This window comes from Panthera onca, chromosome F2, assembly GCF_046562875.1.
Source record: "Panthera onca isolate mPanOnc1 chromosome F2, mPanOnc1 haplotype 2, whole genome shotgun sequence".
NCBI lineage: Eukaryota > Metazoa > Chordata > Mammalia > Carnivora > Felidae > Panthera > Panthera onca.
In genome coordinates, this window is record NC_138356.1 from 55,486,678 (window position 1) to 55,558,766 (window position 72,089).

General features: G+C 35.4%; 1 non-coding gene and 2 pseudogenes across 1 annotated transcript; all 3 read right to left on the reverse strand.

The window, feature by feature from the left end:
• Positions 1 to 14,387: 14,387 nt before the first annotated feature.
• Positions 14,388 to 14,494, reverse strand: LOC132664920 (U6 spliceosomal RNA). Its single transcript, XR_009603912.2, has one exon. It is a non-coding gene; the product is annotated as a U6 spliceosomal RNA (small nuclear RNA).
• A 37,824-nt stretch (positions 14,495 to 52,318) lies between these two features.
• Positions 52,319 to 53,551, reverse strand: LOC132664668 (pre-rRNA-processing protein TSR1 homolog pseudogene; annotated as a pseudogene).
• A 258-nt stretch (positions 53,552 to 53,809) lies between these two features.
• On the reverse strand, positions 53,810 to 54,384 carry LOC144615069 (pre-rRNA-processing protein TSR1 homolog pseudogene; annotated as a pseudogene).
• Between the last annotated feature and the right edge of the window lie 17,705 nt (positions 54,385 to 72,089).

Sequence of the window (72,089 nt, forward strand, 5' to 3'; positions counted from 1 at the left end):
CCTCAGTTCTATGAATTTTGACACACACACACACACACACACACACATATATAAATCAAATACGATACAAAAATACATGCAGTCATGTAACCACCACCAAAAAAAAAGCAGTTCCATCTACTCCCAAAATAACTTGTGGTCCTTTGAGGCCAACAACCAAGTCTTTTCCACTGATTTGTTTTCTGTCCTTATAGTTTTGCCTTTGGATGCATGTTTTAGCCATTTTTAATAATATTTGTTTATTAGAAATGTTTATTGAATACCTACATGTTACAGTAATCATTATCTACAAAATTACACCAAGTCTATTAATATTCAGCATCCACTTCTAGTCAGATTTGAATGTTGTTCAGAACAAGATAAACATCAATTTATGAAATAGCCACATGCCATGTGCAAATTTCTCCCATAATTAGTACATTTTTTTTTCAGCTTTAAAAGTCTAAAAATGGAGACAGTGATTGGTGGGAGGTGAAGTCAAGCTTGGTCCACATTAAGATTTGTTAATCAGTGAGTGATCATAATCAGTTTCTGGAACTCACTTTGACTTTCAAACACAATGTTTTTAGAACTGTTTTGGCCATAGCTTTCACTGCAGTCTGTTGGACGACTTGAAGATTCTAGCAAATCCCTGCTGGTTGTGCCACTAGGTATCCAGACCTTAGCTGATTGATTTAGGTGAAATTGGCTGGAACCAATTTGTACTATCCACAGAAGAAAAAAAAAAATAACTCTAGAGTGTTGATGCATATGATACTCCAAGTTAAAACTTTTCAAAATCAGAAGTGAAAATAGGACAAATTGTTAAGTGTTTCTCCTGAGGATAACTTTAGAAAGATTCCAGTTTTGCAAAATGGCTTTTCATTTTTTGGCACAGAGTCTCTCATCTGAATTTGATGAGCCTTTATTTTTGTCAATAAATTACTCACCATAAGCTAGTAGTAGTTTTTGCCTTGCACTTAGGAAGTATGAAAATAGGCAATTCCTTCCAGCTTTCCCCTTGAATGACAGTTATTTTTTTGTATTAAACTAGGGTAATTCAGAATAAATCAAATCAGAAGACTTGAAATATGATTAAATTATTCTTATAGTCAAGGAAGTACTCAATCAAATTATTCAAATTCCTATTGTGTCATTTTACTACCAAATATATTTTCTCATCCATGTGAATGTGAATTAATATTCAAGCCACTTTGACTTCAATCTATCCCAAATAAAGGAATACAATGTTTTAAAGCTCTTATCAAGTATCTACATTCTATTGCCAAGCCAAACTGTCTATTGTCAAATAGAAACCAATGCATCTAAATAACTATCGAGCTTTTTAAAGTAGATGTATGCATAGTTTTCTCATCTCTCCACTTCCATAAAATAACAATATTCTTGAAGTTAGAGTTAATGTTTATGTTTGTCTGACACTGCCCTCAAAGTTATTCCAAGCACGAGTATCCACTATTGGATAGTATTTAATTAAATTTTGCACAGATATGAGTAAAAATCAGATATTCTAGTTGTAAGCTGGGGGAAAAAACTGCATGGGACTGTTGAACTAAGCAACTCATTGACAAATTTGTTTTACACAGAAAGGTAGCATCCCTTCTAGAAAGCCTTACCTTATTCCCCGGGCTAGGCTAGTCTCTTACACAAGGTAGTGCAATAATCTTTTAACTTGACTATTTCATTCATTGAATGAAACTGAAAATTCCTGGAGATTATGAATGTATGATTTAATCATTTTTGGAATCCTTCATGTAGAAACATCTACTAAATGTTTGTTAAATAATTAATATATGTTGAAAATATTTTTTTATGCTATAGTATGCTGTAAAGAGAGAAGATATTTAAATATGCAAGGTAAATAAAATATATTATTCCAGGTATACAAATTAGAAATACTGACTTAAACTGGGTTCTCATTGCTTCAGGAGTTACCAAAAACTTAGGGTATCAAAAGTGAAATGTACAACAAAGGCACTTGGTTTGTCTATAGAGATGAGATCCTAGGCATTGAACCATAGCGGACTTCCCCAAATGTCTGGCTTTGTGTCACACTGTGGAGGTGGCAATGGGTGGGTAAGTGTGGTTGCTGTGGCTTTGGTGTCATATCCAAGAAAATATTGCCAAATTTAACACTATGAAGTTTTTCTCCTATGTTGTCTTCTAAAAAATTATAGTTTTAGCTCTTACACTTAAGTTTTTGATCAGTTTTCAGTTAATTTTGTTGGGTGATATAAAGTATGGGCTTAACTTAATTTTTTGGCATGTGGATATCAAGTTTTCCCAATACCGTTTGTGACAAAACAAAACAAAACAAAACAAAATAAAACAAAACTCTGTCCTTTCCTTTCCCCATTGAATAGTCTTGGCATCCTTGTCAAAAACCATTTGACCATATATGTGAGGGTTTATTTCTGGGCTTTCTATTCTATCCCATTCATCTACATGTCTACCTTTATATCAGTACCACACTGTTTTGATTACCATCACTCCGCAGCAAAATTTGAAATCAGGAAGTTTGAAATCTCCAACTTTGTTCTTTTTCAAGATTGTTTTCCCTATTTTAAGTCCCTTGAGATTTCATATGAATTTTAGTTGTCTTTCTAAAAAACCATCACCAAACCCAAGGTCATCTAGTTTTTCCCCTATGTTATCTTCTAGGACTTTTACAATTTTTGATTTTACATTAGGTCTGTAGTCTTTTTGAGGTAATTTTTGTGAAGAATATAAGATTTGTGTCTAGATTCATTTTTCTAAATATGTTGATGTCCAGTTATTTTAGCACCATTTGTAGAAAGACTGTCTTTTCTTCATTGTAATGAATTGCCCGTAACTCAAAGATTGATTCACAAGCAATTTTAAGGGGATATTTTTAGATCATAATCCTTTCCCCAACAAATGTTTATCCAGTGATTTTAATGTACATTGCTGATTGTCAGTTCCATTAATTTGTTATATTGGTGGCTGCAAAATTAACCTGATTTTCATTGCTATTTTCACTTAATGGAGTAAATTAACCCTATAACATCTTTTAGGCTCATTATGTTAAAAATAAATGATATATTTGTGAAAAATAATAAAATGAAACCTCACTAAAATGGAGTCAGCAGGCCAGAAGGGGGAGCTCTCAGGCCGTACCACTCTACATCAATTATGGGAAAAATGTCAATGAAAGACCTCAACAGAATAATCTTCAACAGGAAAATAATAATCAATTTCAGGCTCCAACAGGAAAAGATGTACATTGCATCTTCTCTAAGAAATTATCTCAGCAACTCAGCCAGTGAGAAACTGTCATCACCCTGAGCTCTTGATTTTCTCCAGGGAACTTATCCTTCAAAACAACCCCTCCCAAACTTCCTCTTTCTTCTTCATAAAATAACATTCTTTTGTTTTGTTTGGTGGACTAGCCTATGGCTTTCACTGTTACTTGCTTGCCCTGAATTGCAATTCTCTGCTATTCCTGAACTAACCCAGTTTTGCTGGTAATATAACTGACTTTTATTCTCAAGATCAGCATATTCAAAGTTGGAGTATTAAAAGAATATGCAAGAAATGCTTAAACCAAGGAATAACTTTAGTTAACATATAAAGATGCACCATAAATGCATTTATCTTTCATTTTTAAAGAAGCATGTTAATTACTTCTCACATACTGGGAAAAAGGATCTTATAAATATTTTTCTTTTAATGTCTTACCATGATATGAAATGTCACTCTGTTTGCTTGTTAAAAACATTCATGTATTTAGTCATTAATTAATATAAACAAGCAACATTTATTATCTAGCCACTTATTTGTTCAGAACCAGGTAAAGTGTCAGTGGTAGAGAGATAAAGACACTATTTGCTCTCAGGAAGGTTGAAATTTGGTGTGAAAACAGATGATTTTAACGTAGCATGAAAGATGTCACCCAGTAATCAATAAATGTTAAAATAAGTTATTCACTGAGCATGGGTTTTCAATAATTTCCTCTAATGTAATCAACCTCAGATAACACAGAAATTATTTAATAACCTTCTTTGAAAAAATTTGGTAGGAAAAGCTTAAAGATAACCAAACTGGTATCCTAAATAGCTTCCTATTATCCTTTTATTTAAATAGGGTAAAAACTCTATAAGAGCATAGGTAGAAACCCAGTTCCCTACCTAGAGTTATTAGTTTTCTGTTTTATATTTATAGAAAACTTCTTTTAACCTTTTTAATTTTTAACAGTAAAATTGGGGGTCCTTGGGTGGCTCAGTTGGTTAAACATCTGACTCTTGATTTTGGCTCAGGGTGTGGAGCCTGCTTAAGATTCTCTCTCTTCTTCTCCGTTTGTCCCTCCCCCACTTGTGCTCTCTCTCCCTCTCTACTCTCTCTCTCTCTCAAAATAAACAAACAAATAAATAAATAAATAAATAAAGGTACATTTTTTTTCTCACGATTTTAAGAAGATATTGTGTTCAAAACTAGTTATCTAAACTAAAACTAGTAATCGAAGACAGTCCTCCTCAAAGTATAATTGTTGCGATTTTTAACTGTAAAGCATTTCCATCTACTTTTATGCATTTGGTTAACAACAAGAATTACAATGTCCATGTTATTTTAAAACATTCACTCAACTAAATCTTCTTTTAAAAGATAAAGTGGAGACATGGGGTTTTGTAGCACATTAACTTTGGTTAAAGAATTATAATGTGCATGCTCTAAATTTTTAGTCTGTGCTTTGGCCAACTGCTCTGGAAGTTTTCATTTCTGGGGCGGAGGGAATTGGTATCCTTGGTCACAGAAGTTGCAGCTCTTTCATGGAGTAGCAGATTAAGATGGATACTATAAAAGTATCATACTAGTCTAACGTGACTTGAAGACCCTAACTTTCCAGCCTCTTAAGTTCTTCTACGACACTTTCTGAATCAGAATGATGTGTTACATAAAAAAGATAGCCATCAGCATGGTCATTCCCCGAGTTTTGTAACCCCACAACATGCATCTCTATCTCCTGGTTTCCCTTTACAACTTTGATACTGAAAGTCCTTGTTAAAGTATACATGTATGTACGTATGTGTACATGTGTATATGGATATGTGTACATGCATATATGAATATAAATACACATTTAAACAGATAAATTTTATAATTATATACCAGTTTTATATATTTATATCTGAATTATAAATTTATATTTATATAAACACACATATGAAATAAATATACACGCATGTATTTACATTTTTTCTTCTTTAAGAGACTCCAGAGCAAGACATTGCCATACACTAGTAACATAGCAAAATTATTCAGTTAATTAGCCAGCAACAACTCATGTCTTAAAAGCACATAGAAAAGGAAGTTTGACAGTGGAGTCTAAAGAACCTTCAGTCATTCTCTATCTTCTACATTATAAGGGCAGTGATGCTCTGGTAGGAGACACAGAGTTTACAGCCACAAAGAACATTTGGCCTTAGACAAGCTCCTTAGGATCTCTGGCTTTAGGCTTCTGTGGAACAATAACACTACTCGCCAGCTTGTGATGACAATTAAATCAAGTAATGCATGCCCAATATTTACCATAATACTTAGCATTTATAAAGTGATCAGTAAATTCCAGTAATTTTTATAAAATCCAAAGTTTTTAGCAAAATATTCTAACTCCTAACAGCTGAAATCTGCCTTCTCCAACCTTCTCAATGTTTCGTACTCTTTTTCTCTATACTGAGAGCTCCAAATATAATGAAATTCTTGAAGATAAATATGCTCAGAACCTTGGGACTTTGTACATGTTAGTCTTTTTAGTAGACTGTCTATTCTTCTCAATCACCTGCAAAATTCCTATTCTCCCTTCAAGGCTTAAATCCAGCATCATTCCCTTAGGAAGCGTTTCTAGATTGATGCTAGATTAAGTTGACTATTATCACCTGTGTGTCTCCAAAATTCACTATACATCCTTGTCACAACACCTAAGTCACTGTGTATGGAAAGTACTTTTGTGAGCCTGATTCTCATTCTCAACAGCTAGCTCCTTGAGAGAGCAGGAACCATACCTATGACATTCTGCATAGCTGGTATTCAAAGAATGTTTGATGAAGTATTTTTAAGAGCTTCAAAATATTATATCATGCACATATACGGTTGGCCCCAACATGTGACATAATGAGGAAGAGTCCTTAGAATACAGTAATTACAGATGAGGAATAAGAAGCTTGGTGCAGAAGTATTATAAAGAGGAATTTCAGATCCTGCATGAACATTACCTATTTCAGAAATGACATTTAGGCTTGCCTTCTCCTGTTTAGGTAAGGGCTAATGCTGATTTGAATGGTGTGCCTCCCCAAAATTCATATATGAAAATCTTAGTGCCAAATATGGTGGTATTAGAACATAGCACTTTTGAGAGGACGTACTTAGGTCAGGAGGGTGGAGTCCTCATGAATGAGGTTAGTGTTCTTATAAAAGGAGCTCACAGATATCCCCTGTCCCTTCCTGTCCCTGTGTGAGGACACAGCAAAAAGTCGTCAGCTATGAACTAGGAAAAAGGACTTCACCCAGTCATGCTGACGCCCTGACCTTGGGCTTCCCAGTCTCCAGAACTGTGAGAAAATAAATTTCTATCATTTATAAGTTTCCCAATCTGTGGTGTTTTGTTATAGCCATCAAATTTACTAAGAAACCCCACTCTTAGTACCAAAACCTGTATTGAGGTTATCCAGAGAAACAGAACCAATAGAATATATGAGGAAATTTATTATAGGAATTGGCTTTCATGGTCATGTAGGCTGAGAAGTTCTTATCAGCTGTAAACTAGTGAACCAGGAAAGCTGGTGGTATAATTCAGTCTGAATCTGAGGTCTGAGAACCAGAAGCTCCAATATCTGAGGGCAGAAAAAGGTGAACATCCAGTTCAAGAAGAGAGAGAGAATTCACCCTTCTTTAGTCTTTTTGATCTTTTCAGGCCCTCACTGGATTAGATAATGCTGGCCCACATTGATGAGGGTAGATCTCCACTCAGTCTACTGAAATCAGATATTACTCTCTTCCAGAAACTCTTTCAAAAACACATCCAGAAATAATGTTTTACCAGTTATCTGGGTGTTTCTTAGCCCAGTTAAATTAGCACATAAAATTAACCATCATAGCTAGGTTATAAAAATTCACTTTAGACTCAGTCGATTTCTGGTGTCCCAATGGAAACATTAAAATGAGACGTGTCTTGTTATCTATGCGTCTCTTAGATCTCAAGGATTTGAAGAGATTTTTAAAAGTGAATTTATTTTTGGTTGAAAAATGTGCAGTTTTTTGTATGCCAAGAATTCACTTTATTTTATCAAAAATAATGTGCAAACACAGACATTTTTTGACTTCCTTTAAAATATAATAAAATAGTAACATATTACTTGTAAGACCTGAGTATAAAATGAATTATTTTGATAACTTAGAGACAGTGCAAATCATTAGTAAACAACCCATTGCTTGAATAATCTAGATATTTGATGACGTAGAAAACAGTTCCTTTGATTCTCAGATGTGTGATTATAGTGCAGTTTGTGTCCCAAATCGGCTTGCAGCCCATGATACTCTCCTGCTGAGTGAACTGTCTGATTGCCTCCTTGAAGACATTTTATTGTTGATCACAATTTAAGTCAATGTATTATTAATTTTGTTGGCAACTTGATTTTGATATGCCTTTGTGCCATCCTTTAAAAAATTCTCTGCAGCATTTACATAAGGGAGCTAAATGGGGGATGACAAATACACTGTGAGCATTAATGCCACAGGTGGTCTTGTTGAATGACTTTCTTCAGTGTTCTCTGGGGAATTATGTCATTTTTTTTTCAGTGATTGAAAGTCAATTTTTAAAATTGAGTTATCATTTCCACTACTATCACTGTTATCTCCCACAAACAAGGGCACGTCTGTAAGTGATTTAACTCAGGGTTCCATTCAAGCACTATCAAATGGTACTATTTCTCATAGTCTGTTTGAATACCATCTAAAAAATCCCCACATATTTGGTTTTGGACCCTTGAGGTGGTGAGAATATTGAGTGATTCTTTATTACTACTGATAAAGGTATATTTTCTTACATACAGAAGTCAAGGATAACTGCTAACTTTAATTTAATAATCAGTAAAGACTCTCATGCTTCATCTTTCATGAAACCCAGCAGTGAAAATGTAACTAAAACATTATTACATTTATCAATATTAATTTTAGGAGTAACTACTTATAAATAGTTGAATACTATTAAGAAGCAAGTTGAGGTTGTAGTTAAGGCCATTTTCTATTTCTCAATTCCTATTTATTTGTTCTTTCCCACCATCCTACTTATATGGAGAATAAAAATAATCTGGAGAATAAAAAATATCTCCTAAAATACACATTTTCTCCCTGTATCGGTTGATTTATTCTTGTAACATTGAGAATTGAGGAATTATAGCATACAGACACATTTTTTGCCAATAAATAAAAAAATGAACACATGTGTGAAACTTACTTATACATGACATTTACAAGCAAGTAATATAAAAAGAAGAAAAAAATCTCACTAAAGAGTCCAAAGTAGGGGTATCTGGGTGGCACAGTAGGTTAAGCATCTGACTTCAGCTCAGGTCATGATCTCACAGTTTGTGGGTTGTAGCCCTGTGTCAGGCTCTGTGCTGACAGCTCAGAACCTGGAGCCTGCTTTGGATTCTGTGTCTCCCTCTCTCTGTTTCTCCCCCGCTTGTGCTCTCTGGGTCTCTCAAAAGCAAAAGATCAAAAACAAACAAACAAAAAGTGAGTCTATAGTATTAACAATGAGACCTAGAATGATCCTTAATGAATCCATGATTCTGGAAAATTAGCTAGTCTCTGAGCCACAGTTTTCTTATTTTTAAGTGCGGGTTGTAGTCAGTAGTTGTCACTACCTAGGGGCACCTGGGTGGCTCAGTGGGTTAAGTGTCCGACTTTGGCTCAGGTCATGATCTCACAGTTTGTGAGTTCGAGCCCTGTGTCAGGCTCTGTGCTGACAGCTCAGAGCCTGGAGCCTGCTTCACATTCTGTGTCTCCCTCTCTCTCTGCCACTCTGCTGCTTGTGCTATCTCTCTCTCTCTCTCTCTCTCTCTCTCTCTGTATCTCAGAAATAAGTAAACATTAGATACCCTGAAATGGCTTTGTAAGATAAAATCACTATATAAACGAGAACTCTTTATTTTTACATTGCCATTTGCCTTTATCAACAAATCTCTTTGTTGAAAGATAGGAGCAAGCCAGGAGTTACACAATTACTCCCCATTTATGTTATATCACCTAAACAACAATAGCTAAGCTATTTTCCAGAAAGCCCAGACATAAATCCATACAAAAACAGTCAACTGATCTTTGACAAGGGTGCTAGGAATACACAATAAGGAAAAGACATTGTCTTCAACAAATAGTATTGGAAAAACTGGATATTCACAAGAAAAAAAAAATGAACTGGACCCCCATCTTATACAATATGCCAAAATAGACTCAAAATGGATTAAAGATTTAATGTAATACTGGTGGGAGTGTAAAATAGTGAAAATGCAATAGAAAACTGTGTACGTATTCATCAAAAAATTAAAAATAGAACTACCCTTTGATCCAGTAATCCCACTGGTAGGTAAATATATCCAAAATAATTGAAATCAGGATCCTAAAGAGATATCAGTATTCCTTGTTCATTGCAGCCTTCTTTACTCACAAAAGCCAAGAGATGGAAACGACCTAAATGTCTGTCCATCAACAGATGAATGACTTAAGAAAATGTGGCATGTACATAAAATGTAATATATTCAGCATTAAAAAGAAGGAAGTCCTGCCATAGATGATGATGTGGATGAACCTGAAAGACATTAAGCTAATTGAAGTAAGCCAGTCACAGAAGTACAAATAGTGCATGATCTCACTTTTATAGAGTATCTAAAAAGTCAAACTTGGGACACCTGGGTGGCTCAGTCAGTTGAGTGACCGACTCTTGACTTCAGCTCAGGTCATGATCCCAGGGTCATGGGATCGAGCCCTCCAATGGGCTCTGTGCTGAGTGTGGAGCCTGCTTAAGATTCTCTCTCTTTCTCTCTCTCTCTCTCTCTCTCTCTTTCTTTCTCTCTCAAATAAAAAAAAAAATTAAACTGTCAAGTGAGAGTAGCATAGTGGTTGTCAGGAGCCTGGGGAACAGCAAAATGGAGAGGTGTTATTCAATGGATGTAAAGTTTCAGTTATGCAATGTGAATATTTTCTAGAGATCTGCTGTACAGATTTATAGTTGACAATATTGTTGTTAATACTATTGTTAACAATGCTATATTGTAACAATACTATATTGTCTTATTGTTAAAGATACTGTATTAGTTAGCAATACTATATTATACATTGAAAAATATGTTAATAGAGTTGATCTCAAGTTAAGTGTTCTTGCTGAAAAAAAGGGGAGAGCAGGAGGAAATGTCTAGATGTGACTGATATGCCTATTACCTTGATTGTGCTGATAGTTTCATAGGTAAGTGTGTATGCTAAGATCTATCGAATTGTATATGTTAAATATGTGCCATTTTCTTGTATTTCAATTTTACCTCAATAAAGCTATTTAAAAAACACACAAGGAACTACTATAATTTTCACATACTCTGGAGCCAGGCAAACTGAATGCATAAACATTTGATTAAAAAGAATACTCAAAGAATGAGGTATTCTGTTTTTAACTTAACATTAATTTGAAAGGGAATAAAAAACTACTTTTGGTTTAAATGATGGCTGCAGAAAACATTTCCCACATACCTAATTTTCTTAGTAATTAGAAATCTTTGAATCTAACAAAATATTGCATTGGTGAATAAGGATTATTATGCACCTTATATCTATCCATCAACATGAACTTTTAATTCTCATTGTAAATAAAGCCTGTAAGGAAAAATTGTAGCAGATGGTGATAAGCTATTGATGATATTAGGGTACAATCTAGAATTTATATCTTTAAGGCAAAAACATATGAATCATTTATTTGTTCATTTCAGGTAGCTAATGTTTTTTTGTTTGTTTGTTTGTTTATTTATTTATTTATTTATTTATTTTTGTTTGTTTGTTTGTTTTTGAGAGATAGAGTACGAGGAGGGGAGGGGCAGAGTGACAGAGGAAGACACAGAATCTGAAGTTGGTTCCAGGCTCTGAGCTGTCAGCACAGAGCCTGATGTGGGACTCCAATTCATGAACCATGGGATCGTGACCTGAGTCAAAGTCAGACACCCAACCAACCGAGACACCCAGGTGCCCCTAATATTTATTGAACATATTATATTGGCTACCAATTATGTTTTGTTTTGGTTACTGGTGGGGTTGCTTTTTCAGTTGGTATTTTCTATGAAATATTGCTACCCTTTCCACAAGGATAGTATATATTTTTTTTTTTTTAATTTTTTTTTTCAACATTTTTTATTTATTTTTGGGACAGAGAGAGACAGAGCATGAACGGGGGAGGGGCAGAGAGAGAGGGAGACACAGAATCGGAAACAGGCTCCAGGCTCCGAGCCATCAGCCCAGAGCCTGACGCGGGGCTCGAACTCACAAACCGCGAGATCGTGACCTGGCTGAAGTCGGACGCTTAACCGACTGCGCCACCCAGGCGCCCCAAGGATAGTATATTTTTAATAAAATGTGACATTGATACACACTCCTGCCTTCAGTTGATTGGTCCACAGGAGGATAGCTAAACCAGATGAGTTCAGTTTCTTATTTAGGATTATTAGTCTTGGCCTGGTCCAAGAGTATATGGTAAAGTTTTTTCCAGCAATTAAATTTATGAGATGAGCAATTCAAAAGCCATCAGAGGACTCATTTTGTATTATGAGAAGAAAGCCTGAGTGAGTGAAAACAATGAAGTAGCTTCAAAGAGAAATGCAGAGAGGAAGAAAAGGAGAGAAGCTCAGTCTTGTCCTTGTTCAAGTTCCTGGTTCCAGTTGTTCTGAAGATTAGCTCTCCCTCAAATTTCAGCTACAGTGTCACTCACCACTGTTTATTTTTAATACAATATCCTTCAATGCATTGAAGGCTACATACATTGGATTTCTATTAGTTGGAAGTAAAAACTCCATTTAACATTGTTCTTAACATTTCTCTCATATTTATAATGAAATTAAAAAACCACTTCTGTTGGAATGAATGTAAGTGCTTCTTATTTATTTAAAAATATGATTCTAAATTTGGTGGGCCCAATAAATTGACATTGGAAATCTTACCATGGTGATGTACATAGGATTAACTGTCTTGTAATTGGATTTATATAGAGCGAACTGTATGCAATTCATCCTATATCAATAGAACATCTCATTGGGACAAACATTTGGACACACATGTCATTTGGCAGAACATATATAAAGTCAAACAAAATGAAGGAAGCAAATTAAACCAGTGTGATAGCCAGAATAATGGTCCACCCAAACACGTCCATTTCCTAATCCCTGGAACCTTTGAGTATGTTAGATTGCAATGCTGAAGGAAAATGAAGGTTGCACACAGATCTAAGGTTGCTAATGATCTGACCTTCAGATGAGATTCTCCTGGCTTATCCAAATAGGCCCAAAGTAATCACAAAGGTCCTTAAAGGTAAAAGTAGTCAGGTGAGGATTATGGGGAGATGTGGCTATGGAAGAAAATCACAGACAGCTTCAACCTTGCAGGCATTCAAGTTGGAGGTAAGGAAGCTTCTAAAAGTTGGAAAGACAAGGAAACAGATTCTTCCCCAGAATCTCCTGAAAGGAACACAGTTTCCCAACACATTGACTTTAGACCGATGAGACCTGACCCACAGAGTTGTAATACATTTGCATTGTTTTCAGCCATTAATATAGTGGTAATTTATTAATGGCAGCTATAGAAAACTAATACAAGTAGTTCCAAACTAATATAGAAAAAATTAGTAATAACACACATAGGAAGTAAATCTTTAATGCTCAATAAAAAATCATTTTTACATACCTTTCATTTTTTTTAAATGTTCTTATTTATTTTTGAGACAGAGAGAGAGCATGAGCAGGGGAGGGGCAGAGAGAGAGGGAGACACAGAATCTGAAGCAGGCTCCAGGCTCCAAGCTGTCAGCACAGAGCCTGATGCAGGGATCAAACTCACAGACTGTGAGATCATGACCTGAGCCAAAGTCGGACGCTCAACCGAGTAAGCCACCCAGGCGCCCCTTTTCATACCTTTTAAATAATAAAAGTAATAAATATTTTATACAGTGTGGTAAGACTACAATGGTAATGGAGATAACTTTGAACACATCTCACAGAGACAGACAAAGCCACCAAAGGAAGGATATCTAAACCCAGATTGGCAGAGAGAAAATATTTCTGGGATAAGTGGTAGTGATATCCAAGCAGTGACTGGAGGATGATTAAGTCTTTGTCACATGGGTGGAGATAGGGTGTTGGAAGGACAAACTACATGTGAAAAGACTGGAAATTCAAATAAAACATGATAGTTAAGAAATAAGATATGTTCAAACTAACAGGATCCAAAGTGGCAAAATACGATGCCAATTACTGTAAGGGCTCATTTTAAGAAATACCTGTGTTCCTAAATCTTCTGTATCAATATTCCCGGTGGCTTCAAAATTAATTACATATGGGTAAGGTAAACATGAGGAAAAATTGTTAATTTCCCATCAGTACCAAATCATGAGGTTATCCAGTATTCCTGACTCTGAGCAACTCTGACTCCTACTATCTGTATTTCTAGACAAGTGTGCACTACAGTCCTGTGACATTTTGTCTATTTTAAGAAACTGATGCCACCAAATTCATTTCTTATAAACAGAATCAAAGCGCATAATTACAATTTCAGAGATTTCCATCACATTAGCTATTCTGAACACTCACACTATCATTCTAGAAACACCAGTTGCAACAGAAAAATAGTAACCCATTAAATTTGTAAGTCCCAAAATACCTGAAGCATCTGTCTTTTAAGATGAACTTGGAGGAGAAATTACCCAGAAGATAGACTTGGTGACAATCTGTCATCAACAGTCACCCAAACACATTAAGTGTTTTTATATATGCTTTTTAAGTGTCAGTAAAGATGACACATCCTGGGCATAGAATAGCAGCTGCCACCAAAGGAAACTGCCTTGTTTTATCTTTCCCTCTTTCATGGTTTACTTTTCACTGACCAGAAGATGTTATAGCCACAGGTGTAAGAAACCATTTAAAGAATGTCCCTGAATACTTTATAAACACTGATTTCATGGAGAATGCTTTGCAATTTCCTGTGTGTCAACCTCATCCGAGGTTGTATTTTTATTTTTTTAAACCGAGTAAACCTCATCCATGTATGTCCACCTACGATAGTCATCTGAGAGCCAAAATGTATTAGCTAATATCGAAACTGATACTTCAAATGGAAACTAAAAGGAAAGAACACTATAAAGTTTACTTTTACAAATTTGTCCATCATCCTTCAGCAGGGCCCATGCTAATCTTCTCTGTATGGTTCAGATTTTAGTATAGGTGCTGCTGAAGCGAGCAGTAGAGTGTTTACTTTTAAAATCACTAATCTTATGTTTCAGGCAAAAATGTAAGTTTGGAGCAAAAGGCACCCTGTCAGTTGTAAGAAATTGAAAAAATTTGATGTGGCAAATATTGGACAATTCGACACCTGGACATGGATTTTTCTTTAACAACATCTATTTTAGCTACAATAAATTCTTTCTTTCATGTTTCCAGGACCCTCCCACAGTCAGTGACATGGAAAATTGTGAAGAAGGTTCTGGGTACCCAATGCTTTCTTTTTTTCTTTTCCAAACCTCCCTTCTACCTGGCCCTGTCTCTAGAGAGTAGTAGTTGTGTACTTGTTTGCTTATTTGGTTTTCCTTTAGAAAAATAGAAAAAAGAACAATTCATTCAATGATATATTTCTTCTTTTGTTCTTCCGCAAAATCTAACTAAGTTTAGTTCTGGTGAATAAACTTTCTGTATTGGCCTATCTCTTTTTTTTTCAGAGCAGCAGTTTTCCCTGTGAAAACAGTTCTTTGGTGGATCTAAGAATCATTGCTTTTCAATTTGTTCAACTTTTTTCTTCTTGTGAGGAAGAGTGATGATTTCTAAACTATTTACCTGCCAGACTGGAAACCAGAAGTCTATGATGTATTTTTTTAATATTTATTTATTTTTGGGAGAGTGCAAGTGGGAGAGGGGCGGGGGGGGGGGGGGGGGGGACAGAGGACCAAAAAAGGGTTCTGTGCTGACAGGCTGACAGCAGAAAGCCCCACATGGGGCTCAAACTCATGAACCAGGACATCATGACTTGAGCCAAAGTCTGACACTCAACCGACTAAGCCATCCAGGTGCCCCAACCTATGATGCATTTTTGATGCTAAAAATCACTTCAGATCTCTGCTTGATGGTAGTTCATGCATTTATTCAAATTGCCTAAGAAATGAGAATCAAGTACTATATATTGAACTATACTGTATAATAAATTATTTATATCATTTTCACAAAGGCCTTTTCAAATTTTAAAGAGTATGTCATGTAAAAAGAACATGCACTCAATGCATATGGGTTTGATCAACACTTTTAATCTCTTGGTTGCCTAATTCCCCTCTGCTTGGTGTCATCCCCTTACTGAGCTGAAGTATGAATATACTAGGTCTCTTCCAGTTATCAGGGCTTCAGGGATATTAAACAAATCCACATTTTTTTTGGTGTACAACATAAAAATTTGGAAATATGGAGTTCTCTTGACTGATTTTGTTAGAACATGAACAGCTATCTGATAATATCATAGAATATAAACTATATGTTGAATATCTTTTAAAATTAAAAATAGACATATCCATTGATGTGCCAATTCTACCTTTAAGAATTGATATTACTAAAAATTAGCACATATATAAAAGATTAAGCATAAGGATATCTATAAGGGTTGGAAACGGCCTCAATATTAATGTAAAAGTATTGGGAACAATCTAATATGTATTCACAATAGCCCTGCCAATAACGACAAACATTATTGTTACAATGAAGAAATGGAAGTGACAGGAAATAGGTAAGTGATATCTAATTAGTAGAACCCTAGTTGACTATTCTTAATCCAGTATATCAGGTTATGTTCTGTAGAATTAAGTGTTCATTTAGTTCTATTATTTCAGTTTAAGGAAGATTTTCTTTTCTCCTTACTTGAATTTCTAAGTCTTTTATTATTCTTTCTCCTTTAGTGTCCTTAGGTTATGGTTAATGTATCTAAGAATAAAAAATATGGATTTTTCATCTTCATCAAACTTTCTCTGACATTTCACTAACATTGTAAGAATATATAATTTCTGACTAATAGTGTGTATTAAACTAGTTTCCTTTGTATCACTTGTGCTTGTAGTGTTTAAATTAGCATAACTTCACACTTTGGAAAAGTAGCATTTTCTTTGACATTTTTAAAGAGCAGACATAGTACTTTGCTTACTAACCTTTAAAAAAATGATGATGTCATTTTGACTAGTGTAATCATTTCATCAATGACCCTTTCCACTTTAATATACTCTTACCTTTAATCTGGACAAAGGTGACCTATTCCTTGCATTTTTATAATACCTTTTTTTGATATTTTTCTACAATTATTTTTTTCATTGTGTCCTTCACCTGGCACTATCTTCAATATTTTTTTAAGGAGAAACAATTTCTACCATAGAACATAACCCATTAACATCTTTGAACAATGTTATGTGGCATAGAATGTTTATTTATGATAACGCCTTATTTACATTACATAAAGTAAACAAATTATTTATGTTAAATTATCATAAGATAAAGTAAAATGGTAATTCTCATGGGGATTCCCTGGGGATAGTGGAGACAGTCTATTTTTGGCTTTCTTTTCTTTTTTAAAAATGTTCATTTATTTATTCTGGGAGAGACAGAGAGTACTAGTAGGGGAGGGGCAGGAGAGAGAGAGGGGGAGAGAGAGAGAGAATCCCGAATAGGCTCCATGCTGTTAGTGCAGAGCCTGATGTGGGGCTTGATCTCAGGAACCATGAGATTTCAAATGAATATTACAAACTATCCCAAACCAAAAAGTTTAATGTAGTCCCCTTCAGTAGACTTTTTACAACATCAACTTTTGCTAAGAAAAAGTTAAAGGCCAATGGAATTTGGAAGTTCACAAGTCAATAATGTTAGTAATAATGATAATAGCAATATTAATACTAGCAATATCTCCAAAGAGACACAAGTTCAGTGAAAGATTTTAAATGAATATTTTTTCATTAATACAACATTCAAGTTTTTATTTATTAGACTAAAAAGTTAAATAACACAATGTAGCAGAATGTATTTTCCAAAAATGACTCCAATAATATTTTAATTCATAAATTCTCTTTAGAACCTTGTAATTTCTCATCAAGCGGTAGTGTCTATTTTCCCTATTCCTGACTATGGCTGGACATTTTAACTCTTCCAATGAATAGAATGTGCTGAAAGGGATAATGCCGTGTGACCTTCAAGACTAAGTCCAAAAGGGCCATATAGAAGTTTTTTTTTCTCTCTTTTACTCTCTCTCACTTCTGGGGTTGAACCCATACCCCATGATCTGAGGAAGCCCAGGACATACTGAGAAGCCACACATAATTTTTCCAGCCAACAGTTCCAGAGAAGTCTCATTTGACAACCCGCTTCAAACATTAGACACGTTAGCCTTCAGATGATTTCAACTCATAACCTCTGTACCACCTCGGTCCTGAGCAGATGTCAGGTTGAGGCACAAAATAAAAGTTTGCTATTGTGTTAAGCCACTCAGTTTTGGCATAATTGTTTATTCAGCCACAGTAGCTAGAACATAGAGCACTAGGCATTCTTACTGTTTTTCTGCTCCTTCAGAATATAAATAAACCCCATAACAGCAAGAGTGAAATCTGTCACATGTACCCAGTGGCTGGCACATAGAATGTATTAAGTAAAAATCAAGTGAAAGAATGAACAGAATCTTGACTGAACTGTTTTTAATACTGAAAACTTTCAGGAATGTTGTGATGCATCTCAAAGTCTTTCCTGCCTCAAAATAACTTAAATGTTTATACCAGAAAATAAGTTTCTGTCTTTGTTTACTGTTACATATTGGATTTTTCTTAGAAGCCAGTTAAATTGTTAGGAAACATCGATTAATAGCATTAACAGTAGCCATAAAAGGCTCCAAATCAAGCCTCTCCTATGTCTTTCCCAGCCTTGGAACACATTGTTCTTGCTCAGAAAGCAAATTCTTCTCAGCCATTCACTTTCTATAAACATTTCTCTTCTTGAAAGCTGACACCACTTAAATCTTCTCACTTAACTGCTTTTTTATCCCTTTGGTACTTTGTAAGTATATTCATTTTTTACTGTGATTTGCAAAGGAGTGATTAATTTAGGCATTTTTCATGGGTTTTTGGTACTTTTCAAAATTGGAGGACATCAGGAATATGCAAACGAATGAAGCCATAAGTCTCTGTTTTGCTCTTTCAATCACGTATCAAATTCCTCTGGCAAGGACGCAAATCAGGCAGCATTAGTATTTTCTACAGATTTTATGTAGCATCTCAATATCTGCCCTCTACCCCAATGGTCACATCTTCTATTAAGTGAGGGACAAATGGATTCTACCATATTGATTGCTGAGTCAGCCAATACAATTGTTTGCTTTCCCACTTTAACCTGCTGATGTAAGTGTTGTCTTTTGCTGGATTTCGTCACTGTTCTTTCATTTCCTGTAATTTACCTTAACACCAGGCAGTCTCACATAGAAGACCTTTCTAAAGGTTAGGGAGTAGCAGAATGCAATTACTACAGAGAGCTGAAAATAGCTGTAAATCCAGTGGCAGACATCACTCTTCCTAAAAATGCATCAGCATTTCCCAGGGAAGGTGACTTCTCACTGCCTATTTTTTCTCTTCAGACTTGGGTCCCTGTCAGGTTGCTAGAGCCTCTCCTTTCCCTTTGCTAAGCCCCTTCCCACAGTCTAGTTATCTTGCAGAGAATTTCCATTTTCTTTCTCCCAATCATGTGTCTAAGTACTGTATCCTCACCTGAAAAATCACAAGTTATTACTATTGTTCTCTACCTACTGAGACTAATTTCCTGGGTGGCTGGATACCTGCACAATGTCAAAAAAACAAACAAACGTATAAGTCCCTTATAGAGGAAAGAAGGGGAAACGATCCTTTCCTCCAGATAAATTGCAATGATATCATCCATGAACTATGGAAATATATATTATGCTTCTTTTGTCATCCTTCTCATGCATTTTCAAGTATGTTGAGTGCAGTACATTTCTAAAAAATAATACACGACTTAAAGAGAAGTATAAATCTAGAAATCCCATAGGAATTTACTCTATGATTCCATTAAGACTGGTAGTCTTGAAGAATTTCACTGCATAAAAATTGATGAAAATATTCCCGATCCTTAATATTGTTTATCAGCTAAAATTTGGGAAACATGGTATTTCAAGAATTTCCCTGAGAATATATATATAAGTTTGCAGATGATGTAATTCTGTAGTTAAAAAAATACTTTTTAATGCATTCATGTATATAAAAGTATAAAAACATAGAATCTGTGTCTTGAGTTTTAGAAAAATCTTAATCCTTTCATTAACATTTGCATGTAGGAAATGAGGGAAACACACTCACTAGCCTGCAGCTGGATAACTATCATCCCTTTTCCTTAATACACCAACTTAGAGCTCTTCTTTTTTTTTTTTTTTTTTTTTTTTTTAATTTTTTTTTTTTTCAACGTTTTTTATTTATTTTTGGGACAGAGAGAGACAGAGCATGAACGGGGGAGGGGCAGAGAGAGAGGGAGACACAGAATCGGAAACAGGCTCCAGGCTCCGAGCCATCAGCCCAGAGCCTGACGCGGGGCTTGAACTCACAGACCGCGAGATCGTGACCTGGCTGAAGTCGGACGCTTAACCGACTGCGCCACCCAGGCGCCCCTAGAGCTCTTCTTTATACATGGATCTGACTTCTCAAATTGCCTTGTGGTCATCAGAGAGAGAAATCTTGTGACAAAGCGGAACAGGGGAAGGACCTTGGTACCCTGGGGTCATAGAAAAGACTGCTACATTGCACAACCCCAAACACACTCTTCACATCACAGGTTGTAAGCAGTGAATATGGATGAGTAAACTTAAAACATTTTTTATAAGAGGTTTTAACAACATATATCTGAATAGGATAATATTACCTGTAAAATAAAACATTAACAGTCAACTTGATTTATCTATCACATCCTTTCTCTAGTTAAAAGTTACATGGCACAAACCTCTATAATGGAGATCAACTTCTTCATTAACATCCATAAGATAAAGCATACTACTAAATATACATTTATCAGTATCAGTAGATACTGAAGACGAAGAAGAAACAAATGTGGTTTGTTAAACCTGAATTATAAAAATATATTAACATTAAAATCCATAGTCTAAGTATAAAGACAACTTATACCTTGAGAAAGTCTCTTATTTCACTATACAAAGGGTGATTTGATTAACTAAGAGTGAAATGTCTCAACTCCCTATTCTGACCCATACATGTTCATGTTTCTGTATCTGCACCCACTCTCCCTTTTTTTGCCCCATATTATTGGTACCACCTCCTCCTGCAGTGTTATTTTCTGACCTAAGTACCATCCCTGTTTTTTATGTATTTTTAACCTCTCCCTCCTTATTGTATGTCTCTTGATCATGAAATCTATTCACAAGTACCTCATCTTAGTACAGTCTTCTAAGCAAAACAAAACAGCATCTTTCCATCTCCATCTTTTAGTTACCACTATTGAGTTTCACATTCTTTTTTTTAATTTAAGTTTATTTATTTTGAGAGGCGCCTGTGTGGCTCAGTCGGTTAGGCATCTGACTTTGGCTCAGGTCATGATCTTGTGGTCCATGAGTTCAAACCACATGTCAGGCTCTGTGCTGACAGCTTGGAGCCTGGAGCCTACTCCGAATTCTGTATCTCCCTCTCTTTCTGCCCCTCCCTTGCCCATGCTGTCTCTCTCTGTCTCTCTCAAAAATAAATAGACATTATTTATTTTTGATAGAGACAGAGAGAGACAGCATGAGTGGGGGAGGGGCAGAGAGAGGGAGGGAGAGAAAATCCCAAGTAGGTTTCATGCTGCCAGCACAGAGCCCCATGTGGGGCTTGAAACCATGAGATCATGACCTGAACCAAAACCAAGAGTCAGATGCTTAGCTGCCTGAGCCACCCAGGTGCCCCTTGCTTCACATTCTTACACAGCTAATCTTTTTTTCTTTTCTTTTCTTCTCTTTTCTTTTTTTTTTTATTTTAGATTTAACGACTCTCTCATACTCATGTTCATTCTTCAACTCAATACTCTTCATTTCTTCTCTCCCACTCTTCCAGTCTACTCAATCCACCATCATTAAGGTCTAATCTTGGTATGGATGACCCTGCCCTGATCCTAACTGAAAACTTTAGTATTTGGTACTGTGGACCAATTCTTCATTACCAAAACTTTCCCCTTACTGATATTCCAACAAGCCACACTCTTCTTTTTCCTTCTCCGATCAGAATACTCCTTCATGGTTGATTTTCCCTCTTTATGTCTCTCTCCCTTGATGATTTTGCCCACTTCCATAGTCTCAGCAACCATTTATATGGCCATGAATCTCATATTCCTGCTTCGATCTTGGCACAGCTTGAAATAATAGCATCCAGCTTCATGACTAATCTTTCCATCTGAAAACCCCTTGCATGGGAACAGGCATAAATTGCTTAAGAAGTACATTGAAAGAAAAAGTGACTCGTTTGTTAAAAATGGAACATTGGAGGTTGGGGGGAAAAAATATATTAGCAGTGGCATCTCTAATATATGGGAACTAATATATCTCATTTTTACACAATATTAATTTTAGGGGAAAAGCAGAGAATTTTTCTATGTTTATACTTTTTAAAATATTTATTTATTCTTTGAGAGGGAGAGAGAGAGAGAGAGAGAGAGCATGAGCAGGGGAGGGGCAGAGAAAGAGTGAGACATAGAATCTGAAGCAGGTTCCAGGCTCTGAACTGTCAGCACAGAGTCTGCCACGGGGGTCAAACTCACCACCCACAAAATCATGACCTGAGCCGAAGTTGGATGCTTAACCAACTGAGCCACCCAGTCGTCCCCTCTATGTTCATACTTTTATTGACCTTTCTGATGAGACTTTCCACAAGGTTTCTATCGAGTTACAAAAGCACAGCAGGGCTTTATAGGATAGCTTCATTAAGGAGCTCCTGATAAACAGAGTGGGTCAAACAGTATGTGAAAGCAATTGGTGCTTTTTAATGTAATTCTTTATTACCCAAATTTTACCTTTCCAACCGCAGTCTGATTTTGATGGACTTGTAAGCAGGTGCATATATTCAGCAGAATTCAAATCAACAGTAGTCAACTAAAAAAAACCCAAAATAACAAAAACAAAGATGGCCCTAGACATCCAGGCATTTGTTTGACAAACCAAAATGTGTTGCATTTATGTATGAGTAAAGTGAAAGAGAGAGCTATGAATTATATCCAGAAATCCAGAATCAAATACTTGAGGCAGAGAATCCTAGAAAAACATAGCCAGAATGGGTCATTTCACACAGAATAAAATTGAGGAATACGACCTTGCCAAGTCCACGCTTACACTGAAGACCACTGGAGTTTATATCCCCTGGGCCCCAGTTTATTTTTTAATCTCACTAATTAATTATTGAAAAGCACTTAATTATCCTTTAGCTTACCAAGATAAATACAACCTTATGGGAGCCAAATTTCTGAAAAATACCACTAGCAAATTTTATCTTATGTGAAGGAACTATATTGATTCAATTAAGAGATTTCAGAAATTTCTATAGTTATCAAAACAATGAAAACATTGGGAGAGCTGGCACACTTTGCATTTTTGGTTTTACATAGCATCTTTTATTGTACAAGGTAGATTGAATATTTATTCTATTTAAGATTTTTCTTCAAACTGAGCATTGTTGCAAATAAAAATACTTTTATAACCTGCTGTATACTAGCAGGCGATATATGTAGACTCTCTTGACAATGAAATATGATTCAAAACAGGAGCCACACAGCTGTCTTGAACATCCCAATTCTAGGATATTATACATATTTACATACCTTCAGTTATGGTTTGAACTGAATTAAAATATCATTGGTATATATAAAAACAATCTAATGTGATCTCTTTTTCTCTCCTCTTTCTCATAAATACCACTTCAATATTGGAGCCTTTCCTTACTAATCAGAATGAAATCACAGAATTATGACAAAGCAACAAACATTTTTGACACCGCCTAGTATTAGTTCACTATTGATTTTGCCACCTAGTATGTTATACATTTCCTAAATAATTTATCTAAGAGAATCCTAAATAATTGATCTATGGATATATCCAAATGTTCTTCTCAATTTTATACAACAGCGTGGAGGCATGTTTGTTAAATTGTGCAAAGTAAGACAGTAGAATTGTCTGTAATAATGTACAATTCAAGGAGTTTATGACTTGTTATAATGTGCATACCTATTTATGGCTCAGTTGGTTCCCAGAAAGAAAGAAAAAAAAGTACATGTCAAGTCTGTAGGTAATAAAGCATGTCTGGAAATAGTAAAATAAATCACCATAGGAAGATGAATTGTTGAATGAAAGGTGAGAGAACTTTTCCTTGTACAACAATCAGGAATTCACTGAATAAAACAAATTACCCCCTGCCAGCCATTTGAATAGTGGCCTCAGAGAAATAAGAGTTTTAAATACAAAAGAAGCCTATAAAATGTGTATAGGCAACTACTTTGCACATCAGATGGCATAATAATAAATTTTATATTTTTTCAGCTTCCTCTAAATAACATTGCTTTCTAAACTTTATTGAAATAAAAACATGACAGGTTTTTAAGAGTGAGAATAAGTCCTTAAATTTGATTTATTCTTGAATACATAGATCAACATGGATTTTGAAGAAAGGTTTCATAATTTTGTAAAGGTAATGGCAAGTTAAAATAACTATGGGCTTAGGCCAACAAAACGAAGTATAACTTTTACCTATATAAGTCTCTAACAGTTCAAATAAATTTGGTTAGATCACCTAAACTCACAGAATGTGAATTTCTTAAAATATGTTATAGAAATATATTGGTTGATTATATTTTTTATAAGTGCAATTTTAATTTCTGTAAAAGATAAAACAGAAAGTTGCAAAAACCTTTGCATTAAAACATCAATGATCGCATGTCTGTTTCTATTTTTGAATCATTATTGATGAGTGCCTTCATTTTAATTTTCTCAATTAAACCACATCTTGTCACTTTGGGGGATACTGAAATATTATTTTGTGTTCATTAAAGGACAGATATAAGTTGCCTTTGATTCATAAACTAAACTCACTGATCTCAGACTTTCCCATGGGGATTTGAATGAGCCTGAGCTGTGGCAAGTATTCAGTCATTGCAAAATAGATCTGGGTTTTCTGCCTCAGATTTAGACTGACCTTGAGTTCTGTGAGACTCTTGAATTGACGAATCAATTACAGTGCTCCAAAATCACCTTGGCTCCCTCCCACACTATCTTCCTTTCCCTCTTGTTTATGCCCAAAATACACAGGCAGCCAGACAGTATACCTTGAGGAGCCAGACAGGATGTCAGCCAGCCATGGCTCTTTTAAGCTAACCATTCTAAATGTGAAAGAGAGAAGATATATCTCCTGAATACTGTAAGTGTCCTGCCAACAACCGCTTCCATTTTGCTTCTTCCCTGAAATCCATAATGATGCCTCCCGTTTTAGATTTTCTATAAAATTTGTTGCCAGGTCAATAATTCTCAATATTTGTAATATCACGAAACACAAAATATGTATATGGAACAACAGTTAAAACAGAGGGCCTCTGGCTTTCGTGAGGCTGAGAGATTAATATCGCCCCCAATTTGAAAGGTTCTGACATAGGAAAATGATGGAACAATATGTTGCACATATTTTAATTATTTCATATATAGTAATTTTGTCTTCCAAAACGTATTTTTTTAATGTTTATTTATATTTAAGAGAGAAAGAGAGACAGAGTGTGAGTGGGGGAGGGAGAGACAGAGAGAGGAAAACACAGATTCCGAAGTAAGCTCCAGACTCTGAGCTGTCAGCACAGATCCTGAAGCAGGGCTCAAACTCACCAACTGTGAGATCATTACCTAAGCCAAAGTCGGATGCCTAACCACCTGGGCCACCCAGGCACCCCAAAAAATGTATTTTTTGAGAGAATCCTCCATATTTTTGTTATTTCCCATGTTCACCTGTACATACTGGTTCCACAGCGGGGAAAAAAGAGAAAAAGAAAGAATGAAAGAGATGGAGAGAGAAAAATCAAGAAACTCCTTTATTAACTGGTTCTACTTGATCAGAAAATTATATAAGTTCATTGTTCCCTATAGTCAGTATCTATACTATAACTTTAGGAATTGCATTATTCTGTTTGTTTAATCATAAGTGGAAAATATAATTTTAATGAACTTCATTTTTGGCTTTCATGTGTTTAAAATCATTATAATTGCATTCTCAAAAGAGGAATAAGTGCCTAGCCTTTTTAAAAAAAACTTACAAACTAAGATTATAGCTCAGAATTTACCATAAATTATTTTACCATAAATTGTTACCCTCCTTGCCTCTCCTCTCCCCAGTAAAACTTCTGATAAATGCCTTCACAGAATGGTCATAAATTTACACCTTTGATCCTTCTATCAAAACTGATTATATAGTGTCTAATACCCAGAACAATTTCCATCTAATTATTACAATGACATTTATCAGAATAATGTTCCTTGACATTTACCACAAATTGTACTATTTAGATTCTGTACCCTGGATCTTTAAAAAAAAAAATAACCTCAAAGTATTTGCTGTCATAGTACATTGCACATACCGTACATGTACTTTGATTAGTTTTGCAATTTCTTTCTTTAAATTTGATAACTTTTTACAGGAATCTATAGTAGTAGATTAGGTAGATAGAATTTTTATTAAAACTGGCATTTCTCTGATAAGCTTCTCCATTATTTAGAATGTGACCAGCTTTCTTGTATACATTAATTATAAAATGCCCAGGAACTTCTCTTGCAAGTATAAAATACAGACAAAATGGAACATTAGAATGCTCCCTCAAAGGTTGTCAAGGGGCGTGATTTCAGAGCTTGTGGCGTTTGGTTGTGCTGCTGATTTTTAAAACTGGCAATAAACCCCTGCTTAGTCTTTGGGTACAGCAGTATACACAGTATGGTGGCATTCTGAGAACTTTGTAAACTTATTTGTTGACAATAACAGTACCTCAAAGAGACTATTACACATGAAAAATGTTTTCTAGCTAATAATAAACTATAAGTTGTTGAGATACAGGAGGAATAACAATGATCTGAGGTCACAAGATTTTAATTCTAGATACAGATTTCCTTTACTAAACTCTTGCAATTTTATGTGAAAAATAAGAGTTGGTCACATAGTCTCTGTTTTCCTTAAAACTGCAAATCTAATGATTACTTTTCTCCAGAGGCCAAAAAATGTGACCAAAAAATCAAAATGAATCCTATACATATTCTTGCTGTTTAAGGAGACATGCAAAAGTAAACAGCTTGTTCCATGGATCTAAGAAAAGAATTCAATTAAGAAAATGCTTATTTATAACTTCCTATGGGCTTAATGTGGTCAAAGGAGTTATATTGGTCTAAGCTGCTATTCCAGAGTCCTGGGAAAATTCATAGCTAGACTCTGTGGATGATTTTAAATAAAAGATACTTTTTTTTTTCTGATTCACTTCTGAAGGATAATAGAAAAAATGTCAATTTCTAATTGTTCCACATGAATAATGAGAAAATGCAATACAATTGTACTGGAAATAAAATTTGAAATGCATATTAAGGCAATTTGAAATATGAAAAGTAAACTAAAACCTAAACTGTATGGCTTTACATAAAATATAAGAATTCTCATTATTTTCCCCATAACATTATAGAAAAGAATAAAATATTTGAATTAAAAACTGAATCAAAATCCAAGCTCTGCACTAACCAGATGTATGATCTTTGACAATATAATTTCTCTGGGTCTCATTTCTTACATCCATAAGAGCTAAAAACAATGTACTAACCAAATTGGTAAACATAAAATGTAAGTATATAAAAGTTACTTGTACTCAGTGAATAGCTAGTAGAGTCCCATTCCCTTCTCCCTTGACTTAAAAATTATACAGAGGTGGACGGACCTAGAGGGAATTACGCCAGGTGAAATAAATCAGTCTGAGAAAGACAAATACCATATGATTTCACTCATATGTAGAATCTAAAAAAGAGAAAAACAAAATTAAAAAAAAGCCAAATCAGATACATAAATACAGAGAACAAATGGATGGTTGCCAGAGGGGAGGAGTTGGGGGCATGGGCAAAGAAGAGTGGGAAATACAGGCTTCCACTTACGGAACGGATACACCAAGGGAATAAAAGGCACCGCATAGGCAATATAATCATTGATATTGTAATAAGGTTGTATGGTGACATATGGTAGCTACACTTGTGGCAAGCACAGCATAATAGAGAAGTTGAATCACTATACTGTAAACTTGAAACTAACAAAACATTGTGTGCCAACTATACTAAAAAAAAATTAAAATTATATAGGGGTGTCAGAGGCTTTTTACTGTGTCAACTTCAAAGCATTTTCAGATAGGCTATCCCATACCTGTTATAGATTTAGAGACTTCCAGGGGAAGTTCACACTCACTCAATCACTCGTTCCAGTTTACTAAACCACATAGATGAGAAGTTCTTTCTCTTGCCTAGAATACATTGAACCTACAATAAGTGAAACATATTTTTCTGCACTGTTCTCAGCTTGTCAGATCCCACTTTACAATGACTAGTGTTTATTCACCAAAAGATACATCCATACATACAATCTTTTCAGTATATAGTTAGTTCTTGAGGTGATAAAAAGAAGGAGTAATGAGATAATTCAACTTCGTCTATATTTGATTTGGGTTCCATTAGTTTTTGCTTTTCTTAAGATTTACATTCTTAATTTTGTTTTGCTCAGACTAATATTCAAATTAAGTTGATTCCCGAAGCATAATTATCACAGGTAAAGAAGACAACTTCGAAGAGTGCTGGGTGATTGAAAAATATCTGTACTTTCACTACTAATGAAAATATGAAAAATATAGTTACATGTAATTCATACATTAGCTTGTCTACATATAGTGAATAACAGGTGAATAAGTCATCTATCAAAATACTAAAAAATATACTTTTCAGCACTTAATGACTACTCAGAACTCAAAATTAATCTCACGTAATGCTGCAAATCATTCCACTCTTATGAAAATTGCAGCCCCAGAGAAAAATCAGTTATTTGTGCCAATAGAACATGGTGGTACCACAGATAACATATGTTTTTCTTACTGTTGTGGTTGTTTCATGCTGGACAGTCATATTATGGTTGGAAAATTGTAATCAAGCTTTCAACTCACAAGGTGTTGGGCTTGCTTCAGGAAAAGTATTTCGGTAAGGTACAAGAAAAGAACTTGAGTTCTGAGATATAATGGAAAAATTAAAAAGGGTGAAGGGTTTAAGTACTTGACTGATTTTTGCATGGAAAATTTTGGTGTGAAAAATTGGCAATGTGCTGAATAGGCAATAACTAAAGTTCACATTACCCAGTCCACTAGCATTTATTCTAATCAGCTTATGATCTTGCCAAGAAGAGCAACACATTCTAACAAAGATTCAAAACACATTTTTAATTCCAGAATTCTCACTTAGCTGAAATCCCTCTGTCCAGAGTACAAAATGATAGTGTAGTTCCCCTGTCAGTTTTCATTGTTTTTTCTAAATTACTTCGACTTTATTTCAATGTCCTTGAGTGCTTATTCTTTGGATTCTTGCTCTTATCTTAATTGTTCTCAAATGTACTGCAATAAATAATTCTATCGAGATAGAAGTAGCAAAGAAGTGAGCTCACAGTGAAAAGTTAAAGTTGATAGCACAAACATAAAGGTACTTTGGTCTTTGGAAATCGAAGCTGCTCTTGTCCTTTTTCTTCTGCCTAAGGGTCAAATTGGAATTTTATCCATATCTTGGCCAGTTGCTTTGGCTGCAATGCTAATGGTAGGCAAGGGCTAAACTGGGATTTCATGACTAGTAAAGTTTTAAAAATCCAAATAGGCAAATAAAATATAATTTTATTTTCTCATAAAGTGGCCATACACTAATTCCTAACATTCTATCCAGTAGCACTTGGTCTACTCACAATTAAATCCTGTCCAAGGAGGCAGGACTCACCAATTTCTGTCTCAGGTTATATGTATACCAAGATACGGCTCCTTTAATCACTGCAGTCACTGGAAGAAATCTGTGGCAATGAAGCTCTGTAGTTACTTGTCCCACCTGTTGCAGTTTTCTCCATTCACACTGGTAAACTGTCCAAGTATTCCCACTTTCTCCTGTGCTTTTTTATAATAATATTTTAGAAAGCTCTAGAATAAAGATTTTTGTTGTTGCTGTTGTTGTTGTAGTTGCTTTTGTTTCAGTGAGGTTTAATGTCAGGGCTTATGCACCAAAAAGTCGGGGTAAGGTTAGTGTAAGCTTTTGAACTTAGCAATTTTCAAAGGCTCAAATCAGTTAAATTCGTGTTTCATCAGTCACTTAGGATTCATTTGTTTTAAAGAAAACATTGATCGCAAACCTCATGATTTCATGTTGCAGCAGCCAGCTTTATGAATATTGGACAAAGTAAAACTATCCTAGCACTCAGTTTCCCTACAGTTTTGGAGGCTGGAAGTCCTAGATCAAGGTGTCAGTGAGACTGGTTTCTGATCAGGTCTCTCTCCTTGACTTGCAGATACGTGCTTTCTCACTGTGTCCTCATCTGACCGTTTCTCTAGAGAAAATTGATTGACTATATATTTGTGGATCTATTTTTGCACTCCCACTTTTGCTTTACTCCCCTGTATTTCTACCTTACACCATTATCACACTGTCTTGATTACTGAGAATTTGCATTAAGTTAAAAATCAGGTAATGCCTATTTTCCAGCCTGGTTCTTATTTTGATTATTCCAATTCCTTTGCCTTATCAAATAAATTTTAAAGATAGCAGATAATTTTATTTAAAAAGACTATTTAGGGGCACCTGGGTGGCTCATTTGGCTAAGCATCCAACTTCGGCTTAGGTCATGATGTCACAGTTCATGGGTTCGAGCCCCACGTTGAGCTCTGTGCTCACAGCTCAGAGCCTGGAGCCTGCTTCAAATTCTGTGTGTGTCTCTCTCTCTGCCCCTCCCCATGTTCATGCTCTGTCTGTCTCTCTCTCAAAAATAAACATTAAGAAAAAAAGATTTATCAATGATGTTTATTTTCTTAGTGACTTCTACACATACAATCATATCATTTACATATAAAGAAAGGTTTACTATTTTCTTATTAATGTGTGTAACATCTATTAATTTTCTTTCATTATTCGCTGACAAAGATCTCCAGTACAATGTTGCATAAAATGATGAGATTAGTCAACTTCGATCTTTATTTTAAATAGAAAGCAGTGTTTGTCCATTGATTATGAGTTTGGCTGTATTTTTTTCATAGAAATGCTTTATCAGGTGACAAAAATCTCATTTATTTCTAGTTTTCTGAGAATTTTTATTATTAGTGAGGCCTGGGAATTTTTTGCATAAACTGAATTCTTACATAGCTTTTGATTTTTGCGTCTATTAAAATGGCAAATTCCAGTGAAGGATATAATGGATATAAAACCAATATTTCTTTCTAGTATAAATGCTACTGGGAATTCTGTATTATTTTTATATTTTTTCTAATTTGATTTGGTAATGCATTTTAAGAATTATTGTATTTATGTGAAGGAATATTAGTTTATAGTTTTCTCCTGAGGATTGGTGTATATGTTTTGAGGATCACGATAACATAAAGTTGTTGATACTACCTTAATATTCTTTTTAATGTTTGTAAGATTTGTAATGATGTTTTTAAGCATATGAACATTTAATTTGTAATGAAAGATGGAAATACATGATTAGGTCAGAATAAAAGATGTTTTCATTCTTTACATTTACAAGGCATCATGATAAGACATTTATAAATTCTCTGCATATACTTTGCTACACTCAATGCAGTACAAAGTACATGAAATACTGTTTCCTTTCCTCTTTAGCAGTTATTACAAAACATATATTCATTTTTATTATTTTGTGGTAAAAACACTTAACATAAGACCTACCCTCTTCACAAATTCTAGATGTACAGTACAGTATTTTAAACTATAGGCACTATCTTGTATATTGGATCTCTAGAAAGAAATGAGGAGGAGTAGTTTTTACTATCTTTTGGTTTTAACAAGTGACTGTATGTCTTTGTGTTACTACATACAGTGAATAAAAGTTGTTAATAGAGCTATAAGCCCAATGAAGGAAGGGAGGAAGGAAGGAAGAAAGGAAGAAAGGAAGGAAGAAAGGAAAAAAAGGAAGGAAAGAAAAAAGGAAGGGAGGGAGGCAGGGAGAGAGAAAAGAAAAAGGGAGAGAGAGAAAAGTTTCAGAAAAAAAAGTACTCCTTTTTATGTCAAGTCTCTTCCTGTGTTCCTTCACAGCACAATTTCTGGAAGAGTTATCTATAAATCACGATATCTATGTCTTCAACTCCCATTTGTTTCTCAACTTACTCCAGTAGAGACCCTACTCATCACTCCAATAAATTTGATCTATGGCACTAGTAACTTGCATCTGTTCAAATCTAGAGGTATGGTTTCTGTCCTTGCTGTATTTTCTTGCTCAGCAGCATTTTATACTGTTATCTACACCCTCCTTCTAGCAATAGTCCGTTTAGGGTTTCCTTGTCCTCATACTCTAGTTTTGTTTCCCTTTTCAGTGGCCAGTCATTTTCTGCTTTTTTTACAATTTTTTTTCCTGCTGGACTAGTAATTACTGGAATGACCCAAGGTTTATCTCTATTTCTTTTATTCTTATGTATCCATATTTTCTTTAGCTGAGTACTTACAGTTAGTGTTTATTTCCAGCCTAAGTCTTTGTCCTGTGCCTCTTGCATAAATGCCATCTCTCACCTAATCGGAATATTTTCTTCAGTCTTTCTGCTCTATTGTTCTACTATTTTATTGTTTGTAATGGCATTTAACATTAACATTTAATAATAAAAACAATAAACCTTGTTTATTTGTTTCTTATATTGTCTGTCTCCCTTCTTCCTGACACCCTGCCCTCAGTCTTCCACTGAAAGTAAGCTTCAGAATAGCTACAACTTTAGCCATCTCACTAAACTAAACTAAAATCACAACAGAATCTGTAGGGTTAATCCTTAGGTAATATAAAGAACATAATAGATATTTAATAAACTGAATATACAAGTCTAGTGTTAATCAACATATACAACTGTTTGTTAAGTAAATATTTAGTACCTGTGAAGACAAGAAATTACAGGGATTGAGACTGCAAAATTTTTTCAACTATGTCCCAGTTTTTCAGAATTGGCAACTTTTCCAATTAATACCATAGCATATTTACTATCATAAGTCTTAGTGCAAGAAATGCTTTCTAGTGTCTGAACTATATCACTCAGATTGTGAATTTTGCCGACTATTCTCAATATGAATGGAGAAGTATCTATTGTAATAAATGGAAGAAGAATTTATCATTGGAGTCAGATTCATGTAGGTGTACTTTTTGCTTAATGAGTTAGTAATCTTTGGCTTTATAAGGTTAACCTGAACTCAGAGCATCAATTCTTTTCATTTGTAAACCTACACAAATATAATTATTGTGTACAACTACTAAAGTGAAAATATGCATGTGATTTTGTAGGAACCGAGTAGTGAGTGGACAACCGTGGCTGTGAAGGGGGGCTTCATAGAGTAGTTTACTCTTCAGCAGGAACCTGAACTTTAAGTATATGTTTGGGAGGAATTTGAGAGAACTGGAAATTGAGAAAATGAAATGACATATCCAAACATAAAGTGGCATAAAAAATGAAAGCTTGTTCCAGGGACACAGGATTATTCTCTGTAGCTAGGACACAGGTTTATACAGTTAGAGACTAGAGTGGTATAATTTGTCATTCCAAGATTTTGGATTTATTAGTGTAATAAATGAAAGAAAACACATTAACTGCCTGGAATACTCAATCATCATAATTTGCTCTTAGTTGGGTGTGTCACCACTTATTCAGAAGCTTTCAGCTAATCGAAGGAGCTAATAAAAGTGGGAATATTGTCTGTTCCATAATATTATCTAATTATTTCTTTAGCATTACAATGCATTAAAAGTAGCTGAACACATCACTACCCACCTTAAACTTTTACTGCCTCCAAATTTTTATTTATTTATTTTAAGAGAGAGAGAGAAAGAGAGAGAGAGAGAGCAAGCAGGAGAGGGGCAGAGAGATGCAGAGGGTGAATCCCAAGCAGGCTCCATGTTGTCAGCATGGAGTTCCAAATAGGTTCGATCCCATGAACCAGGAGATAGTGACCTGGGCCGAAATCAAGAGTCAGATGCTTAACTGACTGAGCCACCCAGGTGCCCCTCCCCCTGCCACCAAATTCTTAAGGTCAGATGTAATCTTGTGGCTGCGTGTTGGCCAAAACAATGTTGCCAGGTTAAAAAAAAAAAAGAACGTGTCACTTCTTCACAGGGTCTTAAAAGCATTGGCCATGTCGCACGTTTGCCCATTTTATCCTTCTGCAGGATGAGGGTGTGGACATGAGGGCAGCTGGTGAAGCAAGCATCTTAGAATTCAAGATGGAAGCCATGTGTTTCAAGATTGCAAAATAAGAGGACAGAATTAGCCTTTGGGCCACTTCATGGAACAGAGCTCTCCTGCCAGCCCTGGGCTAAGTAGCTGAGACTGTGATATGACAGAGAAACAAAATTCCATCTTTTAAAAACAATCCTTTTAGGGGAGGGTTGTTTACAGAGCATAGACCACAGCACAACTAATACAGAAGGAACAATAATGAAAAATAAAAAAGTAGCAGGCTGCTAAACTGTACTTTTCCTGTTGCTCGAGAATTGAACACCATGCCCTAAACTTGGAGATGAAATGGCAATAAATACCCGTATATGGAGGAAACTATCTAACGATTGGAGTGAAACGCTTCCTCTAGAGTTTACCAAAAGAGAACGGAACCGGCACTACTACCACCATCTACCACTGCTCCAATGAACCTTCAGTAGGACTGTAAACTCTTGCTTGCTATTGGTGTCTACGTATAGAACTGCTCATCTACCTTTAACCTGTCTGAGCTGTGACAGGTCAGCGAACCAGTTACTCATATATAATATTCACAGAAAGCAGCATTTTCACCTAAAAATATGTTTGTGACTGATTGCAGACAGCCTTGACGATTTTGATACTTACTGGATGGCAAATTTATAAAGTAAATGTAATGCATACACTTGAAAGTTGTTTTAAAATCTGAAAATTATTTTGATTTTTATCCCTTTTCCATATTTTGAAGTAAACCACAAATTAAAGTGTCAAATGACTCAACATTACACTGATGAAGTTCAAAGATCTATGCAATGTTTTGCTTGGTACTTTATATAGAAATGGAGACTAATTTATGCTAAAATTATTACAAGAAGCTTGGTAAGCAAGGTCAATTTGAAGTACTACTATTTTATTTTAAGAAAACACAAGGGCTTGCATCTTTTAAATTTTAGTGTAAATTAGCAAATATGATTATTTTCTTGGATCTTGAATTCTCTTTATGGCAATGTCATTTTGAATAGAGAGATAACAAGGTGCTAAAATTTTACCCACATCAAAATAAATTGCCCTTGATTAATTTATCGGACAATTTATTGGTTGATTCTGTTTATAGCCTTAACCTCATCATTTTCCCAAAACATTATAACAATTTACTAAGATTTTAAATACTTTTGCAAAATAGATAGGTCACCAAAATGTGTCTACCAGGAAGAGAAAAATTATTAGTTGTTATATATTTGGGAAAATAATTTAAAATGCTGCAGAGAATAAGTACAAGCAATTGAAAGACACACATTAAAATGTAGTCATTTTTATAACACAAATGAACTATATTTTACTTTTTAAGACATTCATTTATTACATTTGATGTTTGTTTTATAGTCATTTTGAGCAAAAAGAAAGACTTGAATTTTCTTATCTTAACAATATCAGTAGATAAGTATTTCTTTTTTTTAAATTTTTTTTTTCAACGTTTTTTATTTATTTTTGGGACAGAGAGAGACAGAGCATGAACGCGGGAGGGGCAGAGAGAGAGAGGGAGACACAGAATCGGAAACAGGCTCCAGGCTCCGAGCCATCAGCCCAGAGCCCGACGCGGGGCTCGAACTCACGGACCGCGAGATCGTGACCTGGCTGAAGTCGGACGCTTAACCGACTGCGCCACCCAGGCGCCCCGATAAGTATTTCTTAAAACAACAAAAATATTATTTAAAATAATGGTTGGCATACACTGGCACATTTCCATAGCTTCCTAGCTCTAGAGTAATGTAAATTACAGGGATAATAGGCTTAAAAAGAAAGTAAAAGCTTCTGAAATATATCTTTCACTGTGATCTAACATATTCTGAGATTTTTTATTTTAAAATCCCAATGATTTAGGAGCAAAAAATAAATCATACTTTATATTTCCACATAAGTTCATCAAAGCCTCTGGTTTACCAAAGCATCAGTAATGGTATTTTTTAAATGGAAACAATGATGGCATGTAAAGATCAGCATTAGAATGAAATCTACCTGTAGAGATGTAAATTGAAATACTGAATAAAGAATTTGAAGTTTAAAGTCTTAGCAAAATGCCTAATGTGTGTATGTGTGTGTGTGTGTGTGTGTGTGTGTGTGTGTATACACACATATATATTTATATATACACACATATATACACACACACACACACACACACACATATATATATATATACACACATATATATTTGGAGAGTGAATGAGTGCTCATGCAATTGGGGGAGGGGCAAAGGGAGGAGGGAGAGAATCTTACACAGGCTCCATGCTCAGTGCAGAGCCCCATGCAGGGCTCAGTCTCAGGATGGTGCGATTGATCATGACCTGAGCCAAAATCAAGTCATACACTTAACCAACTAAGCCACGAAGGTGCCCCTGCCTAGTATATCTTTGACTCTCAGTAAATGTCTGTCATAATAACAAAGAATGCAATAATAATGATCAGGTCTATACATAAACTTACTCTGATCCAAAGAATTATTAGCTATATTTGGGATGAACTACTTGACCTAGCATCCATGTTATCTGTTGGTTCAGTCAAGAAACTCATCATCTAGAGTGGAAGAGAGCCAAAGCATAAGAGACTCTTAAAAACTGAGAACAAACTGAGGGTTGATGGGGGGTGGGAGGGAGGGGAGAGTGGGTGATGGGTATTGAGGAGGGCACCTTTTGGGATGAGCACTGGGTGTTGTATGGAAACCAATTTGACAATAAACTTCATATATTGAAAAAAAAAGAAACTCATCATCTCACTTGAAAATATTTGTAGCTGTTTCTTTTCATTACTAATTACATGCTTTGGTAACAGTCTTTAGGAGATTCTCTCAAAATTAACTTTGACGAAGACCCAAGAGAAGATGAGAAATTTTTATTTTTATTAGTTCCCATTTTCACTCAGAAATGTATATACTTTTTATGTCCCCAAAGGAAGAAAACATACACTAATCTATGTGAATCTCATTCTGATACCTACAAATCAATTCTTATTTTATGACATGAATCTCATATTCCAGGTTCATAATAAACACTAAAATGAGTCAGTAACTTTACTTGAAATCTTCAGAAGGTACAATAGGCTACTGAATAATAGAAACAACTTAAATTACTGAATATTTAAATAATTACTACAGTTAACTAGTACTGGATGGACATTAATTAATTGAAATTCACTACTATATACATTTATATTATTGCTCCTCTAACTATAAGCATAAGTTCCATAACTTGAATATTTATTTGCTTAAGAACTAAATTGATAGCTGTGACTTGTTTTCATTCATCAATTCCCATTTTCATTATGTTTGAATTTCAGATAAATTTGATTCAAGATCAGTAGCCTATGGCAATTTCACTGTTATGAAGGAAGATGAGAATAGAAAGATGAGAAATTGAACTGACAATGCTGTGTAGAAACTTTTGATGTACAGTCAGTAGACCCTCAGTTGGCTAGATTTCATAAACAGCCCACCTAGGAGGTGTACAATAGAAGACAAGCAGCATTGATTTATTAATTGATTATTTAACTGCACTTTATAATGTAATGTTATAACACATGATTGCAGTGGGAGACATAGGGTCAAGGACATTCCCTGACGAAAGTAATTATTTAACTGATATTTGAATATGAATAAAAGTCAACCAAAGTAAGAGGGTCAGGTGTTTCAGGCAGAGGTAAGAAATTGCAGAGCTAAAGGTATAGGTAACAGAAAGCTTGCCAAGTAGAAAAAAACTTGAACTATGCCATTCTTTCTAGAGGGTAGGAGACAATAGGGCAGTAAGAGGCTGGAGAATTGAAATTGAACCAGATCATGCGGACCTAATAAGCTACATTTGTTACTTTTTAACTTTAATTAGAGAGCACATCCATCAAAATGTTAAAAGCTGTGACATGGGAATATTATTAAATTATTTTGACTGAGTTTAGAGAAAAGACAATAGGTGGTCTACTCTGATGTCAGGGAGATTGGTTGAAAGGCTGTGAAAATTTTTAAAATGATAGTTTCTGACTTTGGAAAGGGAAAGAGAGATGAAGAAAAATGAATAAATTTAATGTTTATTTATTTTTGAAGGAGAGAGAGACAGAGCACGAGTCGGGGAGGGCAGAGAGAGAGGGAGACACAGAACTGAAGCAGACTCCAGGCTCCAACTGTCAGTACAGAGCCCACACGGGTCTCTAACTAGTGAACTGGGAGATCATGACCTGAGCTGAAGTTGGATGCTTAACCGACTAGGCCACCCAGATGCCCCCCAAAATGAATAAATTTAAAGAACAAACAGACATTAGAGCAGATAAGACATGATGATACGGCAGATGTGTATGGATTAAGAGACTACAAGGGAGAGCATGGGGAGAGTATAGCCCAGGTTTCTTAGCTAAAACAACCACAGAGGTTGTCCTACTGATAATGAATTGCAGCCAAAGTGAATTGGAATTGGAATTGGAATTTCACTCCAAGTGAACTGGAGTGGGGAGAGACGCTGAATTGATTTTGTTCATATTTTAAGAGGGCCTATTGTGTGCATGCTCTTCCTGGGGCCTAATTTCTGGGTTTACTATCCAGGACTGTCATTTATCGGCTGTGGATCCTGGGTGTGTTACTTAAACTGTCTGTGTCTTGTTCGTCAAGTAGGGACATTTCACGGTACAAGTCACGGAGTTACCTGATTGTTGCAGGAGATAATAGAGAAAGGCATTTAGATCAGTGCCAAATAGGGGTGCCTGAATGGCTCAGTCAGTTAAGTGAACGACTTTGGCTTGGGTCATGATATCGCAGTTCATGGGTTTGAGCCCTGCATCAGGCTCTGTGATGACAGCTTAGAGCCTGGAGCCTGCTTCAGATTCTGTGTCTCCCCCCACCTCTCTCTCAAAAATAGATGAACATTTAAAAAAAATTAAGATTAGTGCCAGGTATATAAGTACTCAATAAATATTAGGTATTGTATCATTTTTAGGTTTCCCTAAAATATGCAAGTAAAGAGTCTCAGAAGAAGAGTGGATATACATCTTAGGTAGACAGTGTTTGCCTTGGAGATATAGATTCAGGGACTATCAGAACATAGCTGTTATTTGATATTATGAAAGAGCAGGGAAGAATATACAAAGTATTAATAAAGGAGTGCCTAGAGTAACACTGACAAGCATTAAAAATGAGAGAGGAGAAGAGGAATGAAAATTTGCGAGAAGATTGGAAATGAGCAATTAGAGATTTAGGAAAAAATATGGAATAGTAAAATAAAATGAAGAAATCTATTAAGAAAGCAATGTTCCAAAGGTAGAAAGCTAGACTTAGTGAATAAATATGGTTTGGAAGAAAAAAGTGTCAAAGTAGACTTTAAGATATTACATAACCTAGTAAGTAAATGGTGGTGCTAATTTCTAAGGTTTAACAGGAGATGAGGTTTGAAGTGGTGCCTCAACAAAAGCTCTTAGTGAGTGGAGATACAGGAGAAAAGAGTTGTGAGGTCTGAATCACTTCAACATTTAAAAGTAAAGACAAAAATGCCATTAATATTTTATGTTGATTTTCTATCCTGCAATTTACTGAATTTGTTAGTTCTGGCAGATTTGTTATTGTTATTGTTGAAGTTTTAGGTTTTCCTGCATATATGATCATATCATCTGCAAACAGATAATTTTCCTTTTTTTTTCAGTGTGGATTCTTTTTATTTTTATTTCTTGTCTAATTGCTCTGGCTAGAACTTTTAGCACTATATTGTATAGAGGTGGTAAGAGTGAGCATCCTTGCCCTGTACTAGATCCTTGAGAAAAAAAGTTTTCAGTGTTTCTTCATTGACTATGATATTAGCTATAGGTTTTACATGTATGGAGTTTATTGCATTTAGTTAAGTTCATTCCATACATATGTTGTTGAGAGTTTTTATAATGAATGGATGTTGAATTTTGTCAAATGCTTTTTCTGCCTCTATTGAAATGATTATGTAGGTTTTATCTTTCATTTCTGTTAATGTGGTGTATCACACTGATTTGAATGCCCAAATCAATGACATTTCTATGCAGTAACAGAACTATTTGAAAAGGTTACTAAGAAAACCACATTTATAACAGCATAAGAAGAATCAAATACTTATGAAAAACCTGAAACAAAGAGATGATAGGTTTGCATATTGAAAATTATAAACCACTGAAGAAGAAAATTAAAGAAGATCAATAGAAAGACATTCTATGTTCGTGGATTGGAAGAGTTAATATCATTAAAATGCCCATACTACCCATACAATATGACCTAGGTAAAACAACCATGGAGATTGTCTTACTGATAATGAATGCTAGCCAAAAAGTGGACTGCAATCTGAATCAAAATTCCAATGGCATGCTCTACAGAAATAGAAAAAAAATTCCTAAAATTTGAATAAAACCACAAAAGACCCTGAAGAGCCAAAGCACTACTGAGAAAGAAGAACAAAGCTCAAAGCATCATACTTCCTGATTTCAAACTATGCTGAAAAGCAATAGTAAGGTGAGAGTTGAAGCTGTGGCTGGGCTCAGAGGTGATGTGGGGATGGCTTCAGATTACAGCCAGAGAAGAAAGGAGGAAGAAATCCTCCTTCACAGAGGCTTCTGTGTCCCAGGCCCTGTGTGGGTGCTTTACAGGGATGATACCATGCTTTCCTCATCACAGTCCTGGAAGCAGGTGTGAGTATTCCCATCTTACAGAACAGGAACATGGGCTCAGAGATGTCAGGTAACCTGCATGAGGCCACACAGCTAGGAAATGGCAGATCGGGGATTTGAACCAGAGCTGGGGCAGTGACAAAGACACAGGAGAAAAACATATATATGTTATATATACACAAAAGACTATTATTCAGATTTTTTAAATTGCCATTCTTGACAATATTGATGAATCTAGAGGACATTATGCTATGTGAAATTAAGCAAAGAAAGACAAATACTGAATAATCTCAGGTATACGTGGATTCTAAAGTAATCAAACTCATAGAAGCAAAGAGTAGAATAGCGGTTGCCAGAGGCTGCAAGCGGGGGGATAATAGAGTGGTGTTGTTAAACAGTACAAAGTTGTAGTTATACAAGATGAATCAGTTCTAGGGATCTAATGTACAGCATGGCACTATAGTTAACAATATTATATATGTGTGTGTGTGTGTGTGTGTGTGTGTATTTTTTTTTAAGAGAGAGAAAGAGCACACAAACGGGTGATAGGGGCAGAGGGAAAGAGAAAGAATTTCAAGCAGGCTCCATGCTCAGTGCAGAGCCTGAAGCAGGACTCAATCCCACAACCCTGGGATCATGACCTGAGCCGAAATCAAGAGACAGATGCTCAACCGACCGAGCCACCCAGGGGCCCCAACAATATTATATTATATTTGCTACCAGGATAGATTTTAAGTGTTCTCATTATAAAAAAATAAAATAAAATACAATGGTAATGATGTGAAGTGATGGATATGTTAATTAGCTTGATTGTGATGATTATTCCACAATGCATATCCATATCAAAACTCGAAGTCATACACTTTAAACATATATATTTTGTCAAATATACCTCAATAAAGTTATTTTAAAAAATAGAGAATGGGAAATACAGTCAATGGTATTGTAATAGTACTTTATGGTGACAAGTAGTAGCTACACTTATAAAAAAAAATAGAGAAAAGAAGTAGGATACAACCAAGGAAAATACAAATGAATGAAAGTGAGGAATCAGGAAAACTCAGAGAACATGACATCACAGAGGCTAACTAAAGGAGGAAGAGTTAAATAGTGTGAAATGTTTGATGAAGATAGAGACATTGGCAGAGGCCACTATCATCAAAAGAAACCAGGCTGGACAAGAGCCACACTAGGGTGGCTTCATCTTATGTTTACAGTTATCAAAGAGCCTTGAGCTTTCTTTGTATCTTTTCCTTCTTCAACCCAGGATAACTTAGTTGGGAGAAGAGTAATGTGGAAGATGGACTCAAAATAAGCCACATCTGTTTTTGAAGCCCCAACTTTAACCACACCCACACATACCCTCCCGCCGAACGCCATGTGCCCTTCTTTAAGCAGCTTGAGCTTTTCCTGAAGAGAGGGAAAAGATGAAGCTCTAAAAGAAGTTTGAAATTTTGAAAATAAACTAGAATTTGTATTAATACAAAATAAGATTGTTCTAATAGCTTAAAGTTATAGGAATAGCATGGAATCAAACCAAAATGTAATTTAAAAATTTGCTATCCACTGTGAAGGGAAAGTTCAACAGTGAATAGATGAAAGCAGTGTTTGGGATCAAATAAAACCAATTTCAAAAAAAAGTTTTCTTGACTTCATAGAGTTTATTGTTTACCACTCAAAATATATTTTAATTTTTATTTTCCTCCATGTGATAAAAATATTTTGCTGTCTCATTTAATATCTTTCATCTTTAGAGATAACTTTTTTTTTAATTTGGTAGATTAATCCAAAGGAAATTAAAGAAAGAAAAAAACAGAATTCATACAACTGTAATCTATTTTGTTTTACTTATTAATTGGAGAACATCCTAAAATACATCACTTAGTCTTGACATACTTGAAACTTAAAGCTGATCTTTTTGGTAATTCAGCTTACAAGTTCTAATAAATATGAACTATCTAGTAAGACTAGCTATAAAGAACTGTGTGCATGTGTGTAACTGGGCATGTGTGTATGTGTGTGATCCAAAATGACAAAGTCCTATTGGTTAAAACCAAACCAAACCAAAACAAGAAGTAAAAACAAAGGTCAGAAAGCCTAAGATGTTTTTCTGAAACAACCATGTTAATTCTTGACAGAAAGCATCAAATATGAATATAATTCATGGCAAATTGTCTGGGCCACATACACTTTTGTTTTAAGCAGGTTTATCTCAACTCTCACTTTCCTCATGTATAAGATGATATTACATTATATCATAATTTGGGTGTTTATACATTAAAGGAAACTCAATTACAAAGCATAAAATACATCAGGTGTCCTGGCTATAAATGAGTAATAAGTATTGTATAGTATGTGTTTAAATGCACCTAGAACCGAAACAACAGTGGCAATGATAAAATAGATTTAGGCACTTTTTAAAAGCACTTTCATTGTTTACTCTTCAACACTTAGATGTTTCACTTCTTCTGAGACGAAACAAGATAAGCTAAGAGTCGTGACCTGACCTAGTCAGGTCATCAAAATTGATTTAAAAAGTATTTCCCATCCAAGACCTACTAATTTGTAGTTTTCAGATAAAATTTCTCATTTAAAGTAAGAAAATTGGTATCATTCCCAGGCTTTATTTTCCAACTTCTTGTCTACTGCTCCAAGTTTTATCATTTTTTTTTGAAATTTTCAGAAGTGAAAACATGAATGTTTTGTGTTTCTGCTCTTCTGAGAAAAATTATCGATGAAGATGTTTGTCTTATGCATCGTTACTTTTGAGTAGCAGGTCCTCCAATTTTCAGCTAAATTGATTTTTGTCTATCTCCTGGTGTAACACAATATTGTCAATCACGCAGTTTCCTCAATTAGACATGCTGTGCCTCTCTGTCCCACTGTTTATCACTTCACTTGTACACACTTAAAACATAATTATTAATCAAAACACAATTATTTTGCTTTTCATAACAAACAATAAATGAGGCTAGGTGGCTGTGATTTCTCCCAACTACAATGGGAGAAAATGTGTATGTACCATAATTGAAATACACTTAGTGACCACAGCTTCTTCCCTTATAAAATAAAAGATATTACTAATTTAGAGACTGCAAATTTGTTAAATGTTTCCCATTTCTGTATGTTTATGACGAAGGGCAGTTACAATGGATGAGAATAAACCCATGAAGATAAATTATTGAACACCTTATTGTGTATACGTTATATTCTATATACATTATATTCTATATACTATATAATTAATTAATGCAGTCTATTTCTACTCTATAGCCATTAAATTAGGAGATTATGACATTAAAGTAGGATGATTAGATATATATATATAATTATATAATCTAATATTAGATATATAAATATATTTTTTATTTTTTTCCCACAAGTAGCTGAACTGGTCTTCTAAATATTCTATAAAATTCATTGTAGCATATTTTCTTATTCATCATGAATCCACTGTTATTAATCCATTTGTTATAGTAAGAAAAAGGTTAGTGTAATTCACAATCTCAAAATCCACAATCTGTCCATTTCCAATCTACTACTCCCAAACTCCTATTAATTTCCAATAAATAGGAACAATATCCATCCTGTTTAATAAGACAGAATCCCTTTTATTCCCAGCTCTCAAAAAAAGATCTATATCCAAATTTATTTGATCTTACTGCATGAATATTCCTTGAACCTGTTCATTCTTCTCCAGCTCTACAATCAAGTCCAAGTTTCTCTGTCTGTCTGCATACTCTCAATTGATCTTTTATCTGTTCCTGTCTTTTCCCAAATTCTTTCCTACCCCGCAGTGAAAGCTGTCTTTTAAAATTTATTTAAAAGATTGAGAGAGAGAGTGAGCACGCTCAAGCAGGGAAAGGCAGAGAAGGGCGGGGTGGGGGGCAGAATCCCAAGCAAGCTCCACAATGTTGGTGCAGGGCCTCATGTGGGGCTCAAATTCACGAACTGTGAGATCATGACCTGAGCTGAAGTTGGACGCTTAACCCACTGAGACACCCAGTTGCTCCGAAAGCTGTCTTTTAAAAATGCAGATTTAATCATGCCGTTCCCAATACTCTTAGTCTATAAAGACTTATAACTCTGCTGGCCTCCCTGGCCCTGCATTATTGGGTTTCTTACTCTCTGGGTTCTGCTACCACTGGTTCTCTTTCAGTTCCTTCAACTTTCATAGTTTTTCACTATTATAATGCATTTGCCCTCTTCTTAGAAAATTCCTCATGCTACACTCACTCTTCCTGTCCCTTCCCAAACACACTACAAAATCATCTTCTTCTGTCTCCCTCCTTTTGTTATTTCACCACACACATGACATAATTGCCTTTAGTAACCACTTACCACACAGGGTAAAGATATATGAAATCTTTGATTAATGTCTTCTGCATCATCTCTACTGAACCGTAAGCTTCAGTAGGACACAGAACATGTCTATACTGCAATCAAATGGGAAGTTTTGTGACATATGAAAATATTGTCAGAAACCTTGGTCATAGGGAAGTGTAATCAAAACACCAATGAAAAAGGAATTTATCTTATTTTTTTCTTCAATTTGTAATCAGATTATTCTATGGTTTTAAATGCATCTGATTATATTATTTCCGACACTACTTCCTTGAATTAAAAATTTCCTCCGGTCTTCTTGCAAAGAATTCTCATAAATTTATCAAAAGAGAATGTTTATTCCCTTGGGAGTATAAAACATGAATCATTCTATCACTTAAAATTATTTATACAGGGTTATTCAGCTACATTTCCAAACAGTGGCATTATTTTCATTATAAGAATGAATAACTATTATCACCTCAACAAAATTGTCTTAGAAATGAGAATATTAGATTTACTGAAGTTTCAACTGAAGTTTATCCTGCTTTCCCCTTTGTATTAGAAGAAAATATTCAAACAAAATATATATAGCTGTTGGTTTGGTATGTAGATTTATTTATTAACATCAGTGTAAAAATTGTGAATTCATTAGCTTGACTTTTCTTTATGAAAAGACTGATAACATATATTAAAAATTTTTTTAATGTTAATCTTATTGTGATCAATCTACACACTTGGAAAACACACATGTCAAAAGAAGAGAAATATACAGGTCACCCATGAGCCCATAATCTGGAAATACTTACTTTTTTTTCACCCCACGTGGGGATTGAAAACATGACCCCGGATCAGTAGTTGCATGCTCCACTGACTGAGCCAGCCAGACACACCTAGAAATATTTACTCTTAAAATTTAGGTTAACTTCTTCCCAGACTTAAAAAAAAATCTTTTCGCCACTTATTATTTTGTGATATAATCACAATGGTACACATGTAAGACTACTTCTAACACTTAAAATTATAAACTGAATTACAAAATAAATATTTTCTCATGTCACTTTATATATTCTAAATCTGTGTACTATAATATTGCACCGCCCTAGTATGTTAGTTAGGAAGAGATACTATGAATATGCTGCATTTGTAATATATTTCATCTGCAAATGAATATTTAAAAATTTATAAAGTTTTACTGTTTTATTTTTTATTTTTATTTTTTTAATATACTTTATTGTCAAATTGGTTTTCATACAACACCTAGTGTTCATCCCAACAAGTGCCCTCCTCAATGCCCATCACCCATTTTCCCCTCTCCCCCACCCCCTATCAATGCTCAGTTTGTTCTCTGTATTTAAGTCTCTTATGGTTTGCCTCCCTCTCTAAGTTTTACTGTTTTAGATATTGATATGGTGAATATATCTGAATATGCATTTTGAACACATAACTGATTATTTTCAGATATTTCAAAATGTGTCCATTAATTTTAGCTATGATAGTTAATTTAATTAATATGTTTAATCTCCTGGAAAATCATGAAATGTTATTATAATCATAATTTGGTCACAGTATTGTCAAGGTAAGCTTTTAAGGTGGACATTACTGTTTGAACAAAAGCTATATTTCTCTTTCGTACTTGTTAAGTTTTTAATATTAATTCCAATATAGTGCACATACAGTGTTATATTAGTTTCAGATGTACAACATAGTGATTCAATAATTCTAAACATTACCTAGTGCTCATCATGATATGTGTACTCTTTAATCCCCATCACCTATTTCACTCATTCTCCTCACTGACCTCTCCTCTGATAACCATCAGTTTATTATCTATAGTTAAGTGTCTGTTTCTTGGTTTGTCTCTCTCTTTCTTTTCCTTTTTTGTTTTGTTTCTTAAATTCCATATATGAGTGAAATCATATGGCATTTGTCTTTTTCTGACTAATTTCACTTAGCATTATACTCTCCAGTTCCATCCATGTCATTGCAAATGGAAGATTTAATTCTTTTTATGGCTGATTCCATTGTGTGTGTATTATATAATATTTTTTAAAGTTTATTTATTTGTTTTGAGAGAGATAGAGAACAAGAGAGAGAATAGGGGAGGGGCAGAGAGAGCAGGAGAGAGAGAATCCCAAGCAAACTCCATGCTGTCAGCACAGAGCCCAACATGGGGACCGAACTCAGGAAGTGTGAGATCATGACCTGAGCCAAAATCCAAAGCTGGACGCTTAACCAACTGAGCCACCCAGGTGCCTCAATATATATGACATCTTCTTTCTCTCTTCATTTGTTGATGGACACCTGGGCAGCTTCCATAATTTGGCTATTATAAATAACGCTGCAATAGACATAGAGGTGTATGTATCACTTTGAATTAGTGTTTTGTATTTTGGAGGTAAATACACAGTAGTGTAATTATTGTATCATGGGGTAGTTCCATTTTTAACTTTCTAAGGAACCTCCATACTGTTTTCCATAGTGGCTGCACCAGTTTGCATTCCAACCAACAATGCATGAGGGTTCCTTTTTCCCCACATGTTCATCAACACTTGTTGTTTCTGGTGTTTTTGATTTTAGTCATTCTGACAGGTATGAGGTAATTGTAATTTGGATTTACGTTTCCCTGATGATGAGTGATGTTGAGCATCTTTCCATGTATTTGTTGGCCATCTGTATGTCTTCTATAAGCTATATTTTAATTTAGCCTATTTATTTATTGTTTTTAAAATCCAATCTTTTTTCTTTCCTATGATATATTATTTTAAGGTCAATTGATCTTAATAGATGCAAAATAAAGTTCTTAAAGATAAACTGTAACACCAAAAGAAATCATTATATCACTTTTGATAATACATAATTTGGCAAAATGAATCAATGGCTATAATGAACAAGCAAAATTTAAACTATTCAGTTCTATTTCTAGTTTCTTATATATTAACTATAGTTTGTGATTCAGGAACTTACAAATATGTAATTTTTATTTTATCTGCCTTCTGAATGCACTTGGATTGTACACTAATCCACCATTACTCCTATATCAATGTGATACACTGAGAAATGTTTCAAGTAGGTTTTGGTATACATAATTAATGGTAACCAATTTTATGTGTCAAATTGAAGGGATGCCCAGATATTTGGCCAAACATTATTCTTTTTTTTTTTTTTTTTTTACAATATTTGGAAGATAAAATTGATGTCATTTTATTTTATTTTTTTGTAATGTTTGTTTTTTGAGAGAGAGAGAGAGAAACAGAGTGTGAGCGAGGATGGACAGAGAAACAGAGGGAGACACAAAATCCGAGGGGGGCTCCAGGCTCCAAGCTGTCAGCACAGAGCCCAACATGGGGCTTGAACCCACAGACTGTGAGATAATGACCTAAGCTGAAGTCTGACATTTAACTGACTGAGCCACTCAGGTGCCCCTGAACATTATTCTTAATGTGTCTCTGAGAGTGTTTTTGGAAGAGATTAACATTTAGATTGGTAGACTGAGTAAAGTAAATTGTTTTCCTTAATGCGGTAGGCCTCACCAAATCAGTTCAAGGCTTGAATAGAACGAAAAGTTGACCTTTCCCTGAGTAAGAGATCATTCTTTCTGCTTGACTGCCTTTGAACTGAAACACTGCCTTTTTCTTCTCCCTGCTTTTGGACTCAAATTGCAACATCAGTTCTTGTATCTAGAACCTGACAGCATTCGGATTAGAACTAAATCATCAGCATTCCTAGGTCTCCAGGTTGCTAACCCATCCTGCAGATCTGGGGATGTGCTCACCCTCATAATCATGTGAACCAATTATTCTTCTCTGGAGAACCTTGACATATAAATATAAGAACTACCCTAAAGAATCAACACAAAGCTTTAAGAAATGTTTGTTTAGATATACAGACAGGTTTTGTTAAACTTAAAAGCAGTATACAAATCACTGAAATTTAATGACTTAAACTATATCCATATGCTAAGAAAAATAAGGTGTAACAAGGAGAGTGTAACAGTGTGGGGCTTACTCATCTTAGAGAGAGTAAGCCTTAGAAATGTTCACTTCTCAGAAAAATTAAATGCACACGATCAGAAATTCATGTGTGTTCACAGATTGTTCTTATGATTTTTCACAATACATGTCAAAAATTTTTTATTGATTACCTTATTAGTTTCTGTTGAGTAGTAAATGATTACACATGCACAAAATCAGATATACACATTTCTTATTCATGGGTTTCTCTGTCTGGGCAGTTCAACCACATGTCTGTTCCATGTGTGGCCACCAGAAGCATGTTCTTTTAGAAGGACATAGAAGAAGTCCTAAAGATAATACATATTGGTATCTTCTCTTAGCTTACAGATGAGGCCTAAAACTAAAATCACATGCTGCCTTAACATGTGATAATATGGAGAGAGCCTCAAAGTCGTAAACATAAGTTTCCCACTCCATCTACAACCACAGATAAGGTCATGTAGCCTAACAAACTTCCTTTACTCAGAGGCCAGGTACAGTGTCTGCTTATCTCTATGTAGTGGGTTTCGGTTCCCTGTCTGTTCACAGAATTATGCAAATAAGCTAATCACATCCTCTTAAGGAGCGAGGGGCACTCCTCTCTCTTGATACTATGCAGCCCACTTCCTACAGCCCCGGCTGTTCACTCCATTCCCATGTGCAACTACCACATGGCCCTGCATGGCGTGGAGTGTCTTCCATGAGACTGTGAATATATGTGACTGATACACTGCTGTCAGTCCTATCTGTCCAGACTCAAGTGTCATGTGTTTCGTCATCTCTATAACCCTAGGGCAGGAATCTGTCTCTTACCAATGGAGTAATATGAGGAGATTAAAATATAACATCATATATAGGCTTATAAAAGCATGGAGTTAAATGTTCCATATTATATATTTGGGTATTTTTCCAGATAGAGAAACACATCTATGGTTTTACAATATCAGTCATTGCACTTAAAAAATAACGTTTTACCTCAACATTGCTTCTTTCCATACTTCCTCTCTAAATTCTCCCTCCTGCTCTAGTTCTCTTCTCAAGGTAATGAGTACATACTTTTTCTTATGATACATCCTTAAAAGTTAATGGTATTCTTAATGTATACTGCAAAAATGGCTTCAAGTAAATTTATCTAAAAATTAGGTTTTTTACTAACTTATCCATGGTTTTGGAAAGAGTGCAAGTCAGTTGCCATCTGGAAAACAATCTGTTTTACTATGTTATTTTTGTCATTAATAATGCTCAAAAATTATTTATGTTGTAAACTAGACAGTGAGGAACCATTTGAGGCTCTGCTGTATGTATTATGTGTTTTTAGCCAGTAATTTAAATAGTGATTATTGTGTTATAATGCATCTAGACCTGTTATAAAGAGTAGCGTACAGGAGCACCTGGGTGGCTCAGTCGGTTAAGCATCTGACTTTGGCTAAGGTCATGATCTCATGGTTTGTGAGTTTGAGCCCTGTGTCAGGCTCTGTGCTGACAGGTCAGAGCCTGGAGCTCACTTTGAGTTCTATGTCCCCCTCTCTCTTTGCCCCTCCCCCACCCCCACTCACACTGTCTCTCTCTCTCTCTCTCAAAAGTAAACACTAAAAAAAGTAGCATACATATGAGTTATCATTTTTTAATAATATTTCAAGGGTTATTTTGTCTATTATTAACATTTATAAACAAGTGAAGAGACAACTGGTCTTTTTGTTATGTTTTTACAGACTTTGCTATTGAAAAGCTGATATTGTATAAACCTGTTCAAAATTTATTCTATACATAAATCTTGTACATGGCAAAATTTACACATCTATACCTTTACTGACATCCAGACTTCTGTATGACCATCATGTAGATGTCTATTAGTGATACCATTTTGGTCCAAAGCACCATTATCTCTTTCTTGCATTCTTTTAGTAACCTCCTAACTGATCTCTCTGTATCTCCTAAATGCTCTCTAGAGACTATTCTCCATCTCCTATATTCCTTTCCTTTTGAAATGCAAATCACATTATGGCACTCTTCTGCTCAAAATTCTCCACTAGCTTCCTATCTCAGAGGGAAAGCCAAAGTGCTTAAATATATGGTTTTCAATATATATGACTTCATTTGAGTAATCTAGGCTACTTTTTAAATTGTCTGTCCCTGGACCTTAGCCCAGATCAACTGAATAGGAATTTCTGAAGCAAGAGTATTTTTTAAAAAATCCTCCAGTGCTCTTGAGAACCACTGACAATTGTGATCTAGCTCCTACTTTTTTCTGACTATTCTACCACATTCTTTCTTGCTCACTCCACTCCAGCCATCATGGCCTCCTGGCTAGTTCTCAAACTATAATTGTTCTAAGACATGCACACACACACACACACATGCACATGTATGCACACACACATGCACGCGTGCACACACACACACACACATACGTACACACACAATTTCCTGCCCTGAGATTCATATTTTAAATGGTTCTAATCTGGCCTTCTTCTGGCTGTACCGTTTCCTCTAAGTGGGAATCTGCGGAGACAAAGAATGTGCCAACACACTTACCATTTTAGATCACTTTTAGATTCCTGGAATCTCACAATTATCTACCACAAAGGACCTAACCCCAGTGCCTCTTCACAGTCCTCTTCTCTGGACCATCCTCACAAAGGTAGTCCATGCCACAGGTGCAATCACTCAGAACAACTCTCTTGGTGACCATTCTGTCTGGATCCACTGACAATAATGGATTACCTGAGACAATAAGGCTGTGCATGCCATTGCTATTCTGTTTGAACAGTGGCACAGATGCAGGAAGAAAAGTGATTGGGCCGTATATTGTCACCACCAAGGGCATGTCAGTAGTCAGGAATCTCTGAAATTTATGTTTATCTGCTGCAGCGTGCTGAGAGAATAAAGGTGGGCGGGTATCCCAGGTGTATTAAGACAAATCTCTCAACAGCAGAAGCAGAGTTAGGATGGAAAAAAAAAATCCTTGCCCTTCAATGGCAGGCACATACATATGACAAGAAGCAAATTCAGACTGAGCATGTAACCCCATCTGCCCTTTAATTGTAAAGGCCAACCAGTGAGGCTCTTTCCCCTTCTTCCAGTTCACCAGTTCTTCCTCCCTGCCATTTCAACAGTATGCAGCCCAGCCCACTGGCAGTATGAGAGAGGATGGATCTGCTTGTCGAACTGTGGCGGCTGCTGTCCCGCCCCAGCATTTTCAGTCTCCAGAAGGAAAAAAAACCACATTTGTATTGTCCTCAGGGAGGTGAAAATGTAGACCTAACCTCCCTAACCTGGGTGAAGCAGGATGAAAAACCAGCTCCTTGTCAGTCTGTTTCTGTTTAGTGTACACAGATCAGAGGGGATTCGGTGTCTGTAAACACCTGGAAATTTTGTTTACTGGTTACTTCAGCTTTTTCTCTTCTCTCCTTAAACAGCTTTCAAAATCCTAATGGAAAGCAGATGTTTTAGTAATATTTAGTAGGTTATTTTTTTAACTTAAGTGGCAATAGAAAAACATCCATAGTTCCCTGAGGCACATGTCAAGGCTAAGAAAGGCCTTTTGAAAAAAAAATGCAGCAAACCTCTAGGATAAAGTAGAAAACACAATTTTTGCCCAGTCAAAACCTGTAGGCTCCCATCCCTAAAGTGCTGACTAGTAGCCATGGTCCATTATTCCATGTCCACTCAGGCACTGCTGACCAAATCCCACTTTTCACCCATGGTACTGGTTCTGGTATATATGGATCAGAAGTCCATTTGGAGAAAATTAATTCATCTTATAGAGGTTCATCAGTACTGTGTCCTGAGATTTTTAGCTCCCCATCAAAACTGCACTCATGTGGCCACAAGTACCTAAAAGCTCCTTGATATGTCCCCTGTGGCCCCACTTTGTTCTCTGTTCCACTGGTTTGAACCACAACACGTCCTCTCTGTTGAAGTGCATGCAACGCAGTACCATCAGCTTAGTAAAAATTTTGAAAGGATGACCCCTCAAAACAGCTCTCTTGATGACCATTCTCTCCAGATCCACTGGCAATAGATGGCCTGTGGCAATGAGGCTGTGCATCCTGTTGTCATTCTGCTTGAAAAGCAGCACAAATGCAGAAGGAAAAGTGATTGGGCCACATAGTGTCACCACCAAAGCCACATCAGCAGTTAGGAATCTCTGAAATTTATGTTTATCCCTGCAGTGTGCAGAGAATAAAGGTGAGGCTCGGAAGTGCCTGAACCCACCTGGAAGATCAACTCCTCTTTAGCTTTCACGGGCTCAGTGTTGCCAGGGTGTCGGCTCAGCGCCAGATTCACTACTGACATCTCTGGCCATCAGCTAGTAGAGAAAATGCAATCAAGAATGTTCCTTGCTTGAAGTACTGAACCACTGAGACGGACTTCAGACATGAAGCGTGACATATCAGCCAACCTCAGCTCCTTCAATCTCTTTTTCCCTCAATTTCTTTAAAATGCACTTCCTAGTATTAGTAAAGATCTGAAACTGAAAGTTCCAAGCATAATCTTGAAGAAGGCTTTCCTCAGGATCCCATGAAGATGTCCAAAAGTTCTTGAGGCCTCTGTATTTCTGAAATTGAATTCTTGCAGCTATGTCATGGGGGGGGGGTGGGTGGGTATCTACTTCATCTGGAGACATCTCTTCCAGTCTTTCTTGTTTATATTTCTCCAACATTTTCTTCCTCATCCTCTTCCTCCACTTTCTTGTCACAGACTACTCCAGTAGTCATAGTTTCATATCCTTCCCTCTGTTCCTCTTTACTGTTTTCCTCCTGAGATTCCTCTTCAATAAAATCCTCATGTCCCATGTCATCATATTCATCTTCCCCACCACTTTCCACCATCCTCATCCAAAATCTATTCTACAAGCTAATTTGATATTCCTTTGGGAACCTTCTTTACCACCTTGGGACTTTCCTCTCAAACTTCTTTACCACCTTGGGAGTTTCCTCTCAAACTATCAAGAAATAGTTTGCCTCTTTCAGCTCCTCCTTAGTGGGACAGGTTAGCTTCCATTGGATCTGGGATTACCTCTGTTTACAAAGATTCGTGTCTATCAGGGTCTGCCTTCATTAGGATCTTAAGGTCTTCCTCCATACCAGCTACAGCATCGATAGCGGGTGTATATAGGTGGGAAGGCCCTGAACAAAGAGGCAGAAAAGGTAGTAATCCCCAGTGCTGTTCCAGCCTTCTAGTAAACCAAGAAGGAAGAGGATGGAATCTGCCACTTGAGCCATGTCTAACACAGTGTGCAGATCCCTGGCCTTGCAGCTGTGAAAACTCCTGATGCTTCAATGCAGGGCATAACAGCATAAAACTATTGGTGCTACTTCACTCATTTCAGTGTAGTGTTCCAGTGTCCTTATCCTGAAGCCGTGAAAGTCCTCTGGCAGGGAAATCCTGTTGTGCAGGGACACCACCAGTACCTGATGAGGAAGGTCATCCTTGCCACCCAACTGTCTCTTCTCTGCCAGAAAGACCTCTTTCTTCTGCTTTCAGAGCTGACTGGCATGATGCCTCTGTCTATTCTACTGAGCTCTTTTCTTACCTTCTTGCTTAAGATTTTCGGTGCTAGACAGCCCTTGCTATCCCTCTGCATGGATCCTGGAACTCAATGCTGCTTGCTTTTCTGAGTTTTATTATGCTGCTTGACTGGGCCAGAAGGATGGGCTTCCATGTTGCTACTCATGTGTACCCAGTCAGCCTATGTCAGTGTGTTTTAATCAGAGACACAAAAGCCAGTAATAAACATTATGCAATTATGGGTACTGATAAAACCTACATAAGTCTGTAGCTCATGCATCCGCTGCTGTTTCTAATGCCTCATAGTGTCCAGTTTGGGAAGAAAGTGGAGGTGACATGAAGTGAAGGGAAGAGTAATGGCAAACTGGAATATGCAAAAGTGATCTGGAACCTATGAGGTAAAACTACCAATGTTGATGAATTAGACATCCAGAAAAAATGCTGATGCACTTGACCATAAAACATTACAAAAACCCATTTCCAGGATCTGGAGAAGCTAAAAGAAGATATCAGGCAGGAGGTAAAGCATCAGCAACGTAGCTGCTCCCTCAGGCCTACAAGGCATGTCAACACAATCTCAACAAGATATGTGGGTGGCAACAGCACCTAACCTTGCTTGCTAAGCATTGACATGCTGTTGTTTGACTTTGCCTTCCAAATCTTCTGCAAATTTCTCTAGGTTAGGCCAACCTTATCCCAGAACTATGAAGGCATGGGAATTCAGAAGGGAGACAGTTCTATCTGAGCTAAATCAACAGAATTTAAAGCCCCAATAATCAATTTTTGTCACCTGGGCCAATATATACAGTATTTTAAACTATACAAAACTTCCAAATAAAGGTAATGGCAAAGTGATGCTTCCTTTATAATGATGCAACGGTTCCTCATAACAATAAAACACTTGCTAATCTTTTCCCAAAGAGCATACAAATCATTTTAACCACCCTGGTGTAAAATATATTCCTCTCCTAGCTGAGCCACATCCCCCCTGATTTCTTATAATTCAAATTTTGAGATGTGCGGTTACCTTCTATTAACACTTCTTGTGTTTGACAGGAGGGGAGTGGAAGAGGGAAAGAAATATTTTATATATAACCAAATATGCTCATATTGATATAAGGAAGAAATGCATATAATATTATAGTGCTTGTTTCTGCATCTATTCCTATGACCATAGCTGGTATTTATAATTATCTTCTTTTCCTATCCATTCATGACTCTGCCCTCAGTTACCACATTGGCTGGTTATGATTTCCTATCTGATGGGGAGACCCAATCTTCATTTCTGAAGGCTCTGGGCCATTAGCAGTCCTACCAAATTTGGATTATTATAGTTTTATATTAACTTTAAGCATAGGATATAGGAGAACTAAAAGGCATTCCAAATTATCACCTACATTACTGTAGGTGATATTACTGTAAAGTAGCAACTGAATTTCCTAAGAGAGTACAGTAAACCTGAATCTAAACATCTCACCTAGTAGAGTAAGATTCTTTAATTTTTTAGATTCACTGTCATTAGGAACCTAAAGTGGCCAGGTAGCAAGCTCTAATGTATTTGAACCATTGTTGAGTCTTCTGGTGAAATGTTCTACCATGGGAACTAATAACTCTATTGCAGAGCCTAAAGTTCTGGGCACTTGAGGACACAAAGGATAAACTTCACTAGTGTATCACAAGGGATGATAGGAATGACTCTCATTTCCAACCATGGGAAAAGAGTTGGATTAGCAAGCCCAAATGATATATTTGTTGCCTACTATATCCAAAACTCTCAATACACATCATGCTTCTCTCTTTGTAGTGGGAGGGGCCAGATGCAGCAATTTATCTTTATGAGTCACCCCAGAATACTACCATTAGAAAGCAAGACCAAATAAGCACCATGTCTTTTATAACTTTAACTCAATTTTTTTAAGTTATTTATTTTTAGAAAGATACAGAGAGCAAGCAGGAGAAGGGCAGAGATAGAGAGAGACAGAGAACCCCAAGCAGGCTCCACACTGTCAGTGCAGAGCCTGATGCACAGCTCAGACTCACGAACCCTGAGATTATGACCTGAGCCGAAATCAAGAGTTGGCTGCTTAACTGCTTAACTGACTGAGCCACCCAGGTGCTCCTAACTCAACTCTTGACACTGAACGCTTTCTTAAGGCAGTTAACCAGTAACTCATCTAGATTTGTACATTTTAAGTGCATCTACAATAATAAAAACTAATTCATGCTCTTAAAAATATGATAAGATTATGAAATATTCTGAAAAGTAGCCATTAATATTTCTATAATTGTTCAAGATATATTGCTTTAAAGCGTTCTCAGTGAATAATCAGTGCATGACCCACTTAAGAAATTAATATAATCTCCACTTGCTATTTTAGCAGTTCACGGAATACACTTTCTTCATTCTTTCAACACATTTGTAGCTTGACTACTGCATGCTTGGCACACTGTGCAGAGTTTACAATAACGATCCAAATAGGTCATGTCCCAGTTGTAAAGTAATTTATTTTCTGGAAGGTAAGGGGGGGATAGGGAAAAATAGGAAATAAACAAGTGAAAATACTAGAGCAAATTTCAGATAATGTGCTATGAAAAAAAAAAGAGTGAGAGAGTGACTCTATGTAAAGGAAGGCACTTTGGATAGACAGAATTATTAGGAGCTTCTTTGAGGATGTGGCTTTTGAACTGGAAACTAATTGAAAAGAAGGAGACCACAGGAAAATTGAGATGAGAGCTCCAGTAAGATACTAAAGGAAGAGCAAGCTCAGTATGTTGGGGACAAAGAAACCAGTGTGAATGAAGCATAATGAGAAAAAGAAAGAGTGATGCTGGATGGACGAGATCAGAAAAATCAGCTGGACCCAAAATATGCAGGACTTTACACAGCATGATAAATAATCAACATTTATTATATAAATTTGATATGTTAATTGTTATGCATGAGATCAGCAAAATGTAATTCACATTGTAGAAACCCTCTCTTCTGTGACTAGAAGAGGCCCTATGTGGAGACAGACAAGTTAAAACACAACAGTAGCCAAGATAAGATGTAATAATACGTTTAACAGAATTTTTTTCTTTGAGAAGGAAAGAAGTAGCTATAGGATATGTTGGAAGTAGAACAAAAAGTGAAGTGTTTTGCCATTTACTGAGATGGAAAGCCTGGGTTAAATGTAGTTTTGACAAGGAGTTAAAGAAGTGGGAAGTCATAACTTACGTTTGGAAATGTTAAACATGAGATTACTACATGACATCCAAGTGAAGAAATTGACTAGTTTGAACCATATAAAACTTTCTTTGCTTTTTGTTGTTGTTGTGTTGTGTTTTTTGTTTTGTTTTGTTTTGTTTTTTTTGTAAGTTAAAAACAGTCTAATGCCATCAACTTCATGTGATTCTACACCTAATAGTATATAGTTGCATACATGAGTCTGCAGTTCAAGGAGAAATTTCAGATTTAGAGAGATTTGGAAAGCATTGGCATACTGATGTTATCTGAAGCCAGGAAGCTAGAAGAGATCATATAGGAACAAAGTGTAAATAAAAAATAGACCTGTAGGTAAGCTAGGAGCACAATAATATTTATAGATCAAGAATAGATGGGGACACCTGGGTGGCTCAGTCGGTTAAGCATCCGACTTCAGCTCAGGTCATGATCTCATGGTTCGTGGGCTTGAGTCTCCCATCAGGCTCTGTGCTGACAGCTCAGAGTCTGCAACCTGCTTCGGAATCCCCCTCTCTCTCTGCCCCTCCCCTGCTTGTGCTCTGTCTTTCTCAGTCTCTCAAAAATAAACGTTAAAACAAATTAAAAAAAAAAGTTAGATGGGGAATACGAGGAACCTCAGGAAAAGTAACTGAAATGAGTCAATTGTTTTTTTGTATATTCTTTTTACAAAAAAGAAAAACATTTTTTTTTTTTTTGGTGTGATCTGATCTTCTGGCATTGCTGTTTTCCATTTCCTGTCACATTAGTAAGATAAATACACTCTTCTGGGCCACTATGAATATGAAAAGTTCGCTCTTGATTCCATAAAGAACCATAGTAAGTCTTTTCAAATTTTTCCAGCTCTAGTATTTATCTACCTGCCAGATTCAATGTTTTGTATACTACTGCAACTTCTACCAACTATTTCATAAAATATTGACAGTTTAGGGTTGACTCGAAAAGAAATACACAATCATAGTATCTTCCTATATCATATCTTAAAATGAATTTGATATAGAGTTTCCAAACCCATGTTTACCTCATAAATGGTGAAATATAAACTGAGCATTTCAACTTTCTCTTTGTTTCAGTAGATTGTTGACTTTCAGAATCTTCATCCAGGGCAAATGTATATTTGTTTTCTAAATTTAGGGGACATCTCTCCAATTCTTTACAGTTTGTTGCAAAAACAGTCATGTAACATGGGGATAAAAATCATTTGGGATGATAGAAAATCTACTAGGATGCATTTGCATAACCAGACTGAAAAAATGAACAGTAACAAGGTAACTGGTTAGCAGACAACAGGCCACTGAAATAAACTGGATGGATGCCACTCGGCATTTCAGCATCGGAAACTCAATCCTGCCACCTCTTATAAATGTCACACTGGAACCTTAACTCTGTCAACTTGAAAAACCTCTAACTTCCCTTGAAATGTGTGATTCTTTCTTAATAAGGTAGACCTGATTCACAAACCCAACCTCATATGTCTGTGAACTATCAGAGTGTGGATGTTGGATGGGGCCTTGCCTCCCACTGGATACACCATGAAATTAGGGATTCCTTCTAAATTTAAGAGGTATTTAAATGATAGATAATCAATACGTGAAAATTACCTACTATAACGAACTTTTTTCTGTACCATCTGCATATATTCTTCTTTTTATACTTGGAAAACAATTGATTCCATGTGACATAATGCAAGTATTTTCTTATACCACTGAAACAATATTCCATTTCCAAAAGAAGACCTAAAATTTGATCAAATTTTACATCCAATCTAATTACAGCCTATCTGGGACATCCTTATTCCTTTCTATGATAGAAAATTCCCTACAATATAGAAATGAAAGCTAATAAGGATTTGAAAATGGATAAAGGTTATAGTCCTTCGTGTTTAAAACTAAGTATGAAGTTACTGACATATTTTCAAATTACCACCTCAATCACCCATTTCAAATTCTGGCTTTGAGGCAGCACCTCACCTTGTCAGGCATTTCTACTCACTGTTTTGATCTATACTTTTGTTAATGAGAATCTGTGATTTTGGTGGTCCTGCCTATAGAAATTGCAGTAACATTTGCTACTACATGCAGCTGTACTAGTGGGTACTTTAGAGGATTATCTGGGTTCTATTCATATTCTTTATTCCATTATGTAATACTTATTCCTATGATAGTGAGTATTAATCATGCCAGTCAACATAAATATCCCTCTTAGCCTTTTGGCCTAATTGTATGAGAAGCTACACTGACTATGAGGCAATGTCAGCTTCTAAATTAATGCAGTAATAATCAATGCAATTCAACTAGTATTTTTGAAGCATCCCTTGGAAACCAAACTCCTAAATCAGTAGATTCCAGAATCATGGGAGTAAGTGCACATTTTTCCCCTAAGTAAATATTTATGTGTAATTCAACTTCTATTTTTGTTTCCTATTGTGTTCTATTAATGGTACTAAATTTTTTCAAAAAATTTAAGTTAAAAGGTTTTACAGGGTGCCTGGGTGGCTCAGTCAGTTGAGCATCCAATTTAGGCTCAGGTCATGATCTCATGGTTCGTGAGTTTGAGCCCCACATCAGGCTGTCTGCTGTCATTGCCGAATCCACTTCAGATCCTCTGTCTCCCTGTCTCTCTCTGCCCCTCCCCTCAAAAATAAGTAAGCATTAAAAAGAAAAGTCTTTACTAGATGAACAAGGATATGTAATAGTAATACATTTTTTCCTTCTCTTTATAAAGAATTGACATACTATATTATTATTAGTTTCAGGTATACAATATAGTAATTTGACATTTATATGTTATGAAATGGTTACCACAGTAAGTCCAGTCACCATCTGTTACCATACAAAGTTACAATATTATTTATTATATTTACTATGCTGTACATTATACCACTATGTGTTATTTATTTATAACTGAAATATTGTACCTCTTAATCTCATTCTTCCCTTTCACAGCCATCCCCCCTGCCTTCCTGTGGCAATCATCAGTTTGTTCTCTGTATCTATGAATCTGTTTCTGTTTTGTTTTCTTTGTTCATTTCTTTCATTTCACATATACAGATTTCACATATACGTGAAAATATATGGCATCTGTCTTTGTCAGATATGTTTCACTTACCACAGTGCCCTCCAGTCCATCCATGTAGTCACAAATGGCAAGATTTCATTATATATATATATACACACACACACATATGTATATATATATATATAATGTGTATATGTACATATGTATATACACACACACACACACACATATATATATATACACACACATACACACACACCATTTTTTCTTTATCCATTCATATATCAATGGACATTTAGGTTGCTTCTGTATCCCGGCTGTTGTAAATTATGTTGCAATAAACACAGGAGCACATGTGTCTTTTAAACTAGTGTTTTCATTTTTTCAGATAAATACCAGGATGGTATGGTGTTTCTATTTTTTTTACAACCCCCATACTGTTTTCCATAATGGCTGTACCAATTTATTTTCCTACCAATAGTGCATGAGAGTTCCCTATTCTCCACATCCTTGGCAACACTTGGTATTTCTTATCTTTTTGATCCTAGCTAGTGTGAGGTGGTATCATTTTGGTTTTGATTTGTATTTCCCTGAAGGTTAATTATGGTGAACATCTTTCATGTGCCTATTGACCATCTATATGTTGTCTTTGGAAAAATGTCTACTCAGGTTCTCTGCCATTTTTTAAATTGTTTGGTTATTTGATATTGAATTCTATGAGTGCTTTATGTATTTTAGATGCTAAGCCCTGATCAGATATATCATTTGTGAATATCTTCTCCAATTCAATAGGTTGTTTTTTTTTTTCATTTTGTTGATGATTTACTTTGCTGTGAAAAAGCTTTTTAGTTTGAAGTAGTCCAGTTTGTTTATTTCTGATATTCTTGTCTGAGGATGCAGATCTAAAAAAATAATGCTAAGACTTATATTAAAGAGTTATTGCTTATGATGCTTCTAGGGGTTTTATAGTTTCAGGTCTTACATTCAGGTCTTTAATCCATTTGGGGTTTATGATTGTAGATGGTGTAGGAAAGTAGTCCAGTTTCATTCTTTTGCACGTGGCTGTCAAGTTTTTCCAATATCATTTATTGAAGAAACTATCTTTTTATCATTGTTCATTCTTGCTCTTTTGTTATAGATTAATTGACCACGTAAGTATGGGTTTATTTCTGGACTCTCTATTCTGTTCCATTGATCTGTGGGTCTGTTTTTATGACAGTACCATACTGTTTTGATTACCAATCCCTGTAGTATAGTTTGAAATCCAGCAACATGATACTTCCAGCTTTCTTCTTCTTTCTCAAGATTGTTTTGACTATTCAGGGATGGAAATTTCTCAAATTGCTAATTTAAAACACATTTTACAGCCTATAGGCCAGCATCATAACCTTGCAAGATTCTCTCTTACATGTAAATCCATACTGAATCTTCAAAATCCATATGTGTTTATAGAGTTATTGACTTCTAAGATAAATGAGACTAATGAATGTCATGGACACCAGTTGATGTTTGCTATAAAGGTAATTATTTGGCCAGGTACATATTTTAGAGAACTTAAAAAAGGCATAATACATGCTTCTGTATATACTTAGTGGTGCTGGAAGAACGACAGTGGGTAAAACAAGCAAATACAAATTTTAATATTCAAAGGCTAACATGGGAACACCTGTTTGGGAAAGTTTAATTCTGGGGTTTGGGTCCTAGCTATAGTGGAATGAGATATGGGAAATAAAAATGGGTAACTTTCTATTATATTTAGAATTTTTATCTTGTATGGGAGAGGGAGAGATTTTAAATATCTAGAACTATTCAAATTGAATAGTGATACGTAGTCCCCCTAGTTGCTTTGGACAACAGATGGAACAGAAGCTCTGGAAATAACAGGTGATCAAAAGGAAGAGTAATAGAATAACACATGCTATTCCTGGTTTTAAAAAAATGGCCGCTAAGCTAGTGTATTAGACTATAGCTCTGACAGTTTAATTGGAAAGCACTTTTAGGAAATTTATTTTAGTTCTCCAATATCAAGTAATATGTGCTTATCCTGATCACCTGTGTAGCTGCCTACCTCTGAGATGACCTCCAGTGATCCCCACCTCCTTGTATTCATACCACTGTGTATTCCACTCCCAGTTTGTAGTAGGGTTGACATATGTAATCAGTAGGATATGACAGATTGATGTTAAATAACTTTTGAAGTTAGTTTATGAAAAATACTGTGGTTTGCATCTTGGTCGATTTCTCTTTTGCAGCACTCACTTACAGAGAGAAGCCAGCTGCCATATAGCATAGCTCAATGCTGGATCACATGTGATAAACAACTGGGTCCTTCAACCACTGGCCGTATGAGTGAGCTATCATGAAAGCAGATGGTCTAGTTTCAGTCAGACTTTCATATGACGGCAGCCCTAGCTGACAACTTGACAGAAACCTTATAAAAGACCCTCCTGAATCAGGATCAGCTATTTAAACCACTATTGGATTTCCAATATCTATGTGAGCTAATAAATGTTCATTGTGTCACACTGTTGAATTTGGGGGCAAATTACACAGCAATAGGAAAGTAATTAAATCTATTTGATAGATTATCTAGAAAATTTTATAGAGCTATATTCATAACTACTGCTAGAAGTCTACAGTCCTGCTGATGATTTTTGACTATTGACTTCAAATCCTTGAAATATCAGGCTTAACGAAGATGATTAATTTTTAGCAATAAGCCAAAGTGGGATAGATCTTGTGAAAGAAGTTTTAGTATGCAACAGCAAGAAAAAATTAAAGCATAATTAATATCTGTTAGTGGAAAAAGAGGCTTTAGAAAACACCCAGTGAAATCACTTGCTTTATATTAAGATAATTGGTTAAAAACTGAGCTTCTGGCTCACATCATGATTGGCTTAGATACTTAAGGCCTTATTGGTCCTACGTAATTGCTGAATTATATCTAAAAAGAGGGTTTAACTCATGGATTATTTAATTCCAATATGATTTTTTTAAAATTCTCTATTAGTTTAATTTTTTCCAATGTGAATCCTAACATTTGTAGTAATGCAACATACAGAAATATAGTTTTCTTTATATTTTTATCCTTTTAGTAATGAGCACACAGATAGGTACCTCTATTGTAGAGGCATAAGGTTGTGAGTAGTTCAGTATATCTGCGGTATTTACCATTTGATGAAGTTTTGCAAATTAAACCAATTTATTTTAGTACTTTAATTAGGCCCACTATAAATACTTTTTGAATGGGATTTAATTGTATTGCTAATCTCTGATTGACATAGGATTACTATTATTTTAACAGCTGCCATAAACTTCCTTAAATTCCTTTGGGTGAAATATGTTTTTCCAAAGACTGTGTGAAAGAAAAATCACCTGAAAGGCAGAATGAATTCTAAAATGCCAACTCCTACGGTTTCTATTTTAAAGACATCTTAATAGTTATAAAGAACCACTTAGGAAAGATATAAATACATCTATCTCTGCCTTCAGGTCTACTAAGCAAATTAGCTCTAAAAATACTAAAGATCCCTTAGCTGAATTATGACAAGTTGCTAAATAATTTATAGGAGTGTGTGTGTGTGTGTGTGTGTAGTGTAAAAGCTCATACTAAAAAGTCTTTTATTTGGATTTTTTTCTGGTACATTTTCATACGTGTTTTAAGAATCAGGTAATAGATATGTGAAAGTATCTGTAAGTAGCAGAGAGCCTTGGAACATGTGACTTTTTGAAAATATGTGGTGAGAAAACTGCTTCAGTGAGAAGGGTGGATATCTTGTCATTGATTGAGAGATCATATCACAAGTGGCTTGGCTACTTGGAAATAATGCAGAACAAAAAAAATTCCATGGGTAATTTACAATAAACAATAAAAGAAAGCATACTAGAATCCAGGTGCTTGCTTTTCCAACCTCATCTTTGGTTAAACACAGAAATTTGATGGTGGTTGGATGATTAAACTAGAATGCATGTCTGGAAATGAGGGCAATGCCAATAAAACTGGTACCTATTGTATTGTCGTGACCCTATTTTCTGTGAAGGATAATACAGGGAAAGCTTAGCATCAAAATGTTTATTACAATGATACAGTGACTACCACCTGGCGCTCAGAAGCGGTGGCTTTATGCACCTACCATTTACAGAGCTAATTTTGCATTTTTGTTAAAGGTGATCTATAGCTTAAGAGAAAATGGTAGGTATTGTAATTTATTAGTAGTATTCTCCTAAACACCAACAGGACAAGATCATTGCAGTTTCTACTTACTCATCTGTCAGGGTTTTGCAAGTACACTTATAAGGTTTTTTAACCATAACACCTGCACCTAGAATCTTACAAAGTGTATGTTATGCTAAATATACTTAAGCTTTTCAAGTTTCTGCACCTATACTCGATATGCGTTGTATGTTAAATAGCAGTAGAGACGGGTGTCCCAAATTAGCCTGTTAAATTTGCTGAGCTTAAAACAAAATACTGCCATGTGTCTTCTGCATTTTAAAAATCTAACAAATACTATGCATGGAAGTGATTAAATCTGAAATCTATTTTTAAGTGTTCCTCTTCTCTCCTTTGCGTTTCATTCTGATGGAATACCTTCTGCTTCCATCCATTTCCATTGATAGTATCCCTCTTGCAAGCCCAAGGAAAAGAGTGTTTTCTAGTTAAAAACATTTTTTAAAAGGAGCTTTGGCTTATTGCCATAACTCTTGTTTGAATAACTGATATTGATGGTGGTTAAAATGCTAGGATTATATTGAGAATTTAATGTATCAAGTCTCATTTCAACTTCTTTATGTGTTTCTTTTACATTTTATATGGACATTTTAATGTCTGCTCCCTCAGCTAGGGAAGCTCTGCCAACAGCAACACAAGGAAAGCATTACATGGATTTTTCTACTCACCTGTATTCTGTGTTCTGTGTGCCTGACAAATCTGAATTATGTGTCTTTGGGGCAAGACTGAATCTAATTTTCTGTATTTCCCTTTTGTAGCACCACATTAATGTAGAGATTGTGTGTGTATGTGTGTGGGGGGGGTGTTTGGTAGGTAACAAATTTATAATATAAATTTAAAACTCTAGCTTTGTTACTTTTTCTTCGCTTTTTTCTTTCATTGTTTTTGAAGGCTTTCCATATATTTCATTCTCAAATATCATTTATATGTATATTTGATCTGAATTTTTCTGAAGCTAGTATTAGAATACAACCATATTTAAACATTATGTTTGTATTTGCTATAAGAACAAAAGAATTAAACAAGATTTTTTTAATTCTCAGAAATATTAGAAAATAACAAAAATTGTAACTAGAATTTGACTGTTTCTCTTCAGGTGGCCTTTTCCCAACTTTCAATGATGTGCAATGAATTCTATTAAGCTATTGGGTTTGCAAAAGTCTTCTCCTTAAAGAAAAACTGTAGAGAGAATAAGATGAGAACAGAAAATAGAGAGGATGAACATGCACCCTTCTGTATTTGTTTCCTTTCAGTAGCTGTAACTCTAGCCGTGTAAATATATTTAGATAATATTTGTATTCGGTTATTTCTGACATAGGAAATGTTAATTCAAATAGGTATGGCTAGGGCCTAGACAATTTTTTTTTAATTTTGAAGCACTGGTAGAATTGTAGAGCAAAACAAAACAAACAAAATACAAAGGATATGTAGAGGTAAGTTTAATAGTGAAGAAATCTGAAAGTTGAGAAAAACAGGAAGGAAAATGATCTTCAAGGATCAGAACAGAAATGAGCCTGTATATTCTGTTCTCAGGCCCTGGATATCTGAAAAGAAAAGCACGAAGAAAGCAGGTGTTGTATTAGACAAAGAATTGGAAGAAAAAAATCTGGAAGCATGAGACTTTCACTAATTTCAACCATACATGAACGCCTGGATAAACTGGGATTCTAGCCAAATGGAACGGAACAAGGCAACAGAAACCAATCATGCTGTGCTTCACTGAGGATATTAGCAGCTTGATAATTGTGCCTGAAATGCTTTTCTTTGTTTCTGTCTAATTGCCATTAAATTCATCATTTCACACAGAAGTTAAGGTCAAAACTCAAGGAACATTTTGAGTCATGTCACTTCATTTTATGACTTGTTTTCTCTGCCTAAAATCAAGTCGATTTTTTCCCCTTACAAGTTATCCATCTGAAGGAAATGATTACAAATGACCTGAGAAATTACAAAGATGGGTGCTAGGAGATCCGTGCTGCTGCCTATTTTTCCGTGATCACTTTATTCTCAGCATGAATTTTGAGAAACACATTTTCCCATTTTCAAGATGGAAAAATAGGTGGGGAATTAATGATAATTTTAAGGCATAGCTAGTGAATGGCCACTGGACCCCAAATTCCTGATTCTAAGTGATGTGTTCCTTCAATTATTCAATGCTATTAACAAGCAAATTGCCCACACATAGAAGTTTTTAAAAAATAATATGTTGCATGATGATTTCAGAATGTATCTCCGAGGCATGGAGAGGAAAGGCAGTGCTCTTCTACCAGTGGTGTTGGCACCAGATGAAGGAGACTTCTAAACCCAGTGATTGTACATGATCACATACGCCCTGGAAGTTATACTCCTGGGGGAAAAAGTAGCGATGGCAGATAATCACAGAAAAAATAAAACCAATATTTTCAGTCTGAGATTTACTTATGTTTCCCTAGGCTCTCTAGCAGGGGGGGTAGTTTTAGCATTCGTAACAGAACTGAGTTTTTGGCAGTTGCTTCTCCATGGCATCAATGCAGGATAACACATTTCTTCTGCGCTAAACAACAGTGTGGCCAAGTAATTCTCTATATCCTTGCAATTCTCCAGATTTTTCCTGCCAACAGTGGCACCTGGCATAAAGTACAAAACTGGTTTAAGCGCCCTAAATCTCTGCCTATGGCAGTCTAAGTCCCACATGTGTTGCAAATCTAAAGCTTTTACTAATTATTTATTTACCAAAAGAGAAAATCTTTATGCAAGTGATTTATTACATTAACTCCCTTCGAACATGCATCTTCTAGTTAGACTGTCAGCTAGGAGGTACATTATTTTTCTTTATTTGAGTTGAAAGAAATTATATTCTTATTCTACTTTTGCAATTTCCTCAAGTTGTGATATTTCTCCCAATATTACGATTTGGTATAGAACTAAAATTCATGAAAGTTGGAGAGTTTACTGTCTAGCTACTTACAAGAAACGAATCAATATTTTCAGAGAGTCAAGAATACTCTGGGATTCATTGCCCCATTTTAACATTTTTTATCCCTAAAACCCATTTGTTAACAATGTAATTTATAGGGGCATAACTAATTCAAGTTGGGGCTTCTTTAAGATATAATACTCTTTCATGAACATTAATTTCCAAAATGCTTATAGGCATACTCCATTACATGTATGAACTCCTTCCTATTTAGAAATAGTAATACACATTGAGCCGTGCAAAACCATTCTTTTCCTGTCTTATTTCAGTCCACACAAAAGCCTCACTGCAAGGCGACATGAAGAGGTGCTTTCATCCTGGTTGGCCTGCTTTCCTTTTTTTCCCCCTCGCAACAATTTGAGTCACAAACTGTAGGTTCAGAGAGGTTTAGCTGCTTGATGAGGAGTATGCATGGGCCTAGCCACCTTGCAGAAATCTGAGATAATTCTGATAGCTCATTCCACCTGTAGAAATCCCTGTGAGGTCTTTTGAGACTGCTTTTTGGTCCAGCTTTCTGCTCTTCCCAATATGGTTTCCTTTCTTTCCTATATACAGGGGATGATCTGAAGATCACACCTAACAAGCCTCCTGCATTCTAGTCTCCATCTCAGAGCCTGTTTCTAGGAACTACAATAGGCTTCTGAAAGAAACATTAGGCTAATGTCTTTTGGTTGTCTTCCATATTTGGAAAACAAATGTTACAAGCTTTTCCCTTAATTTCAGGGAATATAGGTGGCAGTATAAAAAAAAAATCCAGAAATCTACAGTGAAGAATAGTGAAAATAACTATGGGCTTTGAGCCTCATGTTCTAATCTAGTTCTCCTCCTCTCTAGCTGGAGAACATGGAGAATTATTAGGTATAGCATTCCATGTCCTAAACAAGATATAGCACAATATCTGTCACACAGTAGCATTTTAATATATCTCCAGTATGCCAAATATAAAGTCTTTCATCATGAAATAATCATAACTTCTACCTTATATCAGTTAAGTAAATAAAATCAGATTATTTTAGTGTAATTAGGAAGAGAGGGTATGGAATAGAGAAAGAAAACCATTCAGAAGCATTTTAGTTATAAATCTCTATTTTAGCAAGACTTTATTTCCTGTGTATTTTACAACTTTTTGAGGCATAATTCATATGCACAAAAAAGCTGCAATATGCCAAAAGATGAAATTGGATTCCTATCTTACACCATACACAAAAAGCAACTCAAAAGGGATTAAAGACAAACAGAAGACTGGAAACTGTAAAACTCCTAGGGAAAAAGCCTTGTACATTGGTCTTGGCAATAATCTCATGGATCTGATACCAAAAGCACAGGCAACAAAAGCAAAATAGGCAAGTGGGAATGCATCAAACGACAAAGCTTCTGCACAGCACAAGAAAGCCTCAACAAAATTAAACGGCAACATAGAGTGGTAGAAAATATTTGCTAACCATATATCTCACTAGGGGTTAATTTCCAAAGTCTATAAAGAACTCCTACAACTTAACGACACATATAAGTAAATTAAAGAAATAGTAATAAATAACCCAATTAACAAATGAAAAAAAGGACTTGAATAGACATTTTTTTCAAAGAAGACATACAAATGGCCAACAGGTATAAGGAAAGGCATTCAGTATCAGGGATAGGCAAATCAAAAACAAAGAGACATAATTTTACACCTGTTATAATGGCTATCATCCACCCAATTCTCCCCTTAAAAAAAGACAATTATTAGTGAGGATGTGGAGAAATTCTAACACCTGTACACTGTTGGTGGAATGTAAAAAAAATATAAAATGTACAGCCACTACAGAAACAGTATGAAGTTTCCTCAAAAAACTCTGTTTCAAACATATTGAAAGTAGAACTTGCCCTAAAATTCTATTTGTATTGTAAAATTAAGCCTAAGAATACTAAGTTATCTGATGACAATCCTTAGGAGGTCATTTAGGTATTCTTGTTTGGTTTATTTATAGACAGAGTGGCCATGTAACTTATCATTCAAACCAGGAGACTTTAAAAGGAAATGGGCACCATTACTAATTATGCAAAAGCAAAAGGAATAATCGAGACTATACTCTGCAAACCAACATATATTGTCTACATTTTTTAATATTGTTTCCAGGCTAAATGTGTGTTCAATGGAATATTTCTTGTCATGTCACATGCCCTGATAAAGAGAAATCAGCTCTCCTTAATTTCAGAAGGTGATAATATTTAAACTCAATCATGGAGGCATAGAATAGAATGAAAGTCAATCTTGAACATGAGTCCATGGTTTAGAGTTTTCTGAAAACTCTGAAAGACAGCCTCATGACACTGTGATTCTTCTCATAGGGAATAGGGAATAGAATAATACACAGGGAATAGAATAAGAGAAACTGAGCACATTTTAATTTATTCATTGTTAGATTCGTAAGAAATCAGTTGGGGTGCATAAATACTTTAGCAAATAAATATCTTGACTTTATGGCACAGAGGTAGTGTTGCTCTACTTCTATGATTTTATTTCACTGTGTATGACCTTATCAAGACCTTTAGCAAACATTCCTAAAATATAATCACATGGGAATTTTGAAAAAAATGCATGTTCTGATTCAGTAGGTTTGGAATAAGTCTTCAAGAGTCCACATTTATGAGAAACAGTGTAGTAGTATTAGTATTAGTAACATTATAATGTTGTTGGCCCAGGGTACCTACTTTGAGCAGCAAGAATCTACATTGAACTCTCGATACATGTATTATTTCAAAGCTATTGACAGCCAGTCATTTCAGGCAATTCTAAAACTATGACATACTTATCTTATGGTACTTTGGAAAAGTATAGTGTTCCCTGTCCATAAGTTAGTCCATTTCTGGCCAACACCTTAAATAGAAAGATTGTATCTTTCCTATAATTTGTATATTAACAAATATAACTTCTAAAAATATTAATGGCAACTTACTAATTATAGCATTTAATGGTTTACAAAGTACTTGCAAATTGGTTTATCTCATAATCAAGGGGAAAGCTGACTTTTTAAAAAACAAGCTTATCCATATTTAGACTGAGTCAATATACATTTAAAATGAATACTTTTAAAATATTAGAATATTAATTATTTTATATTGATTTTATGATAGTTTCACTCAGTCTGTTAAATGTCTAATACTAACGAATTAAACATAAAAGCAATGTTATTGGGGGTATTTGTGGGGCTAATACATAAATACCAACTTTCTTCCTTACCTGAACTCAAAACCAATGAAAAGATAGATGTAAGTGTCAGACAGATGAAGATCTAACTATTACCTTTGCTAGTAATGAAGGGTGACCCTGGGACACATTTCTTAGGCTATGGCTTACTCATCTTTAACCCTGAATGAGACATCTGTGTTCACCCAGTTACTGGCACAAAGGAAGATTATAAGTCTCTCCAATGGGAATGACCTATCTTTTTATACTACTGAAGCAAATAAGGTAGTCCTGAATATAATCTCAGAAGAGGCAGCAGGTAAAAAGTAAGGGAACAAAAATAACTTGCTTCCTCACTTAAACTTCTTCACCAGCAAACTCCCTCTTTCTCTCCTGTGAGTAGTAAGTGATAGAATGTAAAGTGGCCTTGAATGTTACATTACTAGTTGTTATCTCCCTATGGAATGGGGGATAAATGTTGCTTACAAACCTGAAACTCTTCACACTTAAGTAGAGGACTTAATAGAATTCTGCAACCTCATCTGAATAAGTTTGGGAAGCAGGATACATCAATAAGAAAGTAAAAAGATGGTTTTTAGGTTATACATAAAATACAGAGTACATTAGAGTTAAAATTCATTTGCTGATAAAATTTATCATACATTTCACAATTCTGTGTTAGCACAGTGGGTGGCTCATAACAGAGCTAAAAACAATTTATGTATTTTCATTTAAATTATCATAATCGTCATTTTGTAAGGGAACTAATATTCAAAGTACTAACTGCTTACTAACTAAGTGATGGTATCAAGGCTCAGCCCCATCACTGGTTCTTCTGCCAGAAGAATGCTGCAATATCTACCCAAATACACAGAGCTTACAATGTTTTTTGGTCAACAATAGCTTTTGACACACATAATGAAGTGGTTAGATGTAAATATATATATTCTCCATCTAATAAATAAGTAAGTGATTTTGTTTGGAGTATTTTTGACAGGAAAATGAGGTGATTAAAATGAGAGGTCTTGCAGGTTCTCTTAATTTTTTAAGAGCTTAAATAGAATAGTGACCAACAGCATGAGCAAATGAGTTGGACCGTTCCAGGTCAATATTCTCTGTAAAAATATCTGTAAAAATTAATTTTCTAATCTACTCCGGAAAATAGAAATAATGATAGCCCTCACATAAAAAGATCGGGATGTCTTAATGAAATAATAAATGCACAGTGTCCCCCTCAAACTACCTAATTTAAATGGATTTCTTCT